This window comes from Dasypus novemcinctus, chromosome 27 (assembly GCF_030445035.2).
Source record: "Dasypus novemcinctus isolate mDasNov1 chromosome 27, mDasNov1.1.hap2, whole genome shotgun sequence".
Classification (NCBI taxonomy): domain Eukaryota; kingdom Metazoa; phylum Chordata; class Mammalia; order Cingulata; family Dasypodidae; genus Dasypus; species Dasypus novemcinctus.
Window position 1 is genome coordinate 22,683,423 of NC_080699.1, and position 72,089 is coordinate 22,755,511.

Consider the following 72,089-nt stretch of genomic DNA (forward strand, 5'->3'; position numbering starts at 1 on the left):
GTCTTTCTATACGCAAATAATTGAACCTCTCTCAAATTCTACAACAATATAAGGTTCTAGAACTTGCAAACTATTCTATAATGACAAAAAGCAGATCACTGTTTACCGTGTGGATGGTGGGCAAGAAGGGGGAAGTCGAGGAGAGCAGGGAGGGCCAGGAAAGGTCGATTATGGAGGGACATGAGGAAATTTCGGGGAGTTATGGATATGTTCATTATCTTAATTACAGTGAAGGTTTCACAGATGACAGATATGTCAAGGCTTACCAGGTTGTACACGTTACACGTATGCAGTTGATTGCATGTCAATTATACCTCAATAAAGCTGTTAAAAAGCTGCGTTTATAAAAATCTCATGCATTTCTGGGTCTGCCGTGGGCACAGACTCCTAACAATCCAGGCATGCCTTCCAAAATCTGAGCTGTGTCACATACAACTGTTAGCCGACAGCTGTGGGTTCTGGGCCTCTAGGTCTTGGCTATGTCGCATAAAAGAATTTAAGGGTAGGCAAGGGAATAAAGAGTTTATTAAGGAACAGGAAAAGAGCACACAGTCCTGGACATAGACTGCAGGTGTGCTGCCTGGTGAATTGCACACAGGGGCCCCGGGGGAGGCCTTTTAAGACCATTCCTTGGAAGTGGATTTGGCTCAACTGATAGAGCATCTGCCTTCCACATGGGAGGTCCAGGGTTCAAACCCAGGGCCTCCTGACCCGTGTGGTGAGCTGGCCCACAGTCAGTGCTAATGCATGCAAGGAGTACCCTGCCACGCAGGGGTGTTCCCCTCATAGGGATGTCCCCCACGTAGGGGAGCCCCATGCACAAAGAATGCACCCCTCAAGGAGAGCCGCCCTGTGCGAAAAAAGCGCAGCCTGCCCAGGAGTGGCACCTCTCACACGGAGAGCTGATGTAGCATGATGACGCAACAAAAAGCAACACAAATTCCCAGTGCCGCTGACAAAAATGCAAGCAGACACAGAAGAACACATAGCTAATGGACACAGAGAGCAGACAACGGAGGGGGGAAGGGAAGAGGAATAAAAATTGTAAAATAAATCTTTAAAAAAAAAAAAAGACCTTCCGCCCCCCCTTCCATTTGCTGTTCTGATTGGTTGCCCGATTCCCCCCTGCTACCTCTCAGGGGACCAATGGGAGGCCTGTACAGGAGTTATCTGGGGCTGCTCCTTGAGCGGGGAAGAGTTCCAAATGGGGCAGTATCTCGCAGGGTCTTTGTTTAGTTCTTCAGCAGCGGCCTTCCCCCCCACGAGGTTTCTGGGTGGGGTCCCACGGCCATGCTCTCTGCGGGGTCCCAGCCACCTTGCTTCATTCCCTGTGCTGACCTGCTCACAACCACACGTGGATCTCTCGAGGATGTGCTTGTTACACTCAGGAAATGCTGTACCTAAAAAGAGCGTTTTTAAAAGTGTGTGCTTGCAGTTCAATACCTAACTAATTTTTAAAATATTAATATTTTATCCATAACTATTAAGCTCTGTGCAGGCCATGACAGACGGAGCCAGCAGGTATCTAATCGGCACCTTTTCAATGCCCTGGAGTGTGAGCGGGCAGGCGGAAGGGGCATGGGCCCAGAGGGGGGTGGTGAGGGTCAGGATCTTCACCTAAATCAAAGGTGCCCAGGAGGCGCCAGCAGACCTAAGTTACTGGAAGCCGCTGAGCTACAGTAGGAGAGAGCACGAAAGGAGAAAGGCTGTGCTAGAAGAAGGTCAGGGTGGGGAAGGAGGGAGGGGAAGGCAGGGATGAGGGATCAGCCCCCCCAGCCTGCAGGAATAATCATCCCAAAGGCTGGAACTGACTACATGTTTATTATGATTAAATGCAGACACTGCATATGTTCTCAGTTGATCCTCAAAAAGCTGTGAGGTAGGTGCTACTATCAAACCCCTTTAAACATGGGGAAACTGAGGTCTTATAGCAAAGGTAAGTGACTTTCATAAGAGTAGAAGCCACAAGAGCTGGAGGAGGGTTTCCACTGTACTCGTTTCCTACGATGTAGCAAAGCACCACAAACGCAGTAGTTTAGATCAACACTAATCGCAGTGAGCCTTACAGGGCTAAAATCAAGGTGCCAGCAGGCCTGGTTCCACCTGGAGGCTCCGGGGGATCTGTTCCCTGCCTCTCTAAGCTTCCAGCTAGAGGTGGCAGCATTCCTTGGCTCGTGGCTGCTGCCCTCTCCCCCCTCTTGGCCCTGCTGTCTTCCTCTGAGGACCCGTGTGATTACACAGCCCAGCTGGGTGATCCAGGATGGTCTCCCATCTCTAGAGGCTTACTTTAATCACACCTGCGAAGTCCCTTTCACCGTGGAAGGTCATAAATTCACAGGCTCCCGAGCCTGGGGTGGGGGAGGCATCGTTCTGCTTACCACTGTGCCCCTGGCTGACCTTCGGCCAGCACGGAAGGCCTCCGCTGATGGGCCCCCAGGCACCCTTCCTATGGGCCCCCAGGCACCCTTCCGTTCTCATCTCCCCACTGCTTCACTGCAGCCGGACCCCACGCCCTGCCTGGTGCCAGCTGTGGGGTGTGCCTTCTCCACGCCTGGCTCCCAGGGATTGCCCTGTGCCCCAACCCTCCCTCTGCTTCTCGGCAAGACCTGTTGAAATCCAGGCTGTCCTCTAAGCTACAGCTTGAAGGCCAGCCCCCTGCAAAGCCCTTCCCACTCCCTAGCTGGAGGGGCTCTCCACTCCCCGGAACCCCCGTGGCTGCGCCTTGTTCTGAGACAGTTCGCTAAGCTCCTTCGGCTGGAATCAGGCCTCATTCTTCGGTGGTCTCCACGGCTTGCAACACAGTGGATCAGTGCACGGCTGCAAGCCAGGACCCAGGTACGGTGTCCTCTGCTTCTCAGCCCCGCAACACGTGGCCCTCCCCAGGGCCCCTCGAGCCCAGGCCTGGCGTGTCTCACCGCCACTGTCCCAGACTCCTGCTGATGTCCACGGTCAACCTCAGCACGTTTGTTCAGAGCCATTTGGAGCTTAGGGCCTAATGATGTAAGTGAGGGAAGGGATGGGAATTCAGGGCAGGAAGCAGGCAGCGTCATTCAAGGCTGGTGGCATCTGGTCCTGGAGGCCCCGTGAGACTGGGAAGGCAGCACAGGGATGCACCATCTGGGAATGTGTTGGCTCTGTCTGACTCAGGCTCCCGGGGTCCTGCCGTGTCCTGTCATTTGGCGCAATTGCGGCTGAAGCCACCAGCCCCCTGGAACATTCTCGTTCCTGGGTGATCACCCATCTTTCTGCAGAACCATTAGGGTCAGAGTAAGCAAGGACCCTGCCTAGAGCTAGCACCTTTATTTTACTTACAAGGAACCCAGTGCTGAAAGCAGGGACGGTCCCAGCGCTTAGTGGCACCACCACCCTTTTCACCAACATCTGTGGAGCACATTGAACAAAAGGAGCTGGGTCCACACTCTGGCTCGTCTACTTCCAATCCCTGCACAAACAGATGCAGGCTAGTGTGAGTGTGCGTGTGTGTGTGTGTGTGCTGCACCCAGGGGACTGGCTACAGAAGCCTTCAGGGTTCTTCAAGGAGCACCATTTCCTGTTCATTAAATCCATGACTTTGCATATCTACCTCCTTCGTGGACAAAAGGGGTTTGAGTCCAGAGATTTAGCCTTAAATTTAAACTAAAAGGCAATGCATCTTAGACAAAAAAATAATTAAAGAGTTCCTCCAAAGAATGATTGAGTCCTGGGAGCCCAGAAGTCGGGGTGGTTCTTGGCGGGGTGCTTTGCCTCTGTCTGAATGGTAACACAATGGTCCCCAGCACGGGCTACAGTGAAGAGGTGTGTGTTAGGAAGAGGAGAAGGGAAACCAGACCCTCGTAGATAGCTTTCCACCTTCCCCTTGGTCACATTCTCACATATAGTTCAGAATAGTGTAAACTGCCACTCTTAGTCACCCACAATCGAATAGAACTTTAGAACTGCGCTGTTAGCAACCTTGGATTTGGGTTCTTTGGGATTGGGATGTTGGGACTGTGCAACCTTCTCTCGAGGTATTTAGACAGTCATCACTGCCCTGTGGATCAGCAGGGTTGATCGTCCCGGGCTACCTACCAAGCCCCCAGGTAGGGAGCAAACCTAGGGGGTACCGTGCCCACCGTGGAGTCACGGAGAGTTGGATTCTGAATGGGACATTTTTCCAGCAGGTGGCAGTGATGTGTCTTGAGGAAGGAGCCCTTGTTTCTTGTTTGCATCAGGCACCACAGAAGCCAGTGCCCAGAGCATCTGACTCACCTTTGGGGCCCTGGGTTCTTTCCTTTAGGAACATGGTGCTGGGGATACAGCGATGGGCAGAGGGCCAGACCACCCAAACCCGTGAGCACGGGACATTTCCACTGTGCTGGCCTCGGTTTGGAATACAAAAGTGACCTGAGTCTGATAAAGACAAGCTGAGAAGCCGAGCGCGTTCTGACCTCCCTCCTGGGCACTGAACAGCTACTTAGAGATGCCAAGGGGGATCCAGTGGGAAACGAAGGCCTCGCCCAGTTGTCCCCAGACCCAGCAGTGCCTGACACTGAATGCTAGGGCGATACACGTTAGCTGTGTAAATGAATGAATGAGGGAGGGAGGAAGTTCCTTCAGGGGCACCCGTGAGGTGCGTGGGTGAGCCTGTGCCCGCCTAGCATTTTGCACATGCTTTCCCTCTGGTCCTCAGAGGGAGCCGGCGAAAGCCACGCCCAGGGACTTGGAACCTGAAGGAAGGCAGAAACCGCCAAAAGGAGTTCGCTTACAAGACGCCTGCCTGGTGGGAAGCAGCCCCCAATGAGCCCCCTTTCTGGGGAAGCCAATCTTTTCCTTAATCACCATGTGCTGCTGCTCGCTGGCTGTTATCTCTCTCTCTCGTCCAGCTGTCGGTCCCACCTCTCTGCAAAGCCTATTTACCGAACCCATTTGCAAGTCTAAAATGTAATCACTGGCTTCCTCCTCAGAATGTTAATATTCTGACAGGACTTCCCAGTGGCAAGCTGGGGCCCTGGCTGTTGGGAGGGCCTGGCCTGGCCCTCTGCTCCCACACAGATCCTGCCTGGCCAGGGAAATCCACAGAGAAGGTGGAAAGGGAAATCCTGGGAGGACCCGGGGCTGGGACTGAGGCACCTTGGCGGGGGGTGACCAGGGCAGGTGCACCTGGGAAGCGTCAGCTGGCCGGGCCCAGGCCCTGGCTGCAGGAGGCTCCACCGGAAGTGCCTCAGCCCTCTTGTCCTGCTCTGCCAGCTGAGGCGTCTCTCCTGACAGTGCTGAATTTTACCTGAACCCTAGAAATGGCATAGGTTAAGAAATCCCCCACCGTTTGTTACTGACGGGAAGGCCTCCAGGTCTCAGCTTGACTATACTTTAGACGGGCTTCTCCGTTTCTAGGCCCCTGAACCCCCTCAGCTTGGCCCCCACGGGATTCAGGTAGAACACATTCCCCTTGGCTCCACAGCCAACTCGGGAAATCAGGTTCATGTAATGGGCTCAGCCCATTGTCTGACGTCCCCCTCCAGAACCTTCCGTTAGCTCATCCCAGTTCTTACAAACCCTCCTGCCCTCTATAGCTTTCTGGTCTCTCTCTCTCTCTGTCTTCCCAGAGCTTTGAATAAATCCATCCTTGCCTGTTTATCACTGTCTGGTGCAATCTTTCTTTGACAGCCCAAACTATCTCCCGGGCCTCAGTGGGCAGCTCTGCAGTCCAGGAGCACCCTGGACCTAGCAGGCAGTCTTACAGTCTGGCCACGGGAAACACTTAATAGTTAATTCAACGAACTGAACAGCTGCAGGCAAAGCTACTGGGGCAGAGTCCGACCCACTGCTTTGTCCTAGATCAGCTTAAAGCACCTAATATACACCAGGCACTGTGCTGGGTGCTGGGAATATACCAAAGAGCAAAAGAGGCAGGGCTCTGTCCTCAGGGAGTTTACAGTCAAGTGGGAAATACAAAGCAGCAAGGAGTCAGCTACAGTGGAGGGAGATAAATGCGCTGCTAGGGAACCCTGGGCTGATCCAAAAAGTTTCATGGAGGAAGTGGCAATTAAGCTGAGACTTGAGGGATGAGTAGGAGTTAGCAGGGAGGCTTTCTAAGGACTCAAAATTCAGATGGGCTGAGGGGTGCAGGGGAGAAGGACAAGCCAGGGGGGTGAATTCCAAAAGCCTTCCTGTCAGCCATGTATAGAGGTTGCATTTTGCCCCGAGGACACGGCTTTAAGCAGAGAAGCAAACAGCAGAGTTTGGGGAAGGTGTGAGGCCAAAGCAATAAGGCCAATGGGCTTGGCAGGGAGGGCACAGCCTGGAAACCGTTCCTGAACTTTTATGGCAAATTCCATCCTATTCCTTCTCCCTTAAGTGCTAGAGACACTTGGGCATAAAAGAAGTTTATGAGCAGATGTGGCTCAAGCAGTTGGGCATCTGCCTCCCACATGGGAGGTTCTCAGTTTGGTTTCCAGTGCCTCCTAAAGAAGACAAGCAAACTACGAGGAGACATCAGGCAAAAACAATGAGCAGACAACAAGCAAAAGATGAGCAGACAACGAGTGCAAGCGACAAGCAAAAAAAAAAAAGGTTACAAATAGCCATTCCTCATATTCTTCCAAAAGGGTCTTCACGTCCATCTCCTCATGTGATTCTATCATAATTTGGACGTCAGCAGGGCAAATACGATCCCCCTCCACTTACCAGATGAGAGGCCCAAGGAGGCAGCGTGACACCTAAAACAGCAGAATAAACAGGGCTGCATTTATCAAGGGCTTTCTCTTTTCCTAATACAAAGCTTTTTATATAGGTTAGGTGATGGCCACGAGAGAGTAGGGCTAGGAGAGCGCTTTACGGGCGCCTGCCGCTTACACCTGGTGCGGTCCCCGCATCTTCTCTCCACATTTCCCTCTCTGCTCAGGAGGAGCAAATGGCTGAGCTGAGAGGAGAGCTGGCCCAGGCCAAGAAATGGGACCCTCAGAAGCAGCCCTGCTTGGAGGCAGGGGGGTCAAGGGAAGCCCCCAACATACGAAACACTGGGGCTGACCAGCGAGGTGAGGCCTTGTCCCATGTCAGGCCATCGGCCCCACGTCGAGGTGGCAGCGATGGCCACAACTGCCTGCTCCCTGCCTCATCAAGCTGAGCCCCAAGGTCCCTAAGGAGGAGGAATTGTGGGGCCCCCCAGAGGCCCGGCTGCGCCTCACCAGCTTCCAGCAACACACCCTGCTCCCCACCACACGGGGGCAGGGGCCCTTCTTCCCGGCGGACTGTCCAAACAGGAAAGCAACTCCTCTTGGAACGCGCTGGCCAGCAGCCTTCCGCCCGCTGCCCTCTTGCCCTCTCCTGTGGCCCGCGTCCCTTCTCACCCAGACGTTGTTTTTCTGGGGAGGGGGAAGAGCTGGGGAGGTGGGACCAGGCCTGAAGACGGGCATTTTCTTTTCTTGAGAGGGTCTTTGTTGCTGTTACCGCCACCCCTCTCTGGGCTGAGAGCCCCTGCGGAGCCGGGAGGGCTGCTCAGCTCGATGGAGACAATTGTGATATCAAAGGCAGAGGATTAGGGCTCCAGCCGGGAGGGAGGAGCAGGAGCGCCAGCCGGAGCCGGGACTGACAAGAGAATATGACAAGTCACTTAGGCCCCAGGTCGAGAGCCGGGTGGCAGGGTGTGAGACACGGAGACAGGGCTCGTAGATTCTGGGGGACTGTGCTGTCACAGGAAACAGCCCTGGCTTTAAAAAGGACCCGTGCCCCCGAAGTGGGGACACCTGAACCGCAGCTCCTGGGGTGGGTGGGCGGCTAGATGTGGGGCAGGACCAAGCCAGTGGCGGAAGGCTGTCCCCAGCCACATACCGGGGTGCAGGGGGAAAGGGGCAAGCAGGAAAGGGGGAGAGGTGGATTCGGGCGGCCAAGGCAGAAGCAATTGGCCTTCCAGATGAACGAGAGCATGGCCTGCCAGGCTTAGTGGGCAGTTCAGTGTGCAGGGCCTGGCAGGCCGGAAGCATGCAATAAGCAATTGCTGTAGAAGGTGGGGACATCAGAGATGGCCCCAGAGCCCAATCAATGACCAGGACATATTCATGCCTATCTCATGCCCAGCGCCATGCCAGGCAACTGATGGGACATAGCGAACCATTAGACATGGCCCCTGCCTTCCTGATGCACTGGCGACGCCTACCTAGATAAATGGCCCATCCACGCCCGGCTCCCCTGGGCTCATGAGGGAGGGGTGGCCAGGCAGGAGGACAGAAAGGGCAGCAGGGAAAAAGGCAGAGGACAAGGCCGGGTGGTCCCGAGGAAGCAACCTACCGGATTTCTCCAGACCTCAGTTTCCACCTCTGTGCAATGGAGCACAGCAGGTTCATCTCTAAGCTCTCGGGGATGTTGCATCAAGGGCACTCTGCCCACTTCCATTCGGGGTCTAGCCTCTGCAGAAGCGATCCCTAAGAGCCGTAAGTCTTGGAGTAGAGATAACTTGGGCTGTGATTTATTAGCAAGCAGAAAGAAAAAGAAAGCCGAGTCAGTATCTTCAAGGGAGCTGGTGATATCTTCCCAAGAGCCCCCCCATCACTAGTGCACCCCACCATACCCAAAATAAATAGGGGAGACACATTTTCCAGGCTCTCCCTGACACATCTAATGGATATCAGATGGGAACGTCCCCATAGCAAATAGGAATCTAATCTATCCCCTCGTTCAGCCAAATGGAAACAGCAGGATATCCACGGCTGAGCCTCTAGCTTCTGGCGGGGACACGTAGAAGGAAAATGGAAACAGATGACAGTCAGTCTGATATCCAAATAACAAATAGGTATCCCAGAGAGAAATTTGTTTTATTGATGTTTGGGAAGAGATCCGCTGATTCCCATGTCTGCTCCAGCTTGCCACTTTAATTGTGGAAGGTGCTAGTTAAAAGCCGGAGGAAAAAGAAAATGAAAGAAGGTGCCTAATGGCTAGCATGCTTCTGTTTGCAGGCGCACACACACGTTCTCTGGGACGAGCTCCCCTCCCGACAATGCCAAGCGTCCCTTGGAACTGGCCATTGATTGGGAACAGTTCATTTTGCTAGGGGCTGGCAGCTGTTCTGAGCCTTCAAGGCAGATGTACTGCACAGGAAGGAGGCAGCCGCTGGGCGCTGGGGCCTGGCCCTGTCGTGTTTCTCCAGGGAGGAGCTGGGGTTGACCTGGGATTCAGACTCAGAAAGGCTGTGGCACCCCAGAGGCTGGGGAGGATCAAGGAGGCCTTAACAACTCTCCCCAAATCTCAGCTCTGCCCCTGCCCCTCAAACAAATCGAGGGAAGGGAAAATGAAGCAAACTCCTGGAAAAAAGGCAAACAGGTCGAAGGAGCAGGAAGAAGAGAATAAAAAGAAAAAGAATGGGCAGAGCCCTAATGCTTGGCCCCAGCCCTGGCTGCTTCATTATTGCCAGGACCACAGCCCAAGCCTGAAGACGCCAGGTAGGAGGGGAGACTTTTGTGATACTATAAATATAGTTTATAGGCTTTGGTTTATCTTTATGACAGACCCAAGAAATAATTTACTGGTCAGTAAAAGATCAAAGAAACTGCTAGAACTGCCGCCCGAAGCATCAAAACCTCTAATGTTTATATGGAACCTGAAAATTTATAGCCTGATGGGATAAGTTTATGGTCCTGGGCCCTGAGCCCCAAAAGGTGGAAATTTTAAGAAGACAAAATAAATTGAGATAGAATACTGAGGCAAAGAGACACGGGAACAGACATAATAAGAACAGAGCAGAGGCTAGCAGACAACGCATCCGAACTCCCGGGCATAGTAATTGAAGCTGCAACGACCCCAGGCCCACCCCACCCCCTCACTGCCGGCAAAGAATCCTCAGAAGTGATCCGAATACTTGTAAAAGCCGACAAAATAGATGTGACTAGCCTTCTCAAGAATAACTGGAGAGAAATCCATGATCTGGGCATAAGCATGTAAGAGAAGAGTGAATGACCCCAAATCCAATCAAGGGGACACAGGCCTTTGCCCAGGACGAATGGAATTTGATTGTAGCCAAGGTCCCAGGAATGCATGGACAAAAGGATGTAATAATAGAAGCACGGGGAGAGGGGGGAGTTGGATCCTGGAAAAGGAGACCCAAAGTAAGCCTGCCCCAGTGTTTGCTGGGCCTGGAGCAAGCCTACCCATGAAGGCCTGGCCCCATCTGCCTCCTGGCCCCGGTTTATCCCAGACTTCAGGCCACACAGCGAGTTCGGATCCCCACTGCTTGCAGCAGAGCTGCTCCTTGGCCATCTCAGGTCCCAGGGCTGTGCACGCCCGCAGCGGCCCTGGGAGCAAGCTCCGGGAACTCGGGCAGGACCTCCAAGGTCCCAGGTCAGAAGGAGGAGGGCCAGAGCTGACCCTCTAGAGAACAGGCCCAGACCAGGGTGGTGGTGGCCTGAAGAGCAAGCGTTGGGGCTTACCCAGCACTGACTCGAGTTTTCTGGCCTCCAGAGAGGGAGGTGTTGAGGCAGTGACCAGGAGTCACTGCTCGTAGGGACTCACCCAGTGCTGGCCTCCACTGCCCCCGGCCATGCTCACCTTCACGCTCGTCGCTCACTTTCCCTCTTGTCCTTGTACAACAGGGGCTGCAGCAGTTTGAGAAGCTCCAAAAAAGAGAAGGCTTATGTTTGTAAGCGAGTCTGTTCCTCTGGGTGTGATGCCCTTCGATTGCATGAGATTGGGTGCGGGGCCTCTGACTGAGTGTCCTTGATAAAATCAATTTAGGGCTTCTGATTGGGCTACATCAGTAAGGTGTAGCTCAGGTGGAGGCCCTGCCCTCTTTGGGCTGATATAAATGACACTCATTCAGAAGAGGACCCAAAAGAGGAGAGAACATGGTAATTTCAGTCCTGCCACGTGACAGAAAGGAGAAGGCTCACACGGCTAAAGCCCCGGGAGAGCTGAGCCATTCATCTCCTAGCCTGCAGCTGGGAAAGCCTGGGAAGAAGCAAGCCTGTGCCAGACTTGGCAGAGACCGCCCGCCATCTTGCTTCAACACGCAGCAGCTGACTTTGGTGAGAAAGCAGCCTTGAGTTGGACTCTTTAGGGCCTTGAAACTGTAAGCTTTTACCCCAAATAAATACCCTTTATAAAAGGCAACAGGTTTCTGGTACTTTGCATCCGCACCCCTCTGGCTGATGAATACAGGGGTCCTCCAAACAAAAGACCACTGAAAAGGAAAAGCCCCGTTTCTAAATGAATCCACTACGAGTCTTCATCAGTCTCCTGAGAGTCTGATGAGCAGGAATCAGTTCCCTTTGAGCCCAGTCACCTCTGAGCACCCCAATCCCTCCCTCTGTACCTTTGTAGCACAGCTGCTACCAGCATTTAGGGAGGGAATCTTTGTTGGGTGAAACGTCTCACAATTGCAAGACGTTTAGCATCCCTGGTTCCTCCCCACCAATGGCTGATGGCCAGCATGGTCCTTAGGCATTGAGAAAACTGCCAGGTGGCAGCACCACCTCCCTCGTGGGCAACCAGGGAGGTCACATGGGGACAGAGTAGAAAGACCAATTAGGACACAGGCCAATATGAGCACTCCCATATGACAGGCCAGGGACTGACAGAAACGGAGGCAGGTAAACGGGGAGAGGGAGCAGACAGAACCATTCATGATAAATGCCCCCCTCTCATTTAGTGGCCATCTGCAGGACACGATCAGCAAGTTGGCCTTTCAGATTTCCTTTCTATGGGAGGGACCGATGAACACATCTTCTTTGTGGCCATGAGCCACCTTCAGGGAGACAATCAGCTCGATCTACTCAAGCTCCGGTTTGGGGATTGGAAACCTGATAAGAGTAAACTGTTGGCAGAGCTGACCTCATCCCCTCGCCCTCCTCCCACCCCTCTCGCCTCCTCTACTCTCAGCCACCCTATCCCTAGTGGAAGCCAGTTGTTGCTAGATTGGCAGCAGTTTGCTTTGCTGTGGTCCTAAGCAGTTTCACCCCATCCCCGTAGGTTGGAGGCAGCTGCGTGCAGCGTGGGTGGTGTCAGACTGTGAATGAGCTCACGGCAGTTTTGTTCCCGAGAACGACTCAATCCCAGCCTTTATACCCAGATGGCAGCCCGGCTGGGGTGGGTCACAATAGAGGGTCTCTGCGTGCCCACCGTCACTCTTTGCTGAGGCAAGCGCTCCGCACCCCTCCACCCCATCCAAATGCTCAGTTTAAGGAGACACCGCTGAAAGGAGTGCCCGGGCGCCGGGTGGACTCCTTCCTTCCGCTGTGGAGAAGGGACCGAGGACCTGCACAAGAGCCTGTCTACCTGGGCCCTGCCTCGCCAGCTTGCTGAAAAGTACTGTTTTTCTGCCACCCAAAGCCAGCACCATCCCTGTCTCCCAGGCCCCCATCCCTGTATCCCTGTGCCCACATCTGATCTAAGCAGTTGGCTGGAGGGCCCAAGTGCCCTCAGTTCCCCCCAGATGCAGAGAGGAGGCCCCATGCAGAGCATGGCGAGTGACCAGTACCTGATCTATCTGGTACCTGGGTGCCTAACCCCATGTCACCTAAAATTGAGGGCAAGAGCCCTTCCTTTAGTCTGCTACCAGAGTGTGCCTCGGTTCCCCTCCCCTGCTCTGAAACAAATCAATTGTTGCATTCTCTGCCTGCTATTCAGAAAGCAGGAAACGACTTCGTTGCAGTCTCTGGAACCTCAGGATATGGAGCGCATCTAAGTGCACGGCGTGAAGATTGATAGCGATCGTCTTCCCCATTTACTGAGCACCACTCCCAGTGCCAGTCACCATATCAAGCTCTCTTTATGTATTTTATCTTATTGTATCCTGTATACATTATCTTATTTTATCCTAATAACAGTTCTGTAGATTTTTAAAGCCAAGGAAACTGAGGCTCAGAGAGGTTAAATGACTTGCCAAGGGCCATGCATTTGCAATAGTCTACTCCATGGAGTGCCATACAGAGCAACTTTAAAATAAATACTTGACAAATGAAAGGCTGAATTAAATGCTCAACTTTGTCTTCAGTGATTCAACCTTCTAACCCCTCCCTGCAGCCAAACCAGGCCAGCGAAGCTATTTGTTTATTCAATAAATACTTATTGAACACTTGCTCAATTTCCTTCACTGCTGCGAGGGGTACAAAAAAGCAGCCACTGGAAAAGTTAATGGAAACATTCAACTAATAAAAAGTTAGCAACATTTAACATTAACTTGAATCAATTTCAAGGTTATCTGTTTCCACTTTTAGCTAATTAAATGTTAGTTAAATGGTGCATAACTAGTTGACTACAGAGTAATGTAGCAAAAAGGACACTGGATTTGAAGTCAGGGATCCTGGGTCCCAAAGACTTCCCAGGCCTCTCACCGCATGAACGTAAGCAAGTGGCTCTTGGCCTTTCTGAGCATGGGTTCCTGAACTGAGACCAAGCATCTCCCTTACCTTCAGGATATCTTCCTTGTAAGCACGCAGAAGGAACATGGCAGAAAGATTTAGAAACCCTAAAGCTACAGACAAGTGGGAGATGGTATTCTTTTTCTGAAGGTCAAAAATTAATAAATTGACTTAGTTATTTATACACATGTATTTAAAAAGCAATCATGGGCAATTTGCCCATAAACTTGAAACTTTCCCTGGAAACAATTTGTTCCTTCCACATAATTTTCAGAATGACAATATAACAATGTTGCTACACTACCGTGTCAAGGATTTTATAATTTGATGATAGCAGAGAAGGGAAACCATAATTAAAACGAGGCAGGACGATGACATGGTTTTGTGCCAATAATCTAGTGGCAGGGTTTGCATTTCATTTTCGACAGTCTTCACACTTCGTGTTGTTTTACGGAATTCAGCACCTAGCTTTCAGCCCAACCAGATGGCAAGCTCCCCGTGGACAAGCACCGTGCCTCAGTTTCCTTTCCACCCCCGACCCCTCCCACAGCCTAGCCCCGTTTGTCTCAGTTCAGGGACCCAGACTCAGAGAGGAAATAGTAAGTAAATGTTCATTGCATTGACCTGGATATATAAGAACTTGAATTAGGATCACACCAAGGGGAAATGCTAAAAATGTCATGTTTAGGTTTGAGTTCAGGCTGAGGGGCCATTGAGGGAAAACAAGCCAAGAGGCTTATGTCTTCGGACGTGAGGTGGTTCCAGCAGTGGAGCTGAGGCTGTTTGCAATGCTGATAACAGATAACACACAGGCAGAGCTTCCTCTTTGACACTAGCTCGTCTGCTTCTCTGGACAGCTACGAAGGAGCAGTGTGAGACCTGCTTACGGATAAGGAAACAAAGACACAGCTCCATCAAGAAATTTAACAGCCCTCAGCTCCCCCCACCCCCAAAAAAACACCTCACAGCCAATAAGGGGTGGGCTGAGATTTGCACTCATCCCAAAGCCCCCACCTTAGCTACGGCGTGAGCTGCTAGATGCGCGAGCAGAGCCTAAGTCACCTTGGTCTCTACTCAAAGTGAGAGTTGTGCACAGGAACCCTCATACCTTGTTGGTGGGAATGTAAAATGGTGCCGCCACTGTGGAAAACAGTGTGGTGGTTCCTCCAAAAGCGAAACACAGAATTACCATATGATCTGGCAATTCCATTTTCAGGTTATGTACCCAAAAGAACTGAAAGCAGGGATTTGGACAGATGTTTGCACACCAAGGTTCATGAGAGCGTTATTCACAATAGCCAAAAAGTGGAAGCAACTCAAGTGTCCATCAATAGACAAATGGACAAACAAAACATGGTATATCGATACAATGGAATATTACTCAGCCATAAAAAGGAATGAAGTTCTAATATATGCGACAACGTGGATGAACTGTGAAGATATCATGCTGAGTGAAATAAGCCAGACACTAAACAGTAAAAAATTACATGCTGTCTCATACGGAATACTTAGAGTAAGCAAATTCATAGAGACAGAAAGAAGAATAGGGGCTAATGGGGGGAGGGGGAATGAGGAGTTATTGCGAAATGACTGAGTTTTGGTGTGGTATGATGAAACTAATCTGGAAATAGAGTGGTAAAAGATACACAGTTCTGTCAATGTACTTAATGTCAAAGAATGGGCCACTTAAAATGATTTTTATGTTATGTGTATTTTACCATAACTAGAAATAAATTATTTTTTAAATGATACGGTTCTCCAACATTCCAAGAAAGAAACAAAAAGAACACTGCTCTTTTTTCTTCCCAATCCAGGTGAATGCATGTCTGTGAAGAGGATGAGAAAGCTAACAGTCAACACGACTGTCTTTCAAACGGTGACTGAGCCAAAGTGGGACTGTCCTGACTTAATTTTGCAAGCTTTCAAATGTACCAGAGACAAGGTGAGTGCCAGCACAGCCGTGCAAACTGGAAGAGGTATTTCTTGGTTAGGATTTTCTAGCCCTCCCATTCATGAGCAGAGTATGATGTGGGAGTTGAAAGCAAGAGAAATCACTTGGCTTGTTACCAAGTATTTTTAATAGCAGCAAGTTCAATTTCTCCCTCATCGCTTGACCAAACCACAGAAGATGGATGCCTGACAAGCCCTGAGCCTCGCTCAGAAGGCTGCTCTCTGCAGCTGCAGATGGAATCACATGGGTGAAGCCTCTAGCACAGTGGCTGGCAGAGAGTAGGAACTCATGATATGGGGCCCTTGCGTGCACACACACACACACACCACAACTGTCCAAACAGCAACAGAGAACCTGTGGCATTAGTGCTTCTTGGTAGATGACTTGTATACTCAGGCTTTCAAACAAGGTTTTCAGGAGGAAAAAGCCTATTTTTTCACACTGAGGATGTTGAATGAATGAATGCATGAGTGAATTTTTATCATTTATGGACTCCAAAGAAACCTAGTCCTCAAAATGTTTCAAGTCTCTAACACACGTTTAAGCAAGTTCAAGTTAAATCGCTTGAAATTGTTGGATTTAAATGTGGGCCATTAGAGATTTAACTACAGTGATATGACATTAACCTTTTAGCATGTGATGCCACCAGTTAATTCATATACCTAGAAGTATGAGCTATTGCCTCTGCCCTTAAGGAGGCTGGACCTCAGTAGGAAAGATGAGGCACATACATGAGTAATCTCAAGCCAAGGCCGATGCGGTCAGTGCCACGTGGACAGTGTAAATAAAAAGAGGGAGCATTTGCTTCTAGGTGAGTGCGCAGAGAAGGCTTCAGGGAGGAGGTCATCCTGGAAAGGAGCTTGAAGGCCGAGCAGGATTTCACTAGAGATTTAGAGGCAATGGGGAGCAAAGGGGAACGATACCATCCAAGACCCAGAAGTGGGTTCATGGAATAAAAAGTGGACAGTTTAACTTGAGCGTGAAGTTTCTGTAGGGGGGCGGGGAGAAGTCGTGGGAAATAGGACCGAGAAAGCAAATTGGAACCAGACTATACGGAGTTTGAATGTCTGGGTAAGGATTATGGGCTTTATTCGGGACATAATGGGGAGCCATGGAGGGTTATATTGAGCAGGAAAGAGAAATGGTCAAATTAGTTTGCTCCTAGTCCCTGATTTTGAGAACATATGATTCTTTCTGGCTAATATTGTGCATATCCTAGACTGAAGCCAAAACAGCTCTCTCAGGCAGTGCCGAACCTGGCTGAGCCTCCTGCCTGTTCACCATGCCCAGAAAGCTCTTGAGCAAGCCCCTTTCCGGGCATCCAGCCTGCATCAGCTTCCCTGAGTCATGCTCTCTAACTCCTGCTTTACTGAACACACTCCATGGTTCTTAAGCAAGGCTCTAGAGCAGGGGTTCTTAACCTTTTTTGTTCCACAGACCCCTTTGCGAGGCAGCAGAAAACCACAGACCCCTTACTAAGTCCACGCTATACTGTGTATTATTTAATAAATAGATCACACCCACACCAACACATCCCCACAAGAATCATGTTTTTCTGAATATCAATTCATGCTCACAGACCCATGGTTAAAAACCCCTGCTCTACAGTCTTCTGAAGCTAAAACCGAATAACAGCAAAACTACCTTTATTCCCAGAGACATTAGTTACCTGGCGATTGCATAAATGTAAATTTTTCGGCTATAGATTTATTTGTAAATGTTGGTCTTTGCTGTGGTTTGCCTTTAATAGAATCTAGTATGAGATGCTACTTGATGTTGCACAAAACCATACTTTGAATTAACCCTGGCTTTGAAGTTGGACCCATCTGGATGGGAATCCTCCATCCACCACTTACTTGTTATGTGATCTTAGACAAAGCAATTGCCACTGTTAAAGCCTCAACACACTCATCTGCAAAATGCGGGCAATTATGCCCTTTCTACCCGGGTGTTGTGAGCATTAAATATAATTAAACAAGATAATACACGTGTAGCACCTAGTCAAGTGGCAGGCACTTTGAAGGACTCTACAAGATTCTATCTCCCCATTCCATCTCCCACTCCTTCCCCTTCTCCCTGCCCTTGGGGGTGAGAAGTGTGCTTCCATGTTTCCCTTATCAACATTTCTTGAGGTTCTACACAAAGGGAGGCAGTGCTGGACTGGGGGAGCAAGCAAGAAAGTAGGACAGACCTAGGGTCAAATCCTGGCAGCTCTCACTGCCATGTGACCTTGGCAAAGTATTTATCTTCTCCAAGCTTCACTCTCCTCCTATGCGAAGTAATACCCCCCATCTGCAGCTACCCGGAAGCTCAAACGAGCCGATACCGGAAGGCTCCCTTAACCTATGCCTCTTGCATAGTAGAACTCAATGAGCATTGATGGTTTCCAGCAGCCAATCAGAGCAAGCGCGAGTGAGGACCCCTGGGTTCCCCTCTTAAGCTCAGTTTCCCCTTTCCTTCCTCAATATCCTCCATCCTTGCCTGCCGCCTGTCTAGTGGAGGTATACTGTAATGGATGACCATTTGGTCATGGAAGGCAGCCCCATATCAGAAGCCGGCCTCTGTTACAAGCCACGTGACCTGGAGCAGAGGGCCGCCCCTTCCCCTGGACTGGTTGTGCAGATTAGAGGAGAAAGTGCTGCTGAGGATCCTGGGACATGCCTGCACTGGGCACTGCTCACTCTTGCTGCGGATGCTGTCCTTGTGCCCCTGTCCCCTGCTCTGCCCCCGCATTCATAGGCTCTGCCACCCATCGCCTCTTCCCGGTCATCACATTCACAACAGCCATGTCGATCTCGACCCTCTTATGTACTACAGCAAAAACAGGGGTCCTTCCAAGCCTAACTGGGGAGAAAGCCTCATTTCCTGGGGAAGCTAGAGGGGTCAGCAGGCAGGACAGAGAAAGTCCGGGTCAGGGGGCCCCAGCAAAGGAAGCAAATTGGGTGATTTCCTATCCCATTTTGTCCATGTTACTTAAAGCAAAGCTCATAGTCATCTTTCTCCCTTAATCAAAGCAATTGTTATTTCTGCTAACTCTCCCGGTGGACATTAATTAACTCTGCCAAGCATGGGCAGTTCCCACAGAGCTCCGTGCCTGCCGGGCAGGAAGCCTCCCCAAGCTGCCCGCCCCCCACCCCTCCCACACCCCCATCCCGCACTGGTCCAGGAAGGCTGGGGGCTTTGGCCTCAAAACCTTGGCCTCCTAGAAGGGAATTAGCCTGAGCTTTTCTAAAAACCAGAGAAATGCCTTTGCTGCGGGGAGGATCTAAAGTATTAAAATAACCACTTCTGTTTGCATTTTGCTTTGCTGTTTACAACTCATTGACCCCGAGATCACCTCACCGATTAGAGCTGGAAGGACCTTAGAAACAGTCATCTGGCTTCTTCATTTCACTGTTAGGAAAATGAGATGTGGAAAGGCTGTGAGACTTGTTCAAGGTCATTGCAACAGCATTTGGCTGGGTCAGAATTAGATCCTGGGTGCCAGGTTCCTTCACCACTCTCCACGGTAGGACATGACCTCTAAGCTGGAAGCCAGCACAGGCACAGAGAAGATCCCATCTCCATACATTTCTCAAATTTATTGAGCACCTGTTAGGTGCCAGCTACTGGGCTAGGCACTTTGCTGTACATTCTGTCATGGCACTGGCTTGTGCAGTTTTGAATTCCTGCCAGTACTTGCTCAATGAATGCAGGTTTTCTTCTTTGCCTTTGGAGCTGTGTTGTTGCGTCAAAAGAGTAAGTTTTAGAGTCAGTCTGGGTTTGAATCCCATTCTTGCCGTTTGTCAGCTTTTTAGCCTTTACCTCTCTAACCTTCAATTTCCTTATCTCTAAGTGGAGATGGTTATGCATTTTAAAGATATTGTGTGTGAAGTACCCAGAACTCCTATTAGTTCTCAATCAGTTGGACATGCTGCTATCGATAGGGTTACCTGCCTTCTAGGAGCTGCCAATCTCACAAGATAAGACGCATATATCAATAACCATAAAGCAAAGCAGAGTGTGGTACAAGCCATAAGAGAGACCAGTGACAGGTCATGGAGGTTCCAGGGATGCCCTCTTATGTCTGGGAATGATTGGAAGTTTCCTGGAACAAGGACCATTGTGGTTGAGAAGAGCTGAACAGATTAAGGGGGGAGCAGTGATGCTCAGGAAAGAGCAAAGACAAAGTTGAGGAGGCAAGGGCATGCAGCAAATATTTGGGTCCAGGAGAGCAGAAATCTAGGATTCTGAGAAGACGGAAAGTTTAGAGGAGCAGTGAAAGACGAATCTGGAAAAATAGGTTGTGGCCAAATTGTGGACAGCTTTGAATTTTGGTCTGAAGACAGGGGCCATTATTCAACTGGCAATGAGAAGTCAAACATTTTGGGCAGAGTAATGGAATGAAAAGAGCAGAGATTCAAAATGACTCACTGGGCTAAGTGTTCAGTATAAACTGGTAAATTGGAGGTCAGACATCAGCGAGTAGAAAGCTATTACAACACACACAACTCGAACAAATGAAGGTCTGGCACGGGAAAGGAAAGGAGAAAGTGGTACAAGACAAAGATCAGAGTCAAAAGGGGGCTTAGTTACACACTGAATGTGGAAGCGATGGGGAGAGCGGGCCAAAACTGGCTGTGGGGTAAGAAGGAATTTGGAAGAATGGTGATGCCTTTAAGCTAAGTGGAAAAGTAGCAAATGATTGTCAGCAGCAGGGAGTCAGAACAGGAGAGGCCTTGGGCAAGTGGAAGGAGGTAGTAGAAAGAAAGTCATTGGGGATGCAGGGAGGGAGGATCACAGAAAACCAGGTCCTAGGAGAGGCCAGAAGCCCCACTGGGGCCTTAGGACATGGAGTGGTAAAGGGCGCAGGGAGAAGGCAGTGGAAGCAAAAAGAACTTTAAGATGGAGAGGAGGGAAATTCAATTTATTCATTGATGTTCTCCTTCATTCCATAAACAGCCATTGAGTGCCCACTACCTGGCAGACAGCGAGCTGACTCCTGTAGGCTTGCATTTGACTTTCCAGCAAGTGAGGGACACGGTTGTCCGCCAAGGGAGAAGGCATTGGGATTCCTTGGGAATTTGTTTAAAATGTTAATTCCTTGGCCCACCCCAGAGGATCACCCTCCAGGAGGTTCTTTGGGAGTGTTCCATGAGAAACTGAATCAGAAGCTTGCAAGAGGGGTGAGGTCCCAGCTGAGGTCCCAGAGTTGTGAAAGACCCAGGCTGCACCCTTCACAGTCAACCTAGGAGTACAGGGGTGGGGGTGGGGAGGCAGAAGGCTGGGCTCACCCACCTTTGGGATGAACAAGGAGGGAGAGAGGCAACAGCAGGAAAAGAAGGACCAGTGTTGGGGGGGTGGGGGGGCGGGCAGAATTGAAGGAATCGCTAGGTGAGAATGGCAAATGCCCTGCTTGCACCTGCCATTCTCTGACCTCATCCTCCAGCCCAGGGTTTCCAGAAGACTAGATTCTCCAAGGCTGCCAAGTCTCCTTCTGTGCTAACATTCAATCACAACTACCCTGGCAGCATAGCCTACAATCAGGTCTGTTCAAAGGAGGAGGCAATCCTCATGATAATGTCTAATGTTTGGGGAGAACGCCACAGTTTTCAAAGCAATTTCATGCCGATTACTGAACATTATCTTACATCATCGTTCTTCAAAGGGTGATCCGTAGACCGCAGCACCCATGCCACCTATGCAGTTAGGTTAAACGCGGCTCTGTGGGTCCCAGCTCAGACCCACTGTTTCAGAATCACCTGGAGCGCCAGGGCGCTGGGAGCTGAACTTTTCACATGCTCTGGGTGATTCCAAAGAAAACTGTAACTTGGGAAACGTCGTCTTAGACAAGTCAAACCACCATCTTGTAAGTTATGTATCAATATCCCCATGTTACAGATGGGGAAACTGAGGCACAGGGAAGGTGGGCGAATTACCTGCAGGCAGAGCACCTTTCTGGAGCAAAGCAGGAAGGTGGAGGAGGTCTGTGGCTGCAGGGGACTCCTCTTCCCTCACAACTGTCTCCTGGTCGGCATACCCCAGGTTGTTGGTAGAATCACCCAGCTTGGGGGCTGGCCGTGGCCTTGGAGGTGAACTAATTCGACCCATCAGGGCCAACTGCCAGGGAGGTAATGAAAAAGAGCCGAGGCCCTCAGACCTCTGAACGTTTAAATTATACCTTTCTGACTGTGCATGCCTCATGTAATCCTCCAAGATTTGTAATTGTGACAGCCTAGGAAAATTACAGGTGACTTGAAGCAATTTAATGATAATAAAAATAAAATAAAAACAGTAAACAGCACTGCTGCTCCCTCTAATTTCCCAGCATCTTTATCATATAAATGCCTCCCATTCTTTCCCCCACAGACGATTAATGAATCTGCAATTGCCACGGGATGCTGGGCTCACTTCTCTTTAATTCTCTTTCTGGTGCAGCTCCAGCTCTGGGGGAGCCCCTCCCAGCTCCCAAGCGGGGCTCTCACGGGGACTGCCAGACTTCAGAAGCCACCCTCGGGAGAGCAGCCGGGTTTTCTCCTCCACTCCTCGCCCCCGCGCGTCTGCCCAGTGCTGGCTGCCCCAGCCCACTTTTCTCCAGGAGTCCTGCCATCCGAGCGGCCACAAATTGACCTTCTCCCCGGGTGTCTCCTTGCCTCTCCTCTGGTGTTAATATGAGCCTTAAAGAGCTGCAAACTCAACAAGTCTTTGTTGTGCAGGTTAATTCAGAGAGCAGCCAAGCTGTGATCAAATGACCTTTACCCACTTCCCAGCTAATTTTGATGGGCAGCTCCATTTTCCTTCTCCCTCCCTCTAAATTGGAAATCTATCAATTTTGGAGGTAAACAGAAAGCAAAGACACACACAGGCACAAGCAGCACACACTCACAGGCCTACAACACTACCACTCACACACACCCGTTGAGACTGGACCTGTTTAGTTTTTGTTTTTGTTTTCATCCTAAACGGGATCCTGAAAGAAAATAAAGTTGCCATAAGACAATTCTTTCTCCACAATTTCATTTCTTTTTTCATCCGTGGGCTACAATAGCAATAATAAATAATAAGAACAAAAATGATCAGCACTAACATTTACCATGTGTTTACTAACCAGGCACTTGTGGAGGATTATCTCACTTATTAGTAACTATCTCAACACCTCTGTGAAATGGGAACTTAAAGAGATTATGAAAAATGCTCCAGCTTCACACATATAGAAAGAGGCAACGTAAGGATTTGAGCCTGGATGCTCTCACCCCAAAGCCTTGCTTCCTTACTTCCCAGCAGTGTGGCCTGGGGCCTCTCACATAATCACAGAAGCTTTAGTGTCTTTATCTGCCAATGAGGGTAGGATCTACTTCACCAGGCACCTGGGAGGCTAAATTAAGTGGCAACCATATTTTGAAAGATGCAAGCCACTGTCAGTTCACCATTATTATAATTATTAATTCAATTAATTCCCTGTACAAGTATTTCCTGATTACCTATCACATGCCAGCACAGTTAGAGGCCTGATAAAAAATAACCATCAAAACAGATAAATGTTGGGAAGTGGACTTGGCCCAATGGATAGTGTGTCCGCCTACCACATGGGAGGTCCGCAGTTCAAACCCCGGGGCCTCCTTGACCCGTGTGGAGCTGGCCCTTGTGCAATGCTGATGCACACAAGGAGAGCCGTGCCATGCAGGGGTGTCCCCTGTGTAGGGGAGCCCCACGTCCAAGGAGTGTGCCCTGTAAGGAGAGCTGCCCAGCGTGAAAGAAAGTGCAGCCTGCCCAAGAATGGCACCGCACACATGGAGAGTTGATGCAAGATGCAAAATGGGAGAAGGGGTACAAGGAGTGACGGTGAGAAGGTTGCAAATGTACATGGGATGGCCAAGGAAGATGTCACAGAGAAGGTGATCAGACAAAGGCCTAAGGATGTTGGGGAGCAAGTCAGGTAGTTTTCCAGGGAATGAGCTGTCCAAATAGTGGGAACTTCAAGTTTGAGGACTCTGAGGCCGAACCAGCAAGGAAGTCAAAGGCTGGAGTTGGGGCGCGGGGAGGGTGGTAAGTCCAGAGCGGGAGAAGGGGTGGCCTTGCCGGCCATATGAGACCCTGCAGGCCACTGGATCTTGCTGTATGTGCAATGGGGTTTTGAGCAGGGCGGTGACAGATCACATTGTAAAAGGACCATTCTCAATGGCATATGAGAATAAGTGCAGAAACTAGGAGACCAGTTTGGGGACTGTTGCCCTAATCAAGATGATGAAGGATAGTGGTTCAGACCGGAGAGGTAGTGGGGGAAATGATGAGATGTGTTTGGCCTCTGAATATATTAGAACCAGCAGGATTTGCTGAGGGATTGGACGTGGTGTGAAAGAAAGTGAAGAGTCACTGATGACTTCAAGCCTTTTGACCTGAAGAATGGAGTTGCCACTTACCAAAATGGGGGAAAGGGGAAGGAGCAGCCCTGGAGGGGAGGCCCAGCAGCTCACTTTTAGACATTGCAGTGAAGATGTCAACTAAGCAGATGGGTATGAGTCTGAGGATCAGCTCATGCTTCTGAAGATTAGGATATGGTTTTCTCTAGCCATGTTCAGCTGCACGCGTGTAAGCCCAAAGTCAGCAGAGAGTAGGGCTTCATCACGGATGGGTTTTGCTACTCAAACACAAAAAGAGGAGGAGCAGAGAAGCTGAGGGACTTGCAAGAGTGATTGTAATGAAGGACGACGATGGAATTTAAGCTGGACAAGGATGACAGGCAGGACTGGAGAGAAGAAGGAATCACTGAAGGGTATTTGGATCAAGGGATTGTATGTTCCAGTAGGTGAAGGACTGTGAGATAGAAGGATACCAGAGCGGGCAGGTACTGGCCATAACATGGCCGAGGGGATGTCCACAGATGAGAGTGGCTAGGGAAGGAGGAAGAACAAGGACTTTGGAGAAGGATGCCAAAGGACCAATGGGCCAAGGTACTGGGAGGATTGTGGCTATTGAGGTCACCAAGAATTACGAGAGAGGTAGTACTGGAGAGTGACAGTGAGCCAGAAGCAAAATACTGAAGGAGCAAGGGCAGGTGACCAGGAGTGCTTAGAGAGAGGACTGAGAAGAGTGTGGAAGCAGGAAGGCGAGGCAAGGAAGGTTCCTACTCCACCTCGAGGCTCAGTGGTTTCACAGTTGTAGGACAGAAAATAGCCACCAAGCAAGATGGCTACCTCTTAGGGGAGAACCAGGGAATTTCAGAGACGGAGGGCATGGGAGGCCACAAGTTCCGGAGGGCAAGTGCAAGGATGGGGGGAGATGGGAAGTTACGTCAGAAAAGGGGATGTGCAGAGCCTGATGGGCATCAGAGCCTGGGGAGGGGTGGCCCAGGAGTGCTGAATTGCTGGTCTGATTGACTTAACTCAAGTAAAGGGCAAAGCGAACAGTCCTGGGGACTAAGGCAAAGGGTAACAGTGAGGCTGGGAATGCTGGGAGGAGAGGACGGTGCAGGGTGTGCCTGGGCTCTTTCCAGGAGCCCCGAGACTTCTGGAGTCCCCTATCACTTTTACCAAAGGTGATACGGAGAGGCTTGAAGTTATTAGACATATTATCATTATCACAACTACATCATCAGTCAGGCTTCTTAGGCGTAAGCAATCCAATACACTCTAGCTAGTTCTTGCCACAAAAAGACATATATTAAAGGATATTAGGTAGCTCCCAGCAATGTAGAGCTGCAGCAAAAGCCACGCAGTCAGGACTAATGCCTGATCTCACGGCAACTACTCTTCTACAGAAATACCAGGCCTGAATACCAGAAGCTGTCACTGCTGCTCCCAAAGAACTAAACACCTCTACCACTGTGTTGGCCACAAAACCAATTATCCTCGGCCTGGCGGCCGCCACACACTGCCCACTCTAGAAACTCTCTACGGATGAGTCTGGTTGGCCAAACATCGGTCATATGCCAGAGTTTACCTGCAAGGGAGACTGTTGGTGCATGTTTGGGTACAATTTACCCAAATCTATGGAGGGTGTTTGAAGATTTTGCCAATTACAAATGTCAAATAGCTATTAAATCATAATAATAATAATTGTATTTTAAAAAATATTTATATTTGCCCCCTTCCCCTCCTCCCACCCTGCTGTTTGTATTGACTGTATTGTCTTCTCTTCTCATTTTCTCTCTTCTAGGATTCACCAGGATTCGATCCTGGAGACCTCTGATGTGGAGAGAGATTCCCTGTCAATTGCACTACCTCAGTTCCTGGTTTCTGCTGCGCTTCACCTTGACTCTCCCTTTGTCTCTTTTTTTTTTTTTTCCTATTTTTAAAAGATTTATTTTTTATTTATTTCTCTCCCCTTCCCCCCACCCTGCCCCAGTTGTCTGCTCTCTCTGTCTATTCATTACGTGCTCTTCTGTGTCTGCTTCCATTATTGTATTGTTTGCAGCGGCACCAGAAATCTGGTGCATCATTCTTGTTGCGTCATCTTGCTGCTTCAGTTCTCTGTGTGTGCGGACACCACTCCTGGGCAGGCTGAACTTTCTTTTGCGCTGGGCAGCTCTCCTTACTGTGCGCACTCCTTGCGTGTGGGAAGCCCCTATACAGGGGACACCCCTGCGTAGCACAGTACTCCTTGCGCACATCAACACTGCATGTGGGCCAGCTCCACACAGGTCAAGGAGGTCCGGGGTTTGAACTGTGGACCTCCCATGTGGTAGGCGGACGCCCTATCCGTTGGGCCAAATCCGCTTCCCCTTTATCTCTCTTTTGATGCATCATCATCTTGCTGTATTACTCTCTGGCACAGGGCACTGGATCACCACGTGGGCACTCGTGTGAGCACTAGCTCACCACACAGGCTATCTCATGGGCACTGGTTTGTCATGCGTGCATGCTTTCTCTTCTTCTGTTTCACCAGGAGGCCCCGGGGATCAATCCCAGGTCCTCCCATATGGTAGGCAGAAGCTCTATTACTTGAGCCACATCTACTTCCCCAATAATTGCATTAATAATTTGTTTGAACTTTGCAACAAAGAAATGGGGAGATCTGTACAGTCACTTCACCACTAGGAGTTCAGAGAAGGCGCTACCTTCCAGTAGCAGCTGAGAATGCTATTCCTATTGATTATTGTCAAAGTCTCAATAAGGCACTCACCTGTTCCCAGGTAGGGTTTTAGGCCTGAGCCTTCCCAGAACAAGACTAGGCTCATTTAGAGCTCACACCACTCTTCTGAATAGAGAAGTAGATTCTTGAGTCTGGAAAGACAAGATGACAAGATGATATAACTTCTATTTCTTGAGCAGCCCCTTTGTGCCAGCCACTGTAATCTTTACTCTGCATGCACCATCTTATTTAATCCGTGAGGCAACTCCCTGAGGAAAGTAGTGTGATTACTCTATACAGGTAAGAAAACCGAAGCTTAAAGAAAATATTAGTAGCAGTATGTTCACTGCATGCAGACACACTGCACAACTCCACAGTGTGTAATTATCCTCTGTGTATGCACCACCTGGAGTTGTACTGGACACAACCCGTGTGCCCATACACCATGCCCCCGCTCACTTGCTTCCAAAGTCCATGTTCCTCACAACCATACCACAGGGTCCTGTAATCAAAGTTTTTTAAGTAGGAGTTCCTTAGGGTCAGGAAAGATTTCTTCCTTGTATCCACAGAGAGTAGCACAGTGCCTGGCACGTAGCAGGTGCACAATAAAAGGCTGTGAGAGTAAAGGCCCTCAAAGATGAACATGAATGTGCTCATCAACTCCTGAATCACTGGATCCACAGAGGCAGCACTTGAAGCCTGAAATAGGTAGTTTAAAACAAATGAAAGGAAGAACTACTGCTTTGCACAGCTGGTTGTCAGCTTATAAATCTCATTAACCCAAGAGGTGGTATAGGCAGCAAATACTAATGGAATCCAGGTGTGTCTCAGAAAGTTCAAGGCTTCTACAGCCATAGTGTGCTATTAAGGAGACTAGCCAAGTAAGGGTTTAGCACTGTTTGAGAGCCCACCAGATAACAGGCACTGGGCTAGATTGAACACATTGTTTTACTAATCTCTCCAAGTCTATTTTCTTGTGCGTAAAATAAAACTAATATTACCTACTTATCCAGAGATGTCGTGAGCAGTAAATAAAATAATATATGTAAAGCACTTAGCCTAGGCCTGGCACAGAGTTAATGCTCAACAAATGGTGACTATTATTCCTAGAAATAATTAAAATCAGAAGAAGAAATGAAATTGTGTTTACATTTCACTGGCAGGAAAGAATTTCACAAAACTTGTATCTCATATGAAGGAAACAGATTCAATTATCAACTCACATGGACATTTCACTGATCATGACTGAAAAAAACACAACCTTTAGCCTTTGGGATTTCACAGATAGAACAACTTGATTATTGTTCTTCCTTGTTGTAATTTCCAGCTAGTGCTATTTTTAACTAAAGCAACAACGTAATGATAATCACCTGCTTCGAGCATCCCCCCCACTTTGTATAATTTCTAACAAGAGCTTTCAGGGGCCAACAGTGTGCCAGGTACCATATAAAATATTTGGATGAGACTTCCGCCTTCCTTTGTAGAGATTTTTATGCAGAGTTTGTGGACATCATGGTATACAGACAAGATGAATAAATTACTACCTCTAGAATCCAGACCTCAGAGAAAGCCATCGCAATTGTCTACCTTTATCATGCATAGTACCAACCTCCTTTCCTGCAGACCTACACTTAGCCCCTTGGATGCCTGCCCTATTGTGCTGTGAGCTTCTTGAAGGTGATGAGCAATTGGCTATGTGCCATTTCTTCTTTGAGTCTACCCAGCCAATCACAATGCTTGATACAAAGTAAATTTTGTCAGAGAGGAAGAGCCTGGAAAGGTGGCTGGCTGGATGACTGGCTGGATACATGGCTAGGTGGACAGAGAGGTGTAAAGGTGGATGGCTGAAGCAGCAGGGTATAATTAACACTAGCCTAAGCTCTCAAATATACTAGGTTCCTAAACAGGCTCTACCATTATTTAACTGGGTGACTTTGAAAACAGTGCTTAAGCACTCTGAACTTGAGTTTCTTATCTGTAATAGGGGGATAATAATAGTACCTATCCTGTAAGGTTCCTTTTGGGAAATCCATATAAAGCACTTATTCCTTCAATAACAAATGGTTATTGAGCTCCAACAATGTGTCTAGGCCTTGGGACTACATCATTAAACAGACAGAAAAAATAAAAAATTGTTGATCCCATAAATCTTACATGATAATGGGGGAAACAGAAAAAACATATAAATTAGACTTGGCATTTTAGAAGGCAAATGTTTGGGGGGAAATAGAGCCGAAGAAGGGAGATTTGGATGAGATAGGGCTTGCAATTTAAATTAAAGTGGTCAGGGAGACCCTCGCAGATGGGGACATTTGGGCAATGACTCGAAGGAGTGAGGAACTGAACCAGGGGAATGTCTGGGGAAGAAGGTTCCAGGCAGAGGGAAGCCAGTGCAAAGGCCCTGGGGTGGGAGGCGGGAGTGTGCCCAGCCTATTGGAAGCGCAAGGCTGGTATGGCTTCAGTCTCAAGTGCAAGGGGACGAATGAAGCAGATGAGGTCAGGGAAGGGACGGGAGGGCAGAATCCCAAAGGGTCTTATGGGACACTGTAAGGTTTGGGGTTGTTTTGTTTTGTTTTTCTGCATGAAAAGAAAACTGAGCAGAAAAGGGGCATAGTCGGACACCCTTGAATAGGATCACTTTGTTGTGTTTAAGGCTTGACACCTAACTGGGACACACTGGTAACTATTATGAATGCTTGACAGAAGTAGTTACCTTCTTGGGGCTCTTAGCAAGACTGACTAGCTTTCTAATTCCTTAAACCATCTGTTTTCATACAGTGAAGCCAAGAACTCTGTGGAATCGTGTAGGAGGAATTGGAAGCTGGCACTGCAACTCTGTGTGACTCCCTGTCAAGGTGCTCCCCAGGTGTAGGGAGAATGGGCATGTGTGCAGACAGGTGACTGACTCCAATGGGGAAACTCTGAAAGTGCTCCTATCCTTGCACATCTTCTCAGGGAGGCTCATCCTTAGCTGTCAGGCCAGCCTCTTCCGGACCAGGGAGATGAGCTGATGTTCCACAAAGTTGGTGGAAAGGATATGCACAGGGGCCCTCAACAACTCCTTCTCCTCTTCCTTCTTTTTCCTCCTCCTTCTTTCTCCTTCTCCTTCTCCTCTTCCTCCTCCTTCTCCCCCCCCCTCCTTCTCCTTCTCCTCTTCCTCCTCCTTCTTCTTTTCCATCATCTTCTTCAACATCATCATTTATTTAGAGCTTACTCTGTCACAAATAAGCACTTTATATACATTAAATAATTTAAACCCACAAGAACTCTCTGAGACAGGTACTTCTACTACCACCATTTTACCAACATAGAAATTGTAGCCAGAGAGCTTAAGTAACTTGCCCAAGGTGCCACAGCTCTTAAGAGGCAGAGCTGGGGCTGTAAAAACAAGTAGTCTGACTCCACAACCTGGGGCCACAGCCATTATGCTGCCTGCCTGTAACTGATTTTTTTTCTGAAGGTGTCTCTCGTCTTCATTCAGTCAATCTCAAATGTTGTTAATATGTCCTGATAGCAAGATAGAGTAGAAAGGATTTGTAAGAGGAAAATCTGGCAGCCCATTCCAATTTATTTGACGGTGAGCCCAAACTGTGTCCTGCTATTTCTCTGAGTGAAGCATGTGCCTACAGATGTAGAAAGAGAAGATAGACATAGACATGGGTGTAGAGATGACTCTGGCTGAGGATACAGCATACACTATTCTGGGAGGGGGATAACAGAGGCCCATAAGTAGACCCTAACTCTGCCCCTCACCTCCTGGGAGACCTGGAGGTGGGGGGGGGACCTTCATCTCTTCACACCTCCATTTTCTCAACTGTAAAATGAAGTGCAATTATAGTACCTACACCATAAGCTTAGTTAAGATGCTTCAGTGTGCTAAGGCACATTCTAATAGGAAAACCAATAAATGTTTTAAATTACAAAATATATAGATATTGGATAGCATCTGAAATCCATCCGGGGCTTGGCCATCTTCAAACTGGAGTCTTTTAAAGAGGAGCTGCGCTAGAACAAAGGAAAGGGACATCTTGAAAGCCTGGTACTAACCTTTGGAATAAAGAGACATGGGCCTGGGGAATGTATCAGGACTGCACATAGCTCAGGCTAGGGCCTACAAACACCCTGCAGCTCATCAGGCCCAGGCTTCTGCCCCCAGGGGAGCTCCTCAAGGAAAAGGTTTCCAAGTATACTGTATTAGTCAGGGTTCTCTAGGGAAACAGAATCAACAAGTGATATCTGTCAATATTATGTGATTCTATAAGGGTCTCTCACACAGCCATGGGAGGCACAAGTCCAGGTTCCATAGGCAGCCTGCAACCAGGGGTTCCATGAAAGTCCAGTGAAGTTCTTAATGAGTTCTGGGAGACGTTGGCTGTCCAAAGACGAGCTGGGAAATTCTCTCTCAATGCTGGAATCACTTCCCCTTTTAAGGCATTCAACTGATTGGGTTAAGCATCACTCATTGTTGATGGCAATCTCCTTGATGGATGTAATTGTAATCAGCTATCTATGATTTACCACTGCAGTAAAGTCCATAAATGCCCTTGTATTAGTTAGCCCAGTGCTTGCTGAACCAAACAGGCACAATTACCTGGCTGAGATGACACAATAGACTAACAATCACATATACTGACCTCACTATCCGCAGCAGAGTCTAGCCCACCAAGGGCTCAGTGTGGCTCAGTCTGCCCTAGAGCTGAGCTGCTGCGGAAGATCCTGGAGACATGGATTCTTGTTTCCTTCACACTGAGTATGAATTTAATAGGGTAAACAAAGGTGCCATTTGAGGGTTACTCCATGGCATAGAAGAAGGCAACTGATCTCTGAAGGCCAGGGCTGGTGACTGCTGATTCCCCAGCACACAGCACAGAATCTGGCACATAGTACACACCTGATATCTGTGGAAGAAAGGAATAAAGAAATAATGGAAGGAAGGAAATTTGAGTTTTCTAATAGAGTACATTGGGTCTGTAAGTGTTCATTTTGTCATAGTGTGTTATATCCGTGGATGGAGACCCACACAATAATCAAGAAAATATCAAGCTCCCATCCTGGGGAGTCTGCTATGTTCCCAATCAGAGGGACAAGAATCCCTCAAGAACCTAGGCAGTGCTAAATAAAAGAAAACAGACCAATATATCCAGCCCTCGATATTATTGCCAGTAACTATGAATCTTATTCTTCAAAAGTTTGAACTTAATGGTTACCATAGTTCTGAGAGGAGTGGAAGGGAAGAAAATAGATGAAACATAGAGAATTTTTAGGGCATTAGAATTGTTTAGCATGATCTTGCAATAATGGATACAGGCCATTTTAAATTTCATCAAAACCTATAAAAGTGCACAATCCAAAATGTAAACCATAATGCAAACCATTGACCATGGTTAGTAGCAATGCTTCAATATTTGTACATCAATTGCAACAAATGTACCATCTACATGTAAAATGTTATTAATAGGGGAGAGGGGGAAAGGGAGGGCACTGGTTACATATAGGAATCACCTGTATTCTCTATGTGACTTTTCTGTATCCTCAAGCTTCTTTGAAGACAAAATGAAAAAAAATAAGACACTGGGGGAATATATGGAAGAAAATGTCAACAAGATGATAGATCTTACAGTGATGAAAGACACAATGTGTAAAAATTCTTTTATTTCAAATTTTTAAATTTTGAAAAATATTTTATTGGTTATTTTTAAAATTATTATTTCATTTCCTTATTAATTTTATTTGGTTATTTTGTTGGCTTCATTTTTTGAGAGATTTTGGATCACAGAAGGCTCACGGCAGTGGCGGGGAAGGATCACTGGTGTTGGGTGTCAGTGATGTGGGGATATCCGCTTGGGAAGGGGTTCACCTGGGGCATGCCTCTAAGGCATACAAATATGTTCAAGTGCTTATGGGACATTGTCTCTGTGGGTGGAGATCCACACAATAACCAAAAGAATATTGAATTCCCATCCTGAGGAGTTCTACTACATTCTCTAACAGTACAGCAAGAATCCCCCAAAGTGTAAGCACACTGCCTAGAGAAGGAAGACAAACCATTATGCCAGGCTCTTGATATTGGTGACTGTATTTTGAACCTTTTCTTGTGAAATTGAAACAGCCTAGTATTATATACTGCCTAAGAGTTACCTCCTGAAAGCCTCCTTGTTGCTCAAATGTGGCCTTTCTCTAAGCCAAACTCAGTATATAAGCACAATATCTTCCCCCAGGCATGGGACATGACTTCTGGGGATGAGCTTCCCTGGCACTGAAGGATTATTACCAAGCACCAAATAGCACTGCACCTGGAAAAAGACCTTGCCCAAAAGGGAAAAATGGTAAATATAAATGAGATTTTATGGCTAAGAGATTTCAAAGTGAGTCAGGAGGTCATTCCAGAGGTTATACATAAGTACATCTCAGCAGGATCTCATTGACTGCCACAGTAAACAGTGTCTCAAACAGCAGGGCTTCTGAGGGCTCTAGAGACATCCAGAAACTATAAGTGGGGCAAACAGCTCAGGAATTTGGTACCCTGTCCATGGGCCTTACTTTACAATTTATGGTCCCCAATGTAACATATTTAGGCTCATTTATAGGTTCTCTACATATGGCTTTTCTGCCCCTTTTATTTGAACCTATGATTAGCACTATGCTTGATAAATATATGTCCTAGGGACTTAAACATTTGGTCTGTCATGTGCCATTTGAGCCCTGAATTTCAGCAGAGTTGCAACACCTACCCTCCAGTTCACTGGACCCATCCAGGACAAATAGCAAGGGGATGATAATGGACAATGCCCATCCCAAGGAAAAGAGAGTGTGTGCAACTGCAAGCAAGATAGTTCCATCCATGTGCCCCACGGGATCTAAGCTCCCTCTCAATTAGAAGCAGAGTGGGCATCACCACCCAAGAATCCTCAAGATTGGGGAATGAACAGTGGACTAAAGTAAAATTATTCTTATTCTACTATACACTTATTATTATTCTAGCAATGGAAAAATACTTATCATTGATATAAAAACAGTGGCCAAGGAAGCAGCTGTGGCTCAATCAGTTGGGCTCCTGTCTACCATATGAGAGGCCCTGGGTTCACAACCTGGGGCCTTCTTGTGAAAGGAGGCTGAGGAGAGCCGCCAGCCTGGGCACCACAGAGTGCTGCCCTGCCCACCAGCGCCGTGGAGAGCCAACTCAGCAAGGCGATGCAACAAAATAAATACAGACAGACAGACACAGAAGAACACACAGTGAATGGACACAGAGAGCACACAGCAAGCAAAAAAAAAAAAAATGTCACAAGTGGAGGGGAGCTGGATAAAATTAAAAAAAAAAAAAGCAGTGGCCACCAGAGGTTCTAAGGGATGACAGAGGAAAAGTGTAATATGGGGCATTTTCAGGACATTGGAATTGCCCTGCATGACATTGCAGTGATGGATACAAGCCATTGTATGTTTTGTTCTAACTTATAAAATTGTTCAGGACAGAGTGTCAACTATAACGTAAACTGTAGTACATGGTTAGTAGCAATGCTTCTATATGTTCATCAATTGTAACAAACGTACCACACTTAGGAATGATGTGGCTAATGTGGGAAAGTACGGCAGGGGGAGGGAGTGAGGCATATGGGAATCCCTTATATTTTTTAATGTAACATTTATATAATTTAAAGCTTCTTTAAAGATAAAAAAATTATTTAAAAAATTTATATTAAGTGTTTCACCTGACCAAACAAATTTTCCAACCCCTTGGGCAAGTGACACTGATTAACTGGTTAGGGGAGGACTTTCGGGATCCACCTGGGGAACAGGTGTAGCCCTGAGGGCCCTTCCCCTGAAGGATGACTTGCCTTCCCATCACATCACAGTTATCCAGGCCCTGCATCCCCAGGTGTTTTTCCAGAAGCCTACTACTGTCAAGTATAAATAAGCAAATCACATGATGTCATGCAACCTCCGTCTGTTAATTAACAAATCAGCCCTGTCTCACCAATTAAGAAAAGGCACCTGGAACTGCAAAACGTGACTTTGGTCTCAGTGATAATAGGTGTTTGTCACTGGTCGTTAAGGTGCGGGGGCTACTGCCCTCTCCCTCCAGCCCCTGCTTCCTTCACACATAATTCCCTCCTTGGGCCGGAGAGAAGGCCCCTGTGGACGTGTGTTGGGGAGGCTCCCCCGCCACGCCTTCCTCTGGGTGGGAAAGTGACTATGATGCGCAGCAGAGCCGAAGTCCTACGCGCTAAGTGCAGGTGGACTTGCTCCTCTTCCTGCCCTCCATCCCAGCATCTACATTCCACCTCTTAGGTGAGGGCAGTACCTGAGTCTGTGGACCAAGAGGCAAGCGGTATTTCTAAAACCGAGGCTCTGCCTCGGATTCACCTGGCGAGCTCGTAAAAGTGCAGCTCCTTGGGGCCCACCAGTTCCTCTTGGAACAGAATCCCTGGAAGTGGGATCAGAACATTGCCATTTTAACCGGCTCGCCAGGAGATCACAATCACTGATGAAAGCTCCTTCTTTCCTTCTGCTTGGAAAAAACATTTTTTTTTAGGAGGTACCAGGGATTGAACCCAGGACCTCGTATATGGGAAGCCGGTGCCCAACCATTTGAGCTACATCTGCAACCCTGCTCGGAATTTCAGATTTTCTTTCTTTACACTGGAGAATTACAGGGGAGATGTTTCTAGCAAAAGGCATAGGATTATAGGAGGACTATGATGGGGGGTGGGAGACAGAAACAGTCAAGTTCAACCCTAAAGGGAACATGACTTGGTGAGGGTCACTATCTGATGTGGCTAGATGGTAGCAAAGCAGGATTCCAGCATAGGTTTCTGACAATCTCTCCAGTACTCTACCCACTGCACCAACCACACGACCACCAAGTTTATTTATCCTCTTCCACCTCTCTAAGTCAAGACCCTGAAGCCCTCTAGAAATGTGGAGGAGACGGCTGTCTCCAAGTCATTCCTCCAGATGCATAAACCAGAGGGTACCCATTACAAGGGTCTGGTTACTCTGTGTCCAAACTGCAGATCCCGGAATCAGACAGATTTTGCAAAGACCGTCAGGCCAGGCAAAGCCATAACGCAGCAGCTGAAGGGTTCAATCATCGGCGCTGCCTGCAGCTGCCATGGACTCCTTGTGATCAACTCTGTTGAAATCCAAACTGGCCTTCCGCAAACACACCAAGGACCTTTCCGTGGGAACTTCCCAGAATGCTTCTCAGGAAAACTATGTTTGTGGGGGAAAGTTAAGAATCTGCCCAGAACCCAAAAAGCTCCCTACCGGGGATTGAATCGTGTTCCCCATAAAAGGCATGATCAGGTCCCACCTCTGGTCCTGTGGCTGTGGAGCTGTTGTAAATAAGATCCCTGCAAGATGTGACTTCAGGTAAGGTGTGGTCCAACTGCATCAAGGTGGCCCATAATCCAGACTCTGGAGTCCTTTGTAAGCAGAGTGAAAGGCAGACGGCGAGAGAAGCCACAGGGACCAGCCAGACGCTGGAAATCTAAGGATCCCAGCAGAGACAGGGGAAGATGCTGCCGTGGGCACTGCCACATGACAGCAAAGCCAAGGAACCCCAAAGACTGGCCACCAGCCAGAAGATAGACACCCCGGCAGGAAGCAAGACTTCTAGCCTTTGAAACCACGAGCCAATAAACTCCAGTTAAGCCAACCCCCTGGACAGTATTTGTTTTAGCAGCAGGAAAACTAATGCGCTCCCCTTCTACCTTGTAGCCTCAAAGAGGCTAGCACTGAGGAGAGAGTGACAAGACCCACTGGGGGCCTCACCCACTAGACACAAACCTGTGAGTGCAAAGGCACCATCCCTCTGGCTTACAGATCCTTCCCTCTGATGCCAGGCAGAGCCCAGGGCCTCTGACACCTGCCGACACCTGATCCTACTGCTCAGCAGCCTGCAGGGCACCCCAGCGCCCTTGTGAAATTCCCTAATAAGCTTCTGGTCTATGAAGCCTGGATTGGGTGGGAAGAGGAGTCTACCTACTACCAAGGTTGAGAATTCCGTGTGGCTTAGGAATCCTCATTAAGCAGCAAAGCAAAAGTCTTTAGAATTTTTGTCCCTAAATTTTGTTGTGGTTGATAGAAGCAGGATATAGGATGTCTTAGTTCTCTAAGAGCACATGATCTGAGAGAAGACTAGAGGGCTTTCATGATCCTCTCGGACCCCAGCGTCCAGCAAGCAAGAGAAGTCAGTGTCCAGAAGGAGCCTTGCAGCCAGCTTGTCTGCAGGAGCAGGAGCTCCAGGACACTGCCAGCTTTGCATCGAAGGTCCCAACATGCAAAAACCTGTCATCCCCGGGGGTGGCATACCCGTGAGGAAAGTCATCTGTGATGAGAAAGGAGAGAGGGAGAAGAGGGAAAGCGTGCAATCAAATTAATTCTAATGACATTGATAAGGAGATTCGGAATCACAGCCAATGACTCCATTAAAATAATGACTTTGGGTCTCTTCTCTCATCATCTAGGGTCTTCTCCCCTCCCCTTCCCACCGTACCCTGAGAGTGCTGGCAATGACCCCGTGCTGGAAGACATGAAGGACAGCGGGGTGAGAGCCCAAGGTCAAGAGGGAGGCCCTCTTGCCACCCACTGGGACTTGAAAACCAGTGGTCAGTCCCCTTGGTTAGCAGATTAGGGGGGAGGGGAAATGAATCCCATCACAATTATGAGAGCAAGAGGCCAGGACGGAGGCCAGCCTGGAGCCTTTGCCATACATTTCTCCCTGCCAGAGGCCCAGCCGCACCCTAGGGCGAGCACAGGCCATCTGCGATCCATTCCTGGGCCCAGTGGCGTCCTCCAGGCTGTGCCTGGTAGAATCCCACACGCCTACACAGGCATCTTCACAAGGCAGGTCGGCATGACAAGAAAGATCTCTGGTAGAATTCACCCAGATGGCCCAGGAATATTCCCACATTTCTTTTTTGTTTGTTTGTTTGTGAGTTGATTTGGTTTTTAAAAGGAAAAAAAAAATTAATGAGGTGAAATTCACATCACATAAAATCAACCAGTTCAAAGTGAACAATTGAGTGGCCTTTAGTATATTCATAATGTTGTTACCACCTCTGTCTAGTCCCAAAATATTTTCATCACCCCAGAAGGAAACCCTGTACCCATTAAGCAGTTGCTCCCCATCCCTCTACCCCCAGCCCCTGGCAAGCACCAATTTGCTTTCTGTCGCTGTGGATTGGCCCCTCTGGATATTTCACATCGGTGGAATCGTACAATATGTGGCCTTTGGTGACTGGCTTCTTTCACTTAGCATAGCGTTTTTGAGGTTTATCCACAGTTGCAGCATGGATCAGTACTTCACTCCTTTTCATGGCTGAATAATTTTCCATCGTGTGTTTGCATCACAGCTCATTTAGCCATCCAGTCCTTGATGAATATTTGGGCTACACCTACATTTCTGATTGGACCCAGAGCTCTCAAACTCACTTCTCTTGAACTAGTTACTACTCCTGCTTCCCAGCCCTGATCTGCCTCCCAGTTTGGACCTAGTATGTCTTCCATGCAGTCCCTCCTCTAGCACAACTCCTGCAGCCACATTTGGTTCAGCCCATGTAAGGTCAGTTCAACACTCCTTCCCTAAGGAGAAACCCCTTCCCATCAGGATGTTCAGGTTGACCCAGCTGAGAAAGGTAGAGAAGACTTAACCTGATTCCTCCCTCTGGAATCATTCAGGGAAGAGAAGACAATGTCACCAGATCTTCTCTTTCAAATCTGATCTCAATTCCACAAACCCAAACCCTTGATCAAGGAGAATTCAGACGAAGTTATTTGGTTTGAACTACTCCACGTGGCTTTTGTCCCTGAACAGAGAGGTAAATGTGCTGGCATTCTGGTCCTCTCGACCCCAGAGCAGGGGTATCTGCTGACCTGCACCTGGCGTGGGTCTGAAGACCAAGCCATGGGCCAGAAATCTCTTTCCTCTCACACGTCCTCAGGGGTGCCTGCTCCACGCCAGGCACCACGACACATGTGAAATACCCAGAGGGATACAAGGTCATCCAGGCATGGCCTGAGAACACATGGTCTAGGAAAAGAGATAACGCACTGCAGAAACAGCAGTACGAAGGAGAGAAGGTCCCTAAGTCACAAAGGAGGGGAGAGCCAGTAAGGAAAGCCTTCTCAGGAAATACACACTAGGAGATGAGCCTCAAAGGAGGGTGTGGCCAGGAGGAGAAGGGATTTCAGACAGAACTGCTCAGGCCAAAGCACAGAGAAGCTGTGCCTTGCTCTGGGAGTCCTCTCCCTCTGATGTGGCCATGATGATGATGCTCAGGAGGGCGGAGAGGCTAGAAAGACACATGAGGCCCAGACTGGGAGCACCAGGTTAAGGCATTTGTACTAAAGTGTTACAGGTTTGTGACTTGTGGAGGAGGGATCAGAAGGGGTAAAGGTTGGAAACAAAGAGGCCAGTGGCAATAGCCCCGACCTCAGACCCCGAGATGCCAGCAGCAGCTGCAGAACTGGGTGAGAGAGGCTGGAGGGCAGTAATCTTACTGAGTCTTGTGAGCAGGCCTGGGAGGCATTGCCAAGGCCATGGTTATTGATGCAAGACGAAGAAAATAAATGCGGAATGGATGGAGACTGGGAGGCTGGAGCCCTCTACCAAGCCCTCCTCCACCCCACCTCTACTCACATCCCACTGGTTTTGGGCAGTGACAGGCGGTATGGAAAGGAAGGAACTGTTTCAAGAAGACATTTCAGAGGAGAATGAACAGGGCCTTCAAGAACAAGTTGCCAAGTCCTTCTCAGGAGCAAACTGCTGAGTCCCCCTCCCCCCCAAACCAGGAAATTGTCAAAAGAACCGTTAACTCAAAGAATCCAGACTTCTGAGGGGTTCCTGGGCCATTTGATACCCTCTTTGTCATCCCGAACTTGAGGAAGGCCTCCGGGGCCAAGACTTGGCTCAGAGCAGAAGGTATGGACCTGGCCACTCTCCTGCAGACACCGGGACACTCTCCAGCTCCCTGCAGCTGCCCATTCCGCCTCTTCCCAAACAGAGCGGGAACTGCCCAGGCAGGGTCCTGCAAGGCCCCAGCTTCCTCCCCGTGCTGCCACTTGTCAGCGCCAGGCAAGAGAGATGCCAGCCTCGTCCCCAGCCTGAGAGCCCATTCGGGGCACTGGAAGATGAATTATGTTTCATTTATATCAAAGAAGCAATCTCAGAGCCCATTTGTGATCAAATTTGCTGTCAGAGAAACTTTGCTTTATCTCATTACATCTGATATCTCTTGGCTTCTTGTCCTTGAGACTATTAAAGTTTAATGTCAAATTCAAGATGAAATGAAATCTTTGCTGTATCATCTCATCAGGACCTGAGCATTCCTCCTTCCATCTGAAATTTTTTGACAACTAATTACAATGGGGGGTGAGAGGGAGGGAAAGAGAGAGAACTACTCCTTCCCATTTGCTGAGAATACCTTCACTCGAAGGGGTTGCCAATGAGCACATTGGTGGAGGAGAAACAAGGAGGTTTGCTCATCACCAGTCAACTCCTCCCCTTCATGCCTTCACCCCAAACTCTCCATTCCCTGGACCAATGACACCGATTTTCATCTCTACGCGGACAAGGCATTCCTGTCCAGGGAACATGGCATAGGGAAAGCACACAGTATTGGAGGTGGAATCAGAGCTTAATTCCAGGCCTTGCCAGCTACATGACCATGGGCAAGTCTCTCCTCTCTGGGCCCCAGTTTTCTCAACCATAAAATGATGGGGCTGGCCTAGAATTATGTAGCCCCATTTAGAGGCCAGGAAGGAAAATAGCTGAGTGAACAGCTGCAAGTTATATAACAAGGAGCGTAGGGGACAGTGGCAAAGGGAATGACAAAGAGGGTGTCCAATGGCCCAGAACGCCACCAAAAGGCATTTAACTTTAAAAAAAATTAAACACCAAAAAATATGTTCTGCAGTCCTCATTGACCATTATAACTCTTGGACTAGTTGATTTCAGAGGCTTATGACTGTCTCTAAGAAACTTACATAAAAAAGCCTTCCGACTGGGCAGACACTTTTCCATGGAAATGAGTTGATACGTTGATCAATAGCACTGATAGAAACCCACCTGTATAACAAGGCTGTCAGAGGTCCAATAGACACACACATCAGAACTCTTAAAAAGCAAGGTGCTTTAAAAAAAAGGAAGATAAAAAAAAAAACCGAGCGTTAAGGTCATTTATTCATCCAGTACTTACTAAGCATCTCTAACGTTCTAGGTACTAGGGTTGCATCAGTTAATAAAAAAGTCGAAATTTCTTGACCTCATGAAGGCTAGATACTGGTGGAAGGAAGACAAACAATACATGGATCATTCATTCACTCATTTGGAAAATCTGTAAATTCTTTTTTTTTTAATTTAATTTAATTTTTTAATTATCTTTTTTTTTAAGTTAATAGATCACACAAAATGTTACATTAAAAAACATAAGAGTTTCCCATAGATCCCACGCCCCACCCCAACCTGTAAATTCTTAAAGTGGATTGAGTCACAGAGTGATGAGGTTGCTGGGATATTAGAACAGCGTGGGGTGGCAGGCTTGGCAGCCAGACATCTGGGTTCAAATCCTGGCACTACCACTAACTGCCTCTGTATCTGGTAACCTAACAATCTGCTTGCCTCCCTGGGCCTTTAGTTCCTCATCCATAAAACAGCGGCTGCCACCTAGCAAGTGGCCGTATCTATTGGCAGAGCCACGTTTGTCTGGGAAGGCTTTCTAGAGCAGTTGCGCCTGGCCCGGCAGGCTCTGGTGCCCCAGGCCTGGAGAAGGAGTGGCAGCTGGGTTGAGGCTCCCTCCTAGAGAAGCGCACTGCTAGCAGAGGTCCCCGCTGTGTTCCAGACAGCTACTCTGCGAGAAGGAGCAGCAAGCACTTTAACGCATCCAGCCACCCTAGCGCCCCGCTTCTCAACACATGATGCCTCATCCCTCTACAGCGACCAAATGCCGGGTCTTTCTTCTACTATTTCCTTCAGAGAACATCGTAAAACCCAGTCTGTAATCTAAATCTCCAGAAGCTTGAAGGCAGCAGTTTATTTCTTATCCTTTTAGTCTCTGGGGGTGGGGGACAATCCGAAATGTTTGTTGATGCTTTCTTTGAAACTGTGTGCCAGCATCGGCATTCATCTTTACCCCATTTTGCAGGAAACTAACCTGAGCTCCAGAGAGTTTAAATACCAACGCAAAGTGGTCCAGCTGGTAGGGGGCGGAAGCAGGACATACTGCATCTGTTGTTGCATAATTTATATATATACATATATAAACCTTTGTGCATTTATTTATTTTTATTGCTTTCTCTCCCCCTCCACCCCCTCCCTGTCTGCTCTCTGTGTCCATTCACTGTGTGTTCTTCTGTGTCCGCTTGCATTCTTGTCAGCGGCACCAGGAATCTGTGTCTCTTTGTTGCATCATCTTGCTGCATCAGCTCTCCGTGTGTGCGGCACCACTCCTGGGCAGGCTGTACTTCTTTTGCATGGGATGGCTCTCCTTGCAGGGCACACTCCTTGCGTGTGGGGCTTCCCTACACGGGGGACACCCCTGCATGGCATGGTACTCCTTGCGCGCATCAGCACTGCGCGTGGGCCAGCTCACCACACGGATCCGGAGGCCCTGGGTTTGAACCTGGACCTCCCATGTGGAAGGGGGATGCTCTATCAGTTGAGCCACATCCCCTTCCCTGTTGTTGCATAATTTTAACCACCCACTATTGACTCATGGGTTTGGAGATTTTCTCGGGTGTCAGCACAACTATGTTGTAGACCCTACTTACCTAAACTAAAGACTTGATTTCTCACAAGTCTTTGTCTGAATAATGTCTTACCTTGTAAATTATAAACCCCTCAATGGTTCGTACTGCATTTGATGTCCTTTAGTTTTCTGAGTGACACATACCTCTGTACAAAGTATGATGATAGTGACCAGAGATTCTGAGCCGGTCTAACGAGCACTCCAGATTTTATGTCTCCAAGCTAGAAGGCACTCTGGGAGTCGGCACTTGTTCCAGTGATGCTGCCAGCATGTGTTTCTTTGTTTTTTTGTTTTTGTCAGCTTGGTTTTTTGTTGTTTTTTTTTCCAGTTTTGTATTCCTTGCTTTCGTTGTTGTGAATCTTCTCAAAGATGGTAAACCTTCAATGTTTTGAGGGTAGATTTGTTTTCTGGAAAAGGACCAAATTTATTTGCAGCCAAATCCCACCAATAAGGTAGAGAAGTCGTTTATATTAAATTTTAAAATACAGCTATGTGCCTGGAGCTCAATAAATATTTGTTGACTAACAATGACAACAAAATGAAAATTAAATACATGTTTTTTGATTCTAAGGAAAAGAGACTAGTTTTATTCTTTGGCTCGTAAGCCTTCTCTGAAAATAATTCCAGAAAAGAAATTCCAAAATATTTTGAACAGTGGTAGGGTCATTGGAATAAGTGCAGCATATGGCGGGGGGGGGGGGACTATGCTTGGAGGACAGTATACAGTTATATAAACTCTAGATTTCAGATCAACAGACAATTAAGGAGTCCCAATTACATGCAGGGCACAGTTCTAGGCTCTGCGTGTAACTAAATAAGAACAACAGGGAAGCGGTTGTGGCTCAACTGATAGAATGTCTGCCTACCATACGGAGGGTCCAGGGTTTGATCCCCAGGGCTCCTGACCCGTGTGGAGCTGGCCCACGCACAGTGCTGCCACGCACAAGGAGTGCCGTGCCGCGCAGGGTGTCCCCCACGTAGGGGGGCCCCACACACAAGGCAGGCGCCCTGCAAGCAGAGCCGCCACACACGAAAAAAGCACAGCCCACCCAGGAGTGGCGCCACGCACACGGAGAGCTGACGCAGCAAGATGACGCAACAAAAAAGCAACACAGTTTCCCGGCACCACATGACAAGAATGCAAGGGGATACAGAAGAACACACAGCGAATGGACACAGAGAGCAGACAACGGGTGGTGGGAGGAGAGAAATAAATAAATCTTAAAAAAAAGATAACATTTTCAAAGAGCTTCAATCCCTACAGGGAGGAAGGACGCTTATAGAAAAGAATAAATACCCCGGACACAAAGCAGCCCATGCAGCGCTCCAGAAGGACTGTGGGAGGCATGCAAGGGAGGGCGGGTGCCTTCCGGCTGGAGGGCCTGGGAGAGGCTTTGTGGAGGAGACGGCGCTGGGTGGGCCTTAAGGCAGAGCTCCCCAATCTTTACAGGACATGGCCCACACAAAACGACGACGGCCGGGCAGCTGGCTGGGACAAACGGACGGGCTTCTGGCGTTTGCTGGCAACCCGGATGCATCACAATCTCTTCCTCTGCCTTGAAATAACTTGTGCCCTTGTGTCCGTCTGTCTCTTATGATACCACCGGTCATGTTGGACTCGAGCCCAGCCCAACCCAGTTTGGCCTCATCTTAATAAAATATATCTCGAGAGACCCTATTTCTGAATAAGGTCCCATCCATGGGATGGGGACTTAGGACTTGAATGTATCTTTCAGGGGGTGCAATTCAACAGGGAATGAAGACTAAGTAGACAGGTAGAGGCCAGCCAATTGAGGGCCCTGAGTGCCAGTTTGGGTTTGAGTCCAAAGGCAATGAAGATCCTTTCCACGTTTAGGGGTAACATTGAGTTTCTTTTTTTGGGGGGTCGGGGGGAAGCTCACATTATTTATGGTTTACTTTAAAAATAGCCACAGATAAGAAACAGACAAATCCCAAAAGCTAGCATTCAGGCCTTCCTGCTTCTAGCTCAGCAGGGTGCCCTGCTTAGAGAAAAAGGCCCAGGTGATTCAGAAATAAGATGAAAAACTCCAATCCCCTGTTAAAAAAAAAAAATGCTGTGAAGCCAAAAAAAATAAACACCAGTGTTTCCTTGGGAGCCCCAGGCCCCCAGAAACTGAAAGCAGGCCGACTCCTTTATATACAATTTTGTTCATGCTGTTAGTAGTTTGAGTTGCCACTGCTGTTGTCCGCCCTGCCTGAAATAAGAATAAATATACACATGGCTTGTGACCAGGCAAATCAACTGCCTGTTTGAGAAGGGTGGCATGGGGTTAAAATCGGAATGGGGTAGAGGGCTTTTAAGATGGTTGCCAGCGTTGCTATGGAAATTGAATTCCCGACTAGAAGCAAAGCCCATTCAAAAGGCCAAGAACATCCATGTTAGGTCAAAAATGGAACATGAACTGGGGGAAAAAGATTGCTTTTTATAAGAACCAGACAATTAATTTGGCAGGGGAACCACCCTCCAAAGAGAAAATTACAGATACCTAATGTAAAGGATCTTTATTCTGTTAAAGTCCACGTTTTCAAAGAGCTGACAAGGGGTCTGGCGGCCAGAGACCGTTCTCTATTTCAACAGAGAAGTTTACATTGCAATGGGAGGGATGGAGGGGAGAGGTCAGGAAAAACTTCCCCCACTGAAGCGTTGTGAGACACTGATCTGTGTTCCCGAGAAGAGCACTGAATCTGTTTCTCTAGAATTTCTAAAGAAAAGTAAAATTAGGAACATGTCCCAGGTGGTTCAAGTTAATGTCTTCCAACATTTTTCTGTCTAAAACCTCTGAAAGAGCCCAAAACACCATTTCCTTTGCATCCATGGTCCCCCCACTCCCCCCAATTTGTCTGTGTGCACATAAAAATAGCATGTGAGCACACATATGTTCAGTCCCAAGGATAACTCAGCTGCCTGAACACTTCCCAAGAAAATACACTGGTCCGCAGGCCCATGCCCACCTCCTTTCTCCTCTGCATTTGTCCTATCGTCCATCTATCACCCTCTAACCCATGGTCCAAAATGTATCATGGGAAGTGATACTTTGGTCAACCAGCAATGAACTGAGCCGCTATTATGTTTGAGTCATATTGGGTGCTATGGGGAAGATAAGGATTCCACCCCTGCATTCCAAAAGGAAGCTCAAACATGAACGTAAGAGGTAGCAGGTGAGTTGAGGGGCCCAGCGGGAGAGACTCGTAAGCACCTTAGGACTTCTGCAAAGAGAGGGCTCTCTCCCTGTGGGGCTGGCCAGGCGAGGGAAGCAGGGCATGCTGAGCTGAGGCTGGGGCGGGCAGAGAGTCTGGGCAGGTGGGAGACAGGCCTTGGCTGGGGGCGGGAGTCGGCATGACCCAGGGAGTACGCCTTCAGGAAGCTGAACCAGGCCTGTGAGCTGACCAGACGGCCATCGGCCTGGGCAGGGGCCAGCTGTCCCTGGAAGCTAAATAACTTCCCTCTTCAAACCAAGGTCTTGGAACTGCTTGATCAGCGTTCAGAGGCTGAGGCCCTCAGGCCTGTAGACCCCACGTCCCTAACCTAAAGCTCCCAGGTTAAACTGGAGCCCCCTGCCCCTTTACTGCTGTCACTCAAGCTGCCTTTGGGGGGTGAAGAGCTCGCGACCTCAGCCGTCACCCCACCCGGCTTCTGAGCCTGTCCTTCACATTTCTTGCACGATTTAGAGCCTCCAGGGATTGGCACCTCGCCACTGCCCCGCCCACCCCACCTGCTCCGGCTGGAGCAAGAGCCCAGGAAGGAAGAAAGCGCATGCAGCGGCTGGGACCTCAGCGGGGCTTATGGCCCTCCTTGTCCCTGGAAGCCGGAGAGAGGGCCCCGATCGGTCAGTGCTGAGGTCGCCTCCAAGAGCCCGCTCTCCCCGACATCTGCTGGGGTGGGGGTGGGGTGGGATGCCCCTGATACACCATTAAGAAGTAATCCTGCATGAGACTCCTGTTATAAGACAGGGATAAAGAGACAGGGCGAGCGGGAAAAGCCGGGGGTGGGGCGGGGATGTGCCCCTCCAGTATTAATAGTGGTTGCTTCTAGGTCATGGAATATGGATGAATTTTTTTTTCTTTGTGCTTTTCTGTATTTTCCAAAATTCTGACCATGAATATGTATTACTTTTGTAATCAGAGAAAAGGACAGCAAATGGTAATTTTTAAAAAGCCTCTGTTGGGCTCTGTGCCCACTTGGGCTTGGTGCTCTTGCGGGTTCCACACAGAAAATCGCAGCGCCCCTGACCTCCGAGCTCTCAGCCCCAGTGCCCCTGCTGGTGGGCCCAAAGGAGCGGCAGGTCAGCCCTGACACCGACCCAGCCGGGGAGGGGAGGGGATGGACCCCGGAACAGTGGCCCCTTCATCTCTCCTCTGACCAATGTGAAAGGAAGGGGCGATGACCGGGATGACAGGGCCTCCTTTAGACCCAGCAGGGCCCTGTCTGGCGGAGGGTACGGCAGGGGGCGAAGGTGGCGGCCTCGCGGCCCGGCCCTGGCTGGAGACGTCCCCGCGTCTCCAGGCACTGACTCCCGATAGAGATCGGCTTGGTGAGGGGACTGGAATGAGTTCAGCCAGCCGGAGAGGAGGCGAAGACGGTATCTTGATTTGAATCGGCGGTACAAAAACGGCAAGTCTCTGGATTCTAATATCAGCCATTTCCCTTCCACCCCCGGAGAGGGAGCGTCCTGGGTGCTGAAGATCACCCTGCGTGAGAAAGGGGCCCGTGAGGCAGCCCCGGGCCAGCAGCATGGAGATAAGGATGCCCCTCTGCACTGCCCGTGGAAGATAAGGCCGGGCTGCGTCTGTCCCTCTGCAGGAGGGATGGAAGTTGTCACCACAGTCCTCTGCATTTATAGTGTGCCTTTCCTCCCCCAGAGCATTTATACAATCCATGCTGTTAGACTGGAGGGGAAACCGAGGCTCAGAGAAAAAACATGGCACGGCCGAGGGCATGGAGGGGTACAGCTAGGACTGCAGCCCGGGTCTCCAGACCCCAGGATCGGGCTCCTCCCACCCATCCCCAGCTGAGCAGTTTGCACAAGTTCATCTACCATGCTGAGCTCCAGGGAGCGGGGTCACCTGTGCTCGGAGAAGGGCTGCCTGGGAGCCTAGAGCCCCTGTGCCCTCCCTCCTGTGGGCTTGGTCCCAGCCCCGTGCCCTCGAGTTGCCCATCTCATCACACCAAGCTCGAACACACCACTTCCCTCCAACCCAAAAGCCACCCTTTCTGAGGTCCTGAAGAAGACATCCCCGGCAGAGGACCTGTTTGTCTACAAGCCCTGCAGGACAACTACAAGGCCGTTCTGAAAGCCTTCTCGGCGTGCACAAAGGATGCCTTTGTTAAAATTGGAACGGCGCGCCCCCTCCTGGTGGATGGCTTGGCCTGCAGCCCTTCTGGTGCCTGGATTTCAGCTCTCACCCAACCCGGGGCCAGGCGCCCTTGCACGGGGCCGGCTTGGTGCCTCATCCCGCAGGACCTAAAACCACAGAGAAGGGCTCCCTCCCTCCTCCACCCCAGCCCGCCTCCCCACACGCTCACACGACTTTCTTTTAGGCACTTCACTTGGGGGTCACAAAGGCCCCCCGCTCCTGGTCAACGGGCCAGATTGGATTTCCGACTCCCTCTATGGAGGTGAAGAGGTCTCACTCCCCCGGGAAGCCGGGGCACTTTCCCCATCCTCTGCCCACCCCCTCTCTATATGTTTAGTTTCTTGACTGCGAGTGAGAAGTCAGAATCAGAGAAGGCAGGGAAACGGCAGCAGTGACACCCCAGGATAAGAGACAGCAATGTGGGGGCACAGGGGCTCAGCGTGGAGGGGGAGGGCACTGAATCGCAGACTCCCCGGGAAGGAGGGCAGTGGGAGGTACCCCACCTCCACGCCAGCACAGAACGGCAGCTTCAGTAAAGCCACTGAGCGAAAAGACACCCCCCAGGCCACCTAGCCACCCCTCATTTCAGAGGAACTGAGTCGCGCAGGTGGGTAGTAGCGCGGTGGTGACAAGGACACTCCCGAGTCACTCCCAAACCTCCTTCTCTGGCCCTGGACAGGAAGACCCCACAGTGTGACCAGGAAACGTTTCCCTATCTCCTCCTAAAATCGGGGGCCTTGTCCATGCCAGCCCAGCCGGGCCACTCTCCGGGCTCTTCTCCGCCCGGTCCACCTTCCTTCCCACAGCCCAACCCCAGTTAAACTAGGTGCACTTGTCCTGCCCGCAGAAACCCGTCGTGGCTTTTGAAATTATTTTTATTGTCCATTTTTTTAAAGACACATAGATCACACAAAATGTTACATTAAAAAAAATACAAGAGGTTCCCATAGACCTCACTCCCCATCACCCCCCCCCCGCCCCCACATCAACTTCTTTCATCAGTGTGGCACATTCATTGCATTTGATGAGTACATTTTGGAGCACTGCTACATACCCTGGGTTATAGTTTATGTTGTAGTTCACACTCTCTCCCAGTCCATTCTTTGGGTTATAGCAGGGTATACAATGTCCTGCATCTGTCCCTGCAATATCATTCAGGACAACTCCAAGTCCTGAAAATGCCCCCACATCACACCTCTTTCTCTCTCCCTGCCCCCAGCAACTCCTGTGGCCACTGTCTCCGTATCAGTGATCTAATTTCTTCCATTGCTAGAGTCACAATGATTCTGTAGTAGAATACCAGTAAATCCACTCTAATCCATATTTTATTCCTCCATCCTGAGGCCCCTGTACTGGTGATGTCCACTCCGTCTCTAAACTGAGAGGGGCCTTAGATCCCACATGGCTGATGGGCGGGATTTTACCGCTTGCAGTTGTAAACTCTCTGGGCGAAGCTCTTTGCCTCCTCTCCCTCCCGGAGGGAAGACGTGGGGTGCAGAGGCGGCGCCGGAGCGCTTCTCTCGATGGCCGCCGCACTCCCTAAATGAATGAACTGGCAGCTCCAAAACTGCGGCGCAATTGGCAGTTATTGCTGGCAGTTTATCAGTATTAACTGATTAGGCCCGGGTTGATGGATCCCGTCTCAGGAAATCCGCCGCCCCGCGGCCGTGCTCCACCTCCCCATCCCCGCTGCCCCCAGACAGCCCGGCGGACCCTGCTGCTCCGAGACCCCCTCCCCTGCCCCAGCCTCCGCAGCCCCTCCCCCACGCGCGCCCCCTCCCAACGCTCCCCTCCCCCCCAAAGAGACATTTAAATAAATAAAACAAAATTCAAATGAGGACACTAAATCTCCCCGGCGTTTAATTGATGATCATTATGCTTGAGAACCTAAACTCTTTTAATTTCACTGCGGTGCAAGGAAATGAATTATAGAATTACAGTCGCCAATTATCAATCACGCCTTTGCTGCGTCTGCGGGCCGCCCAGCCGGGTGCCCTCCCTCTCCAAGGCCAGGGTTTGAAGAGGCAGGATAATAGCACTGGAAATACCAGCTCGGGGCCGGGGAGATGAGCGTGAACCCCTGGATTTTCGGGTGCCGGGCACTTTCTCTCAACCACTTTAGCCACATTAAAAAAAAAAAAAGGTGGGAGGGAGCAGCAGAGTAAAGAAACCCTTTTTCATTTAGAGCTTGGCATTTAATTCATTTTGTTCAGGGTAAGACATGCTTGCAGCCTCAGTCCCCACACTGGGCAGGATTCCAACAGCAACTTCTGCCCCAGCCCGAGCAGCTGCTGTCTGGCCCTGATTTAAGGGGCTCCTGGGCAGGCTTGAGAGGCCCTCCCGCCCCGCTGCCCGCTGCCGCTGCCTAAGCGTCTACCATTAGGGACCGATTTCACTGCCCTCTCCTCCCTGTCCTCCTCCACCGTGAAAATAATAATAATAATTTGAATAATAATTTCCACCAAAGCTGTGAATAATTTGCATTTGTATAGTGCTCTACAATTTACAAAGTGCTTTCATGTGCATTATCTCATTTGATCCTCCCAATAATCCTGAGAGAGGTCGGTAGAGCAGGTATTTTTGTTATTCAAACGTTTATGCATTCGTTCCACTAACATTTATTGAGTTTCTACTTTGTGCCAGACCCTGGGGATAGAGAGGCAAGGAAAAAGGAGGCCTCATTCCTCAAGGAATTCACCTTCTATTCGGGGAGTTCTATTAAATAAACAGAAAAAAGACCCCGGGGGCAGGCGAGCCACGGTGTTCTACTTTACAGGGAAGGGAAGAGGCTAATCAGTCAAGTACGGGCTTTCCCCTAACCTGCCTATATATCATCATTGCTTTTATCTTACCTATTTTTAAAAAAACAACATATTAATTCATGTTTAGCCTTGGGCCCAAAGAATATCTACTTATTGGTCAAACTGTGGGTCAGAAGAAAAAAAGAATTAGAGAGAGAGTCCCTGCCACCAGCAAATTTCTCAAGGTCAAGGTTACAGCCAGGGCATAAAGGAAGAAGAGGGCTGAGCAAGGGAGCCAGCTGCCTGCGTTCTCACTGGGGGCCTGGGTCTGATTGCAGAATCTACCAGAATGGAATTGACCTTGGCCAGGTCACTTAGCTCAGCCCCACTCAAAGAGGCCGGGTCCCCAGATACCCTAGCTGGGGGGCCACAGCGTTATTATCTCTGAGAAGAGGTCGTGCGGGGATCACGGCCTGGGTCAGAGCCCACCATTCTGCCTGGCCAAAGCCAGGACAACTCTATCCTGTCACCAGCTGGCTTCCCTGGGCTCAGGGCCACTGGCTCCAGCCGCGGGCCAGGCACCCAGCCACACCAGGGAGCCAAGCCGCCTTGGCATGGAGAAGTCCTGCAAATTCTCTCAGGCTCAGGCTGAAACCAGGACACTGTGGAGTCAATGTCGCCACCCTCACGGTGGGGGGAAGGGGTCCCACCCTGTCGCCGGCCCTGAGACCTTCCCTCCATCCACGCTCACCCCCACCCCAGTGCTCCAAGGGAAGGGACAGCGTACCCCTTAGCTCCTTCAGTTTCAGCTTCCCACCCCCATTACAGTCCATTTTGCCCCCAAGCTTTACTGCATCATTTTATACTTCTCTAAGCCCTGCCTCTTGTGCTCTGTCCCCAGCCCTCTCTCCACTTGGTTTGCCTTGCAAACATCTACTCAGTCTTTAAAGCCCACTTCAGCTATCACCTCCTCTGGGAAGCCTTCCCACCACTATCAAAAAAGTTCCCCCTCCTCTGGGTTTCCAGGCATTAGTTATTCGCCTTATCACTCATTGGAAGGCCTTTGATCTCTCTAACTCGCTGCCTCCCCTGTGCTCTGAGGGCCTTAAGGGCAAAGACGGTTTCTTTTTTTCTCTCTTTTTTTAGTTTCCAAAATTTACAAACACTCCATACCCACCAAGCAACAACTCACTCCCCCTTTCTCCCTCCCTCTACCCCCATTCCTGATGACCTCCAATCTACTTTGTATCTCTACACATTCACTATTTCTAGATATCTCCTTTAAGTGACATCATTCATTATTCTTTTCTATCTGGCTTATTTCACTTAGTATGTTTTCAAGGTTCATCCTTGTTGTGGCATGTATCAGAATGTCATCCCTTTTTATAGCTGCATAATATTCCATTTTTATAGCTGCATAATATTCCATTTTTATAGCTGCATAATATTCCACGGTGTGTGTGTATACCACATTTTGTGTATCCAGTCATCTGTTGATGGACACTTGGTCCACCTTTTGGCAATTGTGAACAACGCTGCAATGCATATTGGTGTGTGGGTATCTGTTTGAGTCCCTGCTTTCAATGTCTATGGGTTTATATCTAGGAGTGGAATTGCTGGTCATATAATCATTTGATGTTTAACTTTCTGAAGAAGCTGCACCATTTTACCAGTTTCTGTCATTACCCTTTCCATATACCTGGCTCGGTGCTAGCCCATAGTAGGGCATCAACTCACAGTTATGGAAGTGGATTGCAGCCTGACCTAGGTGACCCACTCATCCCAGTTTGCCCAGGATTCCCTCGGTTTTAGCACTAAAAGGCCTGTGTCCTGACTTCAGTCTCAGACCAACCCGGGTGGCTGGTGACCCTGCATTTTGTCTCTTCCTCTGGAACCCAGGGTTGCTGTCCTCCTGAAAAGAGGGGGCCCGTTTTCCAGGCTGGATCGTCCAAACCCACGATGTCTTCAGGAGAGGGTAAGCCTCGGCTTGACTGTCCAGCCTCAGGCACAGCGTGAACCACACACGCCTAAGCATCTAGAGAGTTCCAGGATGGACCTTCTGACCCTGACAAGCTGGGAGATGGTCTGGGATGCAGAAGCTGAGGCCCGGCTAGATGAAGCAGCCTACCCACCATGTACCAGGAGCCTGAACAGCAGAGCGAGCAGGAGTGGGAGCCCTGGGCCTGACCAGTCCCGGCCCCACTGTGGGGGGGCCCCCTGCTGTGCCCACACCCCGCCCCTGAGGCCCCGACACCAGCTGCACCTACCAGCCCCGGAGAGGGGCACCAGCCTCTACTGCGCCCCGGGGCCCTGTGGCACAGCTTTCCCGCCACTTCGTGTCATGCCCCCCACAACCCCCCATTATTTTACGGATGACACAACCAAGGCTCATAGAAATCAAATCACCATCTCAGGCTCACCCAGCTGCTGGTGGTGTGGCTCTCAAACCCCGCTTCCCTGACTCGGGAAGTCCGGTGTCCCCCAATCCCGGGCTCCTGGGCTGCAGCGCAGCTTCCTCCGCATCCGCCGCTCTGCTCTGCGAAGGTCTCTGCATAGCCAGACGGCAGAGGCACCCCTGTTGCTGAGTCAAGCGCTCCCAGCAGGGAGAGGAAGGGGCTGCTGATGAAGATGATAAGAGAAGGGGCGCAAGCAGGGCCAGAGGAAGGCACTGTCCACACCGTGGCTCTGAAACCCAGGAGTCGGGGAGAGAGCAAAAGGCAGGGAGCTGCTGAACTGTGAAAGCTCTCTCGTTCAGAATTTGACGTAGCGAACACTGCGGAGAGGAAACGCGCGAAAGGAAGACGCAAGGGAGGATGGGGCAGCCGTGTCGGAGGGTGGCATGGAGTCAGGGGGGGATGCGCCTCCTGCCTGCCTTGAGTGCCACCAGCCGACACCCCTGCCGCCAGCCACGCTGCGTGCACCAGGGCCATCCGCCTGCGCCCCGGGACTCCCCATCCATTCCAGGAGCAAGATGGCCCCGACCCTCATCTCTGGGACTGTGATTCTTTCTAGAGCCAAACCTACAAGCTGCAAAAAAAAAGGGGGGGGGGTGTTTCTAGCTGAGCCCACAAAATGGCCTCACCCCAGCTCCTGTCCCGGTCCCGGCAGATGGTCAGAGGCTAGCGTGGCTGCAGGGGGAAAGCTGCAGCACCCTGCACCCCCATCGGTCTCTACCTGACCGCCCCTCGTTTCTGTGAACCCAGGGGGGTAGTAGCTGCTCACAAGGACAGGGAGCCTACCCACAGGCGTTAAGCAGGTGCGCCCATTAACCCCAGCTGACAGGCTCGGTGTCCTCCCCTTCCCCCCCTGGCCCTTCCCCACCCATCTTTCTGGCCCAGACCCCTCTATCTTCGTTGCAGCCTCAAGGAGCTGTGTTTCCAAAATGTAAAGTGCAGTTTCTCTTCTAATTACAAAAATAACAGCTGACAAGCACGTGCCAGGAGCCCCCTCTCTTCCCCCTGAGCTAACAGCCCCATTAGGACAGATCCTGTTATCTTCTTTGCCCTCTCCATATATTTCGTGGAGCAGCCTCCAAAGTACTCTGCGGCTCGCTCTCCCTCGCCCCCTCCCTCTCTTTCAAGGCGATGGCTTTGTGAAAGCAGAGGGGAAAAATAAAGCCTTTTACTAAAATGTCACTCTGGGAAAAAGGGGGGGAAATTTTCTAATAGGCTATCGAAGACTTGCTTTTTTATTTTTTTTTTAAGTGTGATAAATTTGGCCTGTCTTAAAAAGACAGCTCAGTGTTGCTTATCAACCGTGATTTGACCAGATAGCCGTTTCAAAAAACAGACACTGGTCTTTTTATAATAAATGAAAGCAATAAAACCAAGAGCTCGGCCAGAACTATAATTAAGAATCAGGAGCTGAAAACAGTGCATGTGCCAATGGAAGACAGGGTCCAGCCTTTGGCAGGAGGGAGTGGGTGAAATGGGCGGGGAGCCCCGGGGGCCCACCGGGTAGGAAGGGGTGGCCTCTCTTGCCCCTACCCGCCTGCCCGCCCCCCCCATCTCCACTCCCCTTGTCATTCCTGCTTATTTGGGGAGAGCCCCTTCCTGGGACAGATGGGCCCAGGCTGGAGAGGATGGGTGCAGAACGGGCTCACCCACCCGCCCCAAGCCAAAGCAACCTCCTATTTGGAAATCCTCCAGAAATCCCCCTCCTTGCTCTGTCTGTGCACAATAAACATCCCAGACTCGGCTACTCCTAAAGAGCTGTCTGTTTAACACAATCTCCATCTCAAGCGGCTGTTTTGCATTTCCTTTTGGCTTTATTAAAACTGATTTTCTATTTGCACTATAAAAACTGATCTGATTAAATTTCCATTTTTCCCCAAAGAAAAGACTCTCTCCTCTCACTCTCCCTCTCTCTTTCCCTCTCCCCTCTGTCTCTCCTTCCCTTCCTCTCTTCTCTCCCTCCCACTCTCCCTCACCACTCCTTTTTTCTCTTTCCCCAAACAAATAATTCTTGATTATTCTCCCTCCTCATCCCTCTCTTACGCCGCCCCCCCCCCCCAGGGTCTCCACCACTGTTTCCATGGGGATGGCCAAGGATGGCCGTTCCAGGGAAGGGAACAGCAGGGAGCCTCGGAAGCATGGGTGCCCCACCTCCTCCAGCCCTGGGAAGCTAGAGAGAGGCTGGGGAGCCCAATGGAGGAGAGCACGAGTGGCCCCCCAACCACCTCCCAGGCCCCTTTCCGAGGGGCCCCCTCCTCGGGGAGTGCTGTGGGACTAGACGATGGCCAGGTTCGCCTACAGCTCTGCACTCTGTGGTTCCCGCAAAGCCTCGTGGCCACTTAACTCCTTCCCCGTGTCCAGGGCCCCGCCCGAGCCCATCAGCACGGCTGCTCTGTCTGCGACGAAGGCCACCAGGGCCTGTGCCAAGAGGACACGGCAGCGCGTGCCAGTCCACGTCCACCCCATCAGAGCCCACGGCACGTGGCTCTTTTGAGTTTTGACTTCCCTCTCCGACGGTAGAGAATCCCGGTCTTTCTTCTCCTCTACAGAACGACAGCTGTCACTCATGAGAGACATCGGCTGGGGCAAGCCCTGGACCAGGACACGACACACAGTCCCCCCTTATGCCCACACCCCGAAGGGGGAGCCCCCCAGGGAGGGTAGGCATCGGGTCCCCAACGCTGTCTCATGGCAAGGAAGGAGACAAAGTTCCTTGCTAGAGACAAAACCAGGGTGCCAGGGGCTTGGCAGGGAAGAGCTGGGGGGGATGTCTCCAGGCAAAGCCTCGCCCGAAAAAGCAGCTCGACCCTCTCCTTCTGGGGGGACCACCTCCCCTCAGGGACCCCGCTCCCTGGACCCCCCTGCCTCCACCCCACTCATCCCCACTGTCCACTCTAGCTCTTAAAACTCCAGCCCAAGCTCGGACCCAAATCCGTGCCCTCCTCGGTGCAGCTGAGACAGGCTGGCATTTTAAAAAGACTTTTCAAAACACTCAGGGAAAACAAAAAGTAAATAAGGACAGGAAATCTAAATGGCAGGCACCATCTTATTTCCCACTGCACCGCAGTGCCTGTACGTCATCAGTAATTAATTGTTGAATAAACGAAGCACTGACTCGTTCACGAGCCAAAAGCGAGAGAGGACACGGGTTAAGCTTCCTGCTCAGTGGAGACTGTCCCACTCAGTGCTGAGTTCCAGTCCAAGGCCACCCCACCGCCCGACAGACAGAGTGGCAGGCCCTCCCCCGTCAGGTAGGACCCTGCGCCCCACACAGAGGGAGCTTTCCCCATTAGAGCCCTCCCTCCCCCACCAGTCCCCTCTCCTTGCCCACTGATGCCTTCTTGTCCTCAGGGACGAGCTCTGTCGCCCCCTCCTCCAGGAAGCCTTGCTTGTCCTCGGTCCCTCCTCCCTTCCCCGCAGCACCCCGTGCTTCCCCCGGCTGTCGCCCTCTTCACCCTGTGTCTTCATCCATAGCTCTCCATGAGAGCATGAGCTCAAAGGCACAGACTCCTCCTTTTACTCTGCAGTCACTGCACCCAGCACAGCGTCTGGCACGTTTCGGATATCTGTTAAAAGAACGAGTGAATGAATGAATCTGCCCTGTGGTGATCTCGCACTGTTGCTTTGGTTTGCTATTTAACTCTCTTAACTTCCTTCACATGGGCCTCCAGTTTGCAAGTCCCCTAAAAGCGGGGACCCCATTCCTGCCCTCAGTGTTTCATACAGGCTGTGCTTATATAAGGAGCATCCCCAGTTTTTGCCAAATCTCTGGAGAGTGTAATTTGAACCCGCTCCCGGGCTTGACAACTCGGGCAGCTTCCCAGGAGACGCACAGCGCTGCCGTGGGGTCCACGACGTGCAGCTCACCTAGAGGCCACGAGGCAGAGGGACCTCCCGGAACATGAGTCTCCATGGGGCAGAGATGTGTCTGTTTCGTGCACTGCTGTATCCTCAGCACCCAGAAAGGTGTCTGGCAAATAACAGGTGGTCAACGCAAACTTGCTGAAAAAGATGTGATCGTGCACAGAAAGGCACCTCGGAAACTGTAAACACTGCATAAATGCTTCTTTTGATAACTGCCCAATTGTAGGAAACTAAAGGGAGGAGAATGCATGGGGGAAAAAAAAATAAAGAATGCTGGCAGTTGGTGGGGGGCAGCAGTTTGTGAGAGAGAAGATGCTGAATTTGGTTTTAGACATTTTATGGTGACAGCAAGTCATTTAGGGAGAGATGTCCTACAGGCTGCTGGATTTATGAGACTAGAGTTCTGGTAAGAGGTCAAGGCTGGAAATGAAAATTTGAGCATCTTGGAAAAAGAGAGAATAGCTGTAAAATGAGCTCATGCAGGAAGTAAATCTAGCAGCAGAAAAAGGCTGCAGCATGATGGGCTGGGGAGACGGCCCTGGGGATGGGGTGGGGACAGAGGAGGCACAGCCGGGGGTGGCAGCAGGCAGGATCCAGCAAGGGCCACCGGACTGGGAGGGCGAGCAAGACCCTGTCCTCTGACGACTGCTACCTCTTCCCTGAGCGCTCTGGGCTCTGCCTTTCCCAGGAACAAGCATGACTTCCTCCAAACTCTGATGTGGTCCTCGCCACGTTCCGCACGCTCCTGTCCCCACAACACACCCGCTCACCTTCCCTCTCTCCCTCCCTCTGGTCAGGCCATTAGTGGGACCACACAGGGTCATGGGCTGCTAGCATTATCAGAAGAAAAAGAAAAAAGAGGATTCAAGAAGCATCGCATCCCATGCTCCCATGCTACAGACATGGAAACCAAGGCCCAGAGAGTGAGTGTGGCCAGCTAGAAATCACACAGCTAGGGAGTGGAGCACAGGACTCTACTCCAGCTCTCTGGCACCCCCGGGGCCAGTGCTCCTGGATCCCTCCCACTCGGTATCTTTAGAGGAAGCAGAGAAGGAGCCCTGCCCCAGATTCACAGCTGGCTGGTAGCTGGGCTAGGACGAGAATCCAGGGGCCAAGTTTCCTGTCCACACTCTACTCACACAACTGCCTGGCAAAGACAACCTGCTGCCAGCCTCAATGCCCCCGGTGCTCCTCGGAGCAGGCGCACCCAACCTTGCAAGTCCAGACTGCAGCGCAAGGTCAAGGGCCTCCCCCGCCGGCTCCCTCCATCTGCAGCCCCCTCCGTCCAGCAAAGTCCCCGAGAGCAGGTCTCCTTTAAGGCCAAGGTCCTTGGGCTTGCTGAGCAGCAACCATTAACCTCCCTTCATCCACACCTAGAATCTGGGTCATGCTAAAGAGACAATTACACGGCCTTTACCAGCCGGGCACCCAGAGCTGCTGGCTGCTCAGAAACCCCTGGCCCTCTTTGTCCCGAAGCTGCCAATTTCCTCATCAGTATTTTATTTGTCTGTTTTGCTCATTTTTAAGCTGGTGGCAATTGCTATTTAAATTGTTTTGTAAAGTGTCTTTGCATTTACAATGCCGGCTGTCAGCAGCCCACAATAGGAAATGAGATTTGGCATCAAAGGCAAAGTCGCTACTAAAATACATTTTAATAAATATGTAAATCAATTAATCAATCACCCATCCAGGGAAGAAGCTTCGGGAATACAGACAGGCTGGCTGAGAGAGAGGAGCTGGGGAGAAAGCGGCGTCAAAGGCGGCGGGCCTTGGCGCGGGAGCCGGGCAGGCCTTGGGCAGTCGGACGGGCCTCTGGCCCCGTGGCCTGGCCCCCACCCTCCCGGCTCCCCAGGCAGGAAAGAGACCAGGGTCCCATCGCAGCACCGAAAAAGTCAGCCCGGGGCTCTGGCTGGAACTCCCACCACTTCCTCAATGGCTTCCGCATGGGTGCTGTGTCCTGCAGAAGGCAGACGAGCTTGTGCCATGGGCCGGACCAGCCTGGGGGATTAGCATCAGGAAGCGGTCGGTGACGAATGACCAGCTGTTCTCCCTTTTCCTGAAACAGCCTCAAAGCAAAGGAGCTTAAGTAGCACGGGGAGTCGTGAGGAGGGGTCGGTTCAGATGTGGCAGTCCACCCAGAGGCAGTCCTGGCTAGGGAAAGCAAGTGTGACTCGGGGGGTGGTATTGAGGGGCGAGAGAAGAAACTCCCACATCCAAGAGTCTTTATTTTTTTAAAGCTTGGATTTATGCTTTTTTTTTTTTTTTTTTCCTCTTCCCCCCGGCGCCCCCCCTTGTCTATTCTCTGTGTCCATTTGCTGTGTGTTCTTCTTTGTCCACTTCTGTTGTTGTCAGCGGCACGGGAATCTGTGTTTCCTTTTGTCCCGTCATCTTGTGTCAGCTCTCCGTGTGGGCAGCACCATTCCTGGGCAGGCTGCACTTTGCGCTGGGCGGCTCTCCTTACAGGGCGCACTCCTTGCACGTGGGGCTCCCCTACGTGGGGGACACCCCTGTGTGGCAGGGCACTCCTTGCACGCATCAGCACTGCACGTGGGCCAGCTCCACACGGGTCAAGGAGGCCCGGGGTTTGAACCGCAGACCTCCCGTGTGGTAGACGGACGCCCTAACCACTGGGCCAAGTCCGCTTCCCCCAAGAGTCTTTAAATGGGGAGCCCGCAGCCATCTGAAACGCCAGGTGGGGGCGCCTGGTGGCAAGGGGGTGGCCACACATAGACGCTCGGCTTGTACCGAAGTGTGCTGTGAGTGCCATTATCGGATAGCATCTAAGCTCCTCCTGGCACCATCTCCACACCTTGGCTGGATGACCCAGCACAGCCCCGGCCGGCCCGTGACGCGTCGTTTGGTGAAGAGGGCGCCCCAGAGTTATTGCAGGGCGCATGCACACTCAGCTTGCGGTGGGACCTTGGGCGGTTCGCCGGTGCCCTCTGGGCTGAGCTTAGGTGCCAGCTGCCTGGGGAGCCGCATACCTATATCTGCTCACCGGGGCACTGCAGGGGCTGGGCAAGGTGTGCTCGAAACCCTAAAACTCTGGGATTCACTGCCCCAGGGGTGTGGAGGTGGAGCCAGAACCTTCCCGTTCCAGCTGCCAATGCCTCGGCGGTCAGCACGGGGTGGCCTGAGCCTGACGGGGGCAGGAGTGACCACATGGGGTCTGAAGACCAGGGCAGACCCGTTAGGGGGCCCAAACACCTCCCCCCCCGCCAAGAGACCAGCATGTGCAAAGAGTGGCATGACCCCAGAGGAAACCAACGAGCTCCCCCGAGAGCACCCGGCCCTCAGCTCCCGCGCCCCCTCCACCCCCCACCCACCTCCTCCCCGGGAAGAATTAAGCCCTCTGATTGAAGACCTGCCTGCCTCCAAAATTACCTCATTTGTTAAACTGATGCCACTGGGACCGGAGGGCAAACACTCCCGTCAGGGCTGAGCCTGCACACCCACCCCTCGTGCGCGGCTGGGTCTGCGAGGGTGGGCCGCCCTGAGCGCACGCACGCGCAGGGCCTCGGGTGCCTCTGTGTGCGCAGCGTGCCTGTCCCGGGGGCGCCTGCCGCGTGGTGCTCGCCCCCCGGCAGGGCCAGCTGCAGGCATCAGGCCTCAGCGTGCTGGCGGGAGAGCGAGAACGGTGCCCAGACAGCCGGGCTTCGAACCCCGAGGCGGGCTGCGCGCCGGGCCGATCTGGTGCCTGATGCGACGCTCTGGTCAGAGAGCTTGCTCGTCACGCTCTCCTCTCTCTGAGAGGTGACTTCACAGCCCTGCCCAACGCGGCTGCCATGAGGGACTCCTGCAACCCCGGCCTGGTCTTCCCTGGCTCAGTGGAAGCCGAATCTGAATCACGCCATGCTGAGTCCGGGAGTTAGGGACATCATGAAGCCACGAGCCAAGCTCTCTACTCAAAGGCACTGCCCCTCTCCATGTGACCAGGCACAAGGTGGAGAGGGCATTTGTCCAGGGACTCCCTCCCGGGGTCACCTGTGGAGCGGCCACCGGGCAGCATGTCCCTGAGCCCCCGCTCTTGCACGCGCCCCCTGCCCAGCCACCCCCACCCAACGGTCGGGATGAAATATCTCAAAAGCAGACCTTGTCCCTGCGGTGGCTTCCCATTCCCATTCCCCATGCCCAGCACAAAGTTCAGACGGCTTAGCAAGACCCACATGCCCTGAGGGGCCCCTGTTTTCATCTCCAAACTCTTCTCTCACACCTCCTGCCTCGCCCCCGTCCTCTAGGGATGCCCTCTGGGGACCACGGACAGCTCGTCACTCCCAAGGCATGCCGCAATGCTTCCCACCGCCACGCCTGTGCCCGTGCCCGAGTGGGGCCCCTCCAGCCTCACTGGGCTTACCTTCTACTCAGCCGTAAAGATCCAGCTGCCAGGAACCCTTCCCACCCACCCCAGTCCTTCTTCAGGGATCTCATAAGCAGAGCAGAGTTCTGTGATTTAAAAAAAAATCTATCTGTGGGTCTTTCTCTCCAATGGACTATGAAGCTCCGAGGCCCCAGGTCCTGGTCACTGTAGGGATACAGACAGGAGTGACCTGGTAGCTCTTTCTAGATGGCCTGGCACTGAGGCGGTTGATGTTGGTGGTGACCCACCTGCATGGGAGAGGCTGTGTGTAGACTCCATTCCCCACAGATTTCCAGATGGTACATGCTAGGCAGCTGGCACGCCCCACTCCGGGGGCTGGCACCCAAGCCCAGACTATTTTGCAAGGTTGCTCCCAGGTTCTCCCTATGAAGAGGTGGAACACAGTGGGCCCGGTGCCTCTCCTGGGGCACAGTCCATGGTGCCTCCAGCACGCCAGCCCAAGCCCACCTCTCCCTGGGATGCTGAGCTGGGGCATCCTCTAGATGCTGACCCTCTGCCTACATGTACCACACGTGCCAGTATTTGCCCAGCTTTTTTGCACTAAAGTCATCTTTGTGTCCCTAAGTGTAAAGCACAGTGTCTGGCACACAGATGCTTAATAAATGAATATAGAATGAACATCTCACAGCACAGTAACTTGACAGGTCAGTAGAAATCTGATACTGGTTTCCTGAAGGAGTTGGGTGACACCTTCCTCCACCGACCACACCTTCCTTCCCTCCCCTCTGTAAAATGCTAAATGGGGCCTATGACGTCAGCACTGGGAGGGCCGCTGTGTGAAGCTGCGACCCTAGAATGGAGCCTACTGACTCCAAGCCCAAAACTCTTCCCATCTTCCCAGCTGCCTCTCAGAGGATGAGGTTCCGCAGGGAGAGCTGAAGGAAGGGGAAGGCGAGGGGGGTGGAGCCACATGCCAAGGACTAGACCAACATCATTCAGAGCCCGGCTTGGCCCCAAGTCCTGGATAAAAGGTTAAAAAAGTCATAGTCACTCGTGCTTGTTTGTTGGTTCATTTGGGGTGACGTTTTCTGTTTTCGTTCCCCCAACACCTAGCACATAGTGAGCAGGCTTTAATATTTATGAATGAAAACAAGTACTCTGAAGCTCTGAAGTTATTTTGAGCATGCACGGATATCATCTCTTCTCAAATATGCTGGAAGCATCTCCGCGGCAAGAGCGTGCTCGCCTGTCTTTGGAACGTTCCCCCCACTCGACTCCTGTGCCCAGCTCGGTGCCGGCTGGGCACGCCCAGAGCCAAACGGGTGAGACCCGATGGCCACCCAACTGTCCAGCTAACAGGTCACCATCACCCCATCCCCAAACATGCCACCCCCACTCCTCCCCACGACTCCGCCTCCCCACCCTGAGCACGACACCGTTTCTGGGGAGACTTCTGAAGCACCAAGTTTATTAAGATTGATTTGGCCTGCCAGCCATTCCGACAGGTCCAAAAGCAAACACGGCAGGGCCATGGGGGAGATTTGGTCATAATTACCATCTTTAATTACTGCTAAAACATCAATTGCTCTTGTTCAATTAGCAGTGCGGTTTCAGGCATGGCAAACTTTGCAACACAAAATAAGCTGAAAATTGATTTCTGAACACTTAATGCAGATCTGAAATTGCTAACCTGATAAGGTTGTCATAGAAGAGCCAACGTAGCCAAGGAGGAACTTTGCGGGCCTGTAATTGCCTTGGTGGGAAGATTAATAACTTGTATACTTACATCTTGTTCATCAAGTAGGAGGCCCTCGTCGGGGTGGGGGGGCGCCGGGAGCGGTGAGTGGGTGTGAGGCACGGAGGCAGAGGGAGGGTGTTAACAAGGACATCGGCAATTAGGCAGGAGAGAGCAGCAGCCTGCACCCAATGGGCCGTGAACGAGGACACGGCGCTCCGCGAGGCCCGTGGGAGGGGCGGCTGCCTGGGACGGCTGCCAGGGAGAGCCGACCTCGTCCACGCAGAGAGGTCCTGCCTCGGCAGGTGGGGGAGGGCGCCGGGGCCCCGCCACCTCCGCTCCCTCCCCGCCTCTGGAAGGGGACCTCCAAGGTCAAACCCCTTTGAAAGCTCCACCCGCCTCTGGAGGAGGTGTCTCTCTTCAGGCCCCCACTGACCCTGGCCAGGAAAACGGGGGAAAGCGATGCAGGAGCGGAGCCGCAGCTGGACTGCCGGCTGCTGGGGCTGCCGCAGCTGCTCTCGCCCTGGCTCGTGCCCATGCCCCGGTCTTCCGGCCACGGGCTGGAGTGGACTTGGGAGAGCAGAACGTGAGATGGGGCAATTATATTACTGTCAGTCTGGGCATGTGGGTGATGGAGGGGCACAGGTCAAAAATCTTAACAGCCTTGGGAAAGGTCCTCCTCTCTGAGCCCTTGTCATTGAAGCCAAAGTTGAGAAAAATGAAGAAAATATTCCCTGCTCGACTAATAAAACTAACAGCTACTGAGGCCCAGTCTGTGCCAGGAACTGGTCAAAACGCTTTATACATTATGGCCTTTAATCCTCCCACAATGCCAAGGGGTAGGTAGTATCTTCATGCAAACCCAAACCTCTTTGGCATAAGAGACAATATGCTCAATCTGCACTTCCTGCTACCTGAAGCAGTCTTTAAACCTGTTTAGAGCCTTTCAAAAAATGGTGCTGGGCCCTGGAGCAGACACAACTGAAGTCAGCAATGACCTTGTCCTGGCCCACTTGACTCCTAGAAACTGAGACAGACGCCTGGTCAACCAGCTAGGCTGTGCATGTGCCTCACAGAGACACAGCAGCTGTACATCCCAGAGCCCCCATCAGACCCTATCGGGAGATGTGCTTGCTAATGCAAGACTTACCTGGAGCCAAACAGTAACCAGGCGCACGTGCACACACACGTCTCCTTAGGATACGGGTCCATGGCCCCGTAGATCTAAAATTCACTCAATTCAACAAAAAGTTAATTGAGCACCTTCTTGCCCAGTCTAAGAGAAGAGTGAGACCTTCCAGGCAGTCACTCTCTAGTAAAGGAATCTGAAAAGGAAAAATCGTTCGGGTGCAAGCAGTGGAGACTAGCTGAGCAAGGTGCAGAGATGCACAGAAGAGAGAACTCCTGGAGGAGGCAGAGTCTGAGTGGGCTTTGCAGCCAGCCAGGAGTTGGGGTTCAGTGGCCCTCTAAGCAGAGACAGGCATGGTCAGTTCAGGGAACTCTAGCGTGTGCGGCGTCTCTGGAGCTTAATGCATGAGGTTGGGTTTGGGGTGTCTGGGAAAGATGAGGCCAGAGAGGTGGACAGAGGCCAGATGTGGGAAAGATTGCAGACCCCACTGGACTTCATCTTGCAGGTGGTGGGGAGGCAGGGCCAGCTTTCATTTCAGAAAGCTCACCCTGGCTGGAAGGGGGAAAGACGGACTTACAGGTGGCAAGATGGGAGAGTCAGAGGCCGATCGGGCGGCTGTCGCTGTAACCCAGCCAAGGAGGAATGGAGCCCGAGTCAGGCCAGGCCTGCAAGCACCCATCAAAAGAAGGTGCTGCTTTGAGAGCTGGGGTGTAGAGAGAGAAGACACAGGATGTGGGGTGTGGCCGGAGGGAGGGACCTTACTTGAAGTTGCAGGTGCTTGTAGGATCAGAGGCTGGGAACTCTCTCCAAAATACTGTTTTTCAGGACTGTCTGAGGTTACGTGGTGTGCAAATCCACGAAGCAAACACATACACAGTATAAGTCACTAATATTGATAAAATCATTTGACTAATTAGAGAGATGGTCTTGCATCGTGGAAAATGTACAAGACCAAAAGGCAGAAGGTTTGGATTTGGGGTCTGTTTTGTGTGACTTTAAGAAAGCCACTTGTCCTCTTTCTGGGGTTCAATTTTCTCTTCTAGAGAAAAAAGGAGAGGGTTAAACCAAGCTGTCTTGAAGAGCCCTTTCATCTTTGACACCCTGAAATCCTATTATGGCATAAGGAGCAGAGTGGGGGCAAAGGTTGTGGGAACAAAGAGAGGTCAGAGGGAGATGGGGGTAAAGTGGGAGAGAAGGAGCATGTCCCCCAATCACCACACTGACATATGCCCTGATGCAGAGGCTGAGCCAGTCCAGCCTAGCAGGAGGAATCGGCCATAAAAAGTTCTGTACAATGAGAGTGATAGTTATTAGCTGGACTCATCAATTGTCTCAAAAATTTGAATAGGAAAATACAGGAAGAGAATCAATCAGTTGGCAGCGAAAATAAAAACTGGAAAGACACACAGAGACAGGCATTGAAGTAACAATATTACCAGAGCCCTTAGAGTAACTGAAATAATAAGTAAATAGAAACTATAAGCTAAGCAGACCACACAAAATAAGAAAAAATATACGGAACTTCTGCTCGGTGTTTTCCTCTGCTAAGGGAAAAATATTTCTTTTGAAAATCATTTAAAAGTAATACGGAAAATAAGAAGCAAATTATCCTTAACAAAACTAGCAAAGATCTATAACTTCAGGCCACAAAATGTGAGAAGTGTAGTGAAATTCAATTGGGGTGCAGGAAGACGCTAAAAGAAGTGGCTGTGGCACAGAATTCAAGTAAAGCTGGCCAAACACAGCTTTCCAAAGTAAGTGCCATACCCCGGGATCAAAAAATAACAATCTCTTACTAGGAATAATGGAAACAGTTATGTGAGCTGGCAGTGGGTACTTTTCCAAACTTATTTTGACATAAAATACAAACAGGAGATGTGGGCTTGATTGATGAATCATACAGATAAGTTGTCTTTGCAGGAAACAGTCTAGCAGGAGGGTGGGAGAAGAGAGAGGTTCTACATTAGGACTGTATCTGCAGCTATCGTTGCCAGTTGGCTAAAGAGAAGTAAAACCTATGGGACCGTCTAGCCTAGAACAAGGGCATGCTCAACCCACTCCAGAACCACAGGCAAACAGCTGGCCCATGAGGAAGTCATTTATTCAAAGATGAATTAATAATCTAAATGGAACCTCAGTGGAAAAACATTACCATGGAGGGAGTGAACAAACTTATTACCATGAAAATTTTAAAATCTTAATGAAGTTGTGTGCCAATAAATTTGGTAACCTAGATAACAAGAACAACATCCTAGAAACACACACAATTACCTAAACTGACTAAAATGAAATAAAAGGTCTCAACAGATCAATAGCAATTAAAGACATTGAATCAGTAATCAAAAACGTCGCCCCCCCCCCCCCAAAAAAATGCCAGGACCAGATGGCTTCCACAGGTAAATTTACCGAACATTTCAAGATGAATTAACACCAATCCTGCTCAAACTTTTTCAAAAAATTGAAGAAGGGGAACACTTCCTAACTTATCTGCAAGGCCAACATCACCCACATACCAAAGCCAGATAAAGATACCTCAAGTAAAGAAAATTAGACACCAAGATATCTAATGAATACAGGTGCAAAAATCCTCAACAAAATACTAGCAAACCCAATGCAAAAGTACATTAAAAGAACTATACACCATAATCAAGTGGATTTATTCCAGGTATGCAAGAGTGGTTCAACATAAGAATATCAATTAATATATCACATTAATATAACAAAGGAAAAACTCACATGATCATCTCAATTGATGCAGAAAAGGCATTTGACAAAATCAGTCCCCCTTCCTCATAAGAACACTTAGAAAACTAGGAATAGAAGGAAACTTCATCAGCTTGATAAAAGAACATATACGAAAATCTCAGCTAACTTTTTACTTAATGGTGAAAGTTTGGAAACTTTTTCCCTAATAACAGAAACAAAACAAGGATGCCCACTGTCACCACTGTTAGTCAACATTGGACAGGAAGTTCTGGCCAGAAAAATTAGGAAAGAAAAGTAAATAAAAGACATCCAAATTGGAAAGAAGTAAAACTTTCCCTATCTGCAAATGACATGATTCTATATATAGAAAACACTGAAAAATCTACAATGAAGCTACTAAAATTAATAAACAAATTTAGCAAAGTGGCAGGGTATAAGATCAACACACAAAAATCAGTAGTTTCTATAAACTAGTAATGAACAATCTGAAAAGGAAATTAAGAAAAATATTGCATTTAAAATAGCTACCAAAAGAATCAAACATCTAGGAATAAATTTAACAAAGGATATAAGGGACTTGTATGCAGAAAACTACAAAAGATAGCTAAAAGAAATCAAAGACCAAAATAAATGGAAGAACATTCCATGTTCATGGACTGGCATATAAAATTGTTTCTATGTCACTTCCAACCAAAACAATACACAGATTCAACACAATTCCTATCAAAATTCCAATAGACTTCTTTGCAGAAATGGAGAAGTCTATCGTCAAACTCATATAGAAGGATAAGCAGTCCTGAATAGCCAAAAACATATTGATAAAAAAGAATGAAGGGAAGCAGATTTGGCTCAATGGATAGAACATCTGCCTACCACATGGGAGGTCCAGGATTCAAACCCAGGGCCTTCTGACCCATGTGGTGAGCTGGCGCAAGCACAGTGCTGATGCACGCAATGAGTGCCATGCCATGCAGGGGTGTCCCTTGCATAGGGGAGCCCTACCTGCAAGGAGTGCACCCCGTAAGGAGAGCTGCCCCATGTGAAAAAAGTGCAGCCTGTCCAGGAGTGGCGCTGCACACACAGAGAGCTAACGCAGCAAGATGACACACAAAAGAGACACAGATTCCCAGTGCCGCTGACAAGAATACAAGCAGACACAGAAGAACACACAGTGAATGGACACAGAGAGCAGACAAAAATAAAAAATAAATCTTAAAAAAAAAAGAATGAAGTTGGAAAACTTACACTTTCTGACTTTAAAACATATTTAAAAGCTACAGTAATCAAAGCAGCATGATACTGGCACAAGGACAGACATATAGACTGATGGACTCGAATGGAGAGTTCAGAAATAAACCCACACATCTATGACCAAATGATTTTTCTTATAAAGGTGCCAAATACACTCACTCAGTGGAGAAAGAATAATCTCTTCAGAAAATGGTACTGGGAAAACTGGACATCCATATGGAAAAGAAAGAAGGTGGACCCCTACCTCACATCATATATGAAAATTAACTCAAAATGGATCAAAGACCTAAATATAAGAGAAAACTATAAAAATCTTAGAAGAAAGCATAGAGAAATATCTTCTGGACCTTATATTAGGCAAAGAATTCTTAGACTTTATACCACAGCATGGAAAACAAAAGAAAAAAATAGATAAATGGGACATTGTCAAAATTTAAAACTTCTGAGCATCAAATGACATTATCAAGAAACTGAAAAGACAGCCTACAGAATGGGAGAAAATATTTAGAAACCATGCATCTAATAAGGATTCAATATCCAGAATATATAAAGAATTCCTACATCTCAACAACAAAAAGATAAATTTTGTTTTAAAATTGGGTTGTTTAACCCAGTTTATGAGCAGGCAAAAGACTTGAGATATTTCTCCAAAGAAGACATATAAATGCCCAAATAGCACATGAAAATATGCTCCACATCATTAGCCATTAGGGAAATGCAAATCAAAACCACAATGAGATATCACTTCACACATACTAGAATGGGTATTTTTTAATTTTAAAAAAAGACAACCGAAAATAGCAAATGCCAATTAGGATGCAGAGAAATAGGAAACCTCATACATCATTGGTTGGAATGTAAAATTAGGTAGCTGCTTGGAAAAACAGTTTGGCAATTCTGCAAAAAAGTTAAACAGAATTGTCATGTAACTCAGCAATCCAACTTCTAGGTATATATACCAAAAGCATTGAATTCAAGGACTTAAACAGATATTTATACACCATTGTTTACAGCATGATTCACAATAGCCAAATGGTGAAAACAACCCAAGTATCCATCCATAGACGAATGGTTAAACAAAATAAGATGTATCCATACACTAGGATATTACTCAGTTATAGAAAGGAATGAACTTCTGATACATGCTACAATATGAACCTTGAAGACATGTACTGAGTGAAATAAACCAGATACAAAAGGGCAAATATTGTGTGATTCCACTTACATGAATTAACGAGAATAATGCAAATTCAGACAGAAGTAGAGCTCAGGTTACCAGGGCCAAAGGGCAGGAGAAATGGAGACTACATGATGCTTGCAGGGTCTTTGGGATGATGGAGAAGTTTTGGAAATAGTTGGTGGTGATGTTAGCACAACATTGAGAAAGTGTTAGTGCCATTGAACTATATGCTTGGGAGTGGTTGAGTCATATATAGTATAATATAACTTCCTGATTATATGTTACTGCAAGTGAAAAGAGAGACTAGAAAGACAGTGACAGGGAAATGCAATACGCGATTCTGGATTGGATCTAATAATGCAGAGAACAGGCCAAGAGGACACTACTGGGACATTTAAAAACTTAGAACATAAACTATATTCTTTATATCAATGTTAAATCTCTTGAGCATGATAATTATCCTTAATGCAGTTACGTTTTTTTAAGAAATGTACATGGAAGTGTTAAGTGGTAGATGAGCATGATACATGCAACCTATTCTCAAATGTTTAAAAGATAGATAATGGGAAGCGGATTTGGCCCAACAGATAGGGTGTCTGCCTACCATATGGAAGGTCCAAGGTTCAAACCCAGGGCTTCCTGACCCATGTGATGAGCTGGCCCATGTGCAGTGCTGATGCACGCAAGGAGTGCCATGCCACGCAGGGGTGTCTCCTGCATAGGGGATCCCCACATGCAAGGAGTGTACCCCATAAGGAGAGATGCCCAGTACGAGAAAAGTGCAGCTTGCCCAAAAATGGCGCCATACACACCGGAGAGCTGACACAACAAAACGAGACACAAGATTCCAGGTGCCGCTAACAAGAATACAAGTGGACACAGAAGAACACACAATGCATGGACACAGAGAGCAGACAACTGAGGGTGGGGCGGGGAAGGGGAGAGAAATAAATAATAAATAAATCTTAAAAAAAAAAGATAGATAAATAGGGAGCAGGTGCATCTCAATGGTTGAGCTCCTGCTTTGCATGAATGAGGTGCTAGGTTCAATCCCTGGTACCTCCTCATTAGATAGATAGATAGATAGATAGATAGATAGATAGATAGATAGATAGATAGATGGACTGACATAACAAATGAGGCAAAATGTTAACTTGGTGAATCTAAGATATCTTGGAGTTCTCTGTATTATTTTTTTATTGTATTTGCAACTTTCCTCTAAGTTTGACATTATTTCAAAATACAAAGTTAAAAAAAAACAGTGAAACAATTGTTCCCATAAACAGGAATACAAAATAAAGGTACAAATATTTTTTAAAAAGATGGCAAAATGACAAAAGATATAAATCATGAGATAGTAGTACTCAGAAAATAAATGGCAGAAAAATGTAAAAACAACTACAAACACTGATAAAAGCATAGGAAAGGATAAAAGGGCAAAGTTTGGAAAAGTGAGAAAAATTAATAGAAAGGAGTAAAGGCTTATAAAAAAGATGAGAGAAAAAATAGGTAAGGCAGACAAACATATGCACAATTCATGTCCTATAAAGAGAAAACACATTTAAAGATGTATAAAGATGGTTTGTAAGAGCTTTCCAAAAATAAAAATTAAATGAGCCTTCAGATGAATAGAGCCTCTCTTGTCCCAGGAAAATACTAGCATAGGATGATCAAGTCCTAGTAAAGATACAAGACTTCAAAGACTCCTTTGGAACACCCAACCCAAAAGGTCCTGTTGCCTGTAAGAGGAGAAAAAAAAATCAGAGTAACCTCAACAATCTCCACAATATTATTCAATGTGAAGGAAAAGCTCTACCTAAGAAGGCTATATCCAGGCAAACTATAAATTAAATATAAAGGCAAGACGGAAGCAGATTTGGCTCAACTGATAGAGCATCCGCCCACCATATGGGAAGTCCAGGGTTCAAATCCAGGACCTCCTGACCCATGTGGTGAACTGGCCCACACGCAGTGCTGATGCACACAAGGAGTGCTGTGCCATGCAGGGGTGTCCCCTGCATAGGGGAGCCCCACACACAAGGAGTGCATCCCACAAGGAGCCACCCCATGTGGAAAAAGCACAGCCTGCCAGGAGTGGCGCCACACCACAGAGAGCTGACACAGCAAGATGATGCAACAAAAAGAGGCACAGATTCCCAGTGCTGCCAAGAATGCAAGCAGACACAGAAAGGAGACAACCGGAGGGGGCAGGGAGAAATAAATAAATAAACCCTTTTTAAAAATCTTAAAAAAATAAATAAATATAAAGGCAACCTTTCTGAACATGCAAGAACATGAGAACAGCATTCTCATGAACTTGAAGAATCTACAAGAGGATAAGTTTCAAGCCAACCAAAAGATGAAGGGAAGAAACTATATTAGAACAACTGGGGAAGTGGATGTGGCTCAAGTGATTGGGCTTCTGTCTACCATACGGGGTGACCCAGGTTTGACCCCCAGGACCTCCTGGTAAAGGCATGACTGCACAGTGAGCCAAGTGCCTGCACAGTGAGCCAAGTGCCTGCACAGTGAGCCAAGTGCCTGCGTGGCGAGCCAGGCCTGCTCAGGAAGCCACGCAGCAAGATGATGATGCAACAAAGAGATGAAGGGGAGAGTGAAAGCGAGATGCAACAGAAACCAGGAACTAAGGTGGTGCAAGTGACAAGGAACCTCTCTCCCATCAGAGGTCCCCAGGATCAAATCCTGGTAAATCCTAGAGGAGAAAATGAGAAGAGAAGACAAAAAGACAAGAAAGAGAAATAGACACAGAAGATCACACAGTGAATGAACACAGACAGCCAAAGCAGCAGGGGCAGGGGGAGACGGGGTGACCCAGTTTAAGTGTGCTGATAATTTTTGTTTATAGCTGGGTGTCAAATATCATTTAAAGTTAATAAATAAGTGACATATATAATAAATACTTAAAGGTTTAAAAGGGAAACATGAAGACAATTAGTAAAAATACAATCAACTAAAATAAAGTGATGGGGGAAGAGATTAGATTAAGTGAAAATACACTAATTTTTGTATTCTCATAAAAAATAGTCAACAAATACTAAGAATATGTGTGTATATGCCTATATGTATTAAATAAAAACATTATTATATATTTCATGTGTGTGCATGTGTGTATGTTGTGGTTTTAAAAGTAACCACTAAGGGGGAAATATAGGAAGCAGATGTGGCTCAAGTGACTGAGCTCCTACCTACCACATGGGAGGTCCCTGGTTCAGTTCCCAGTGCCTCCTAAAGAAGACAGCAAGCT